Source organism: Cryptomeria japonica, chromosome 9, assembly GCF_030272615.1.
Source record: "Cryptomeria japonica chromosome 9, Sugi_1.0, whole genome shotgun sequence".
Lineage (NCBI taxonomy): Eukaryota > Viridiplantae > Streptophyta > Pinopsida > Cupressales > Cupressaceae > Cryptomeria > Cryptomeria japonica.
Window position 1 is genome coordinate 749032494 of NC_081413.1, and position 72089 is coordinate 749104582.

Below are 72089 nucleotides of genomic sequence, written 5' to 3' on the forward strand. Positions count from 1 at the left end.
CATATATCTCTCCATCTCTCTCCATCTCTCTCCATCCCTCTCTATCTATCTATATTTTCCTCTATCTATATCAATTTCCCCCCAATCTCTCTCTCTTTGGGCCATCCCTCTCTTTATCTTACCCACTTCTCTATTTCTCCCCATCTCTCCCTCCCCCATTCCCTCACTATCCCCCCATTTATCTCTTTATCTCTACATCTCTCCCTTTTTCTTCTTGTATATCTCTACATCTCTCTCTTTCTCTTCCAATATATATCTAGATGTCCCTTATTTCTCTCACCCTCTCTCCAGTTCTATTTGTCCATTTCTTTATCTCTATCCCTCTTCCCCTATCTATCTATCTATCATCTCTCCCTCTTCCTTTATACCTCTCTATCTCTTCCTCTTTGTCTCTCCCTCTCTATCTCTTCTCTTTCTATATTTATCTCCCCCTCTCCCTTGCTCTATCTTTTTTTCCCTCCTCTTTTGCTCTATCTTCATCTCTCCCCCTAACTCTAGACATGCCTCCTATCCATCCATCTCTCTCCCATTTTCCCTCTTTTTGGACCTCTATATCCATATCTCTTTTCCTCTTTATATCCATCTCTCCCTATCACTTCTTTCATCTATCACTTTATCTCTATCTCTCCGTACCACTATATATCTCCCTCTCTCTCTATATCACTTCCTATCTCTATCTTTATCTTTCTATATCTTCATTTGTCTCCAACTATTTATTTTTCTCTTCCATATCTATATATTCCTCTCCCCCCCCTCTCCCTCATATCTCTCTCCTCCTCTCCATCTTCCTCTCCCCATTCTCCATCTCTATCTTCAACTCCAAATATATCTTCATCTTCTTCTATATCTCCATGTCTATCTTTTTACCAATCTCTCCCTCACTCTTACCCCTCTATATATCCCTCTTTCTAGCCCTATCTCAACCTCACTCTTGCGCTCACCCTATTGCAAAGATAATATGAGCCTGTTGCTAATAAAACTTGATTATCTTCTCAATTCAAAGGTCTCATTTCAGTTATGATTGAATCCTTGTAAGTGGATGCATAGTTGATTTTAAGCTATCACCTCTTAATTAAGTCCTTTGTTGTACAAACAACATCATGACCACAAATTGACCTCATGCACTACACAAATTTATCCAAAAAATAGACCAAATTTTTTCCAATTGACCTTCCGCACCTCTTTGGCATACCCATTGCACACCAAAGTACAAATACAAATTTATATTATTTTATTAAAATAAGAGTTGTAGTTAATATTACATAAATATAATTATTCTAATATAATTTTAAAATAACAATGAAATTTTTTTTATAATAATTAAAAATTTAAATATTTTAATTACAATTCAAAATTATAATAATTCAAAATTAAAATAAATATTTTTATTAGAATACTATGATGACAAGTACTTGCCACTATATGTCACTTTTTTACATTATTTCTATATAAATTATTTTTTATTTTTTTTCACAATACTATGTAACATAACTATAACTATGTTATACCATTCATTAATTACAGTGTGCTCAACGAAAAGATTGAGACATATACCTTTGACGTTGATATGGCTTTAATTTAAAGAAATTAAAACTGAAAGCCCGGACTCCCCCAAAGGTCATATTTCTTTTACATGCCCTTTCCCTTTCTCAATGGAATGAAGCAAATTATTTACACAGCAGCTGACAGACAAGAAGAAAGAATAATATGGCCATCACGGAGACGGAGACGGAGATGAATTTCAGCACGCATGCCACTTGGCTCCCGTCTCACGGCTCACTGCAAAAGACTGTAATATTTACAACAGAAAGTCCTGTCGAAGGTCAAGAGATCGATTCTTGCCCTTTGTTATTGACGCCTTTGAAAGAATCCTCTTCTCCCTGCGAAATTACGCGTAAGCTTTTTTTTCTCTTTCCAATTCTACCTTAAAATAACTTTCTTTTTCATAGATTTCATTTTTTATTTTTTATTTAACACTAATTTTGGTGGATTGTGACCTTAAATGAATTCTTCTCGTTATGGATTTACAATTTAATTTTTATTTGTATATCTATTTTATAGATTATCTTTGCTAAATGACTTACTGGTTCGATTCCGTGCCGGGAAATTCAATCCAAATAGTGGATGTTGAAAATTCGGACCTTTTCTATTTAATACTTGAATTTGGTAAACTGTATATACTAGGTGAATTTCTGTGTAGATTCCTCGAGGAAATTTGACTTTTTTCTTTGTGCATTTCAAATTCAGTTTTTATTTTTAATATCTTAAATGCGTTTTCTTTGATTTGGCAAATTCTGTTTGCTGCATAACGTTACACTTAGATGCCACAATCAAGGATTATCTCATCAGGGATTGGCACACTGTTTACTTAATTATGGTTTTAAACTTCATTTTTCATTTTTATTTTATTTTGGTGAATCCCTTTTGCATGGCCTAACCTTCCGCTTGGATGCCTCAAGCAATTGCTGGTTGAAATTTTGACTTGCACACGGTTCAGGTCGTGTCCATTAGCATAGGGTTACATATGACGAGTTGGATGTGACACTAGTAACACTAGCTAATTTTGGATTTAGACTTAACTGATTCTTTTTTTATTTTGATTGATTCTCTTTGTTCAACATAACTTGCTGCTCACATGCCACGAGCAACAAGTATTTGACTTGCTTGCGATCTTCTCAGTTAGTGTTAGGTTATGTCCAACGAGTTTGATATTGTACCTTTTTTTTATATATGAAATGAGGAACTCCCAGCCCTCTCTCCTTTTCTACATCATCCTTATATATAGATTTCCCAAGTGTGGTAGCCTTGTTTTTACCTTTTGTTGCAGGCCCCGTCATGATCGAAAAATAATAATTTTGCAATGAATCACACAAATATATTCAAAATAATCTTAATTCTTTTATTGTAACTTACTAGAGCCTAAGTCACACTTTCCCCAAAAAAATCATGGAAATTAGCTGAATTGCAGCCTTGAAAGCGAATTTGTTGGAAACCATAACTTAAATGCTCCAATTCCTCTTAAAACTTGGACTATAGGCGCCTCAATGAAGTCTTGAAAAACTCTCAAAAATCAAGAAAAAATTCGCCAAGATCGGAAAGATATGCACTTTTCAAATAAATTTGGTAGAAACCTTTAACTATGCAATAATCGCTTCATTTTGCTCCAATTCCTCTAAGATTTGTACTATAGATGCTTCTATATGTTCTTGAAAAACCCATTAAAATGAAAAAAGAATGCCAAAATCAGAGATATTAGCTTCCCAAAGTGACCTCCAAAATTGGAAAAATGTGTTGTCTTCATGGTGCCAAGATCATGCTATGATACCACTTGTAATGAAATAACTCGCACTAGAGAAGAATATAATATGGAATATGCTAAATATGCTTGATAATAGCTAAGAATAGCAAGCCACTTCGAGGGGGCAAACCTCCAAATATCTCCAATGAGAACTTAAATTACAATCTGATGAACAAATAGGATTCACTACCTCCTATTTATACTCTACTTATGTCTAGGATATCACCCAAGCCAACTTAGATATCTTCATATAAGCCTTAGGCTGACCTAAATAACTAAATAACAAAATAATAATGATAATATGACTTAATCAAGAGTTAAGGTAGCCACAAGCTGATTTCTCATAACCCTATGTATACTCTAAGATTAAGGGCATAGCATTTTCTTGCTACTGGTTCTGACTCATTTTTCTGTATTTGTGGGAATTTCATGGCCAACTAGATTTGCAGGCAAACTCAATTGAATCGAATTCTTAAGTTTAGTTAATCAGTTCAGATGAATAGTTTTGATGATGAGATTAGTAGGGACAAGGGTCACTTGCCAAATGATGATGTTAGCATTTTACAGTTTGCGGACAAATGCAACTGAATCAGATGAGTGCATTGTTCAGAAGGTTTAGTTCAATAAGCAAAGGAATTTCCACAAAAAGGACAATGATGATATCAACAAGGTACAGAATGTGGAGTTTTTCAAGTGAACCTAACTATCGAACAAGTTATAATAGTCCTTTTCGGATGGGTGCCAAACTTTTGCAAGATGATGTATTGATGAAGTCAATGATGTACGAAGTGCAAGATTTTTCAAATGGATCAAGCTTATGAAAAATTCATAATAATCTTGTTTGGATGGATGTTGGACTTCCTGAAAATGGACTATTGTAATAATATTACTCCCTTTGAGGGGATTTCTGTTTATAATGGTTATTTATGGAATCCCATGAGCAAATTGGATATGCAGAGTTTCCTACTTGAACTAGTCTGTTGCGGGACAAAGTCCTGCTATCAAACATTTCATTCTGCAATGATTCAGCTACCTGTAACTGTCGATTTTGCAACTGTTTAACTTACTCCGATCCTGAAGTATAAAAGGAAGTTATAATGAGGATCTTTTTGGAAGGATTGAAGTGGGGAAAATTCTAGAAGGTTCCCGTGTAGAAAAAGTTCCCAATAGTGAAGGCTCAAATCCATGATATAATAGAGAAGGCGGCCATGAGGAAAAAGCCAACTTTGTAATGCATTGAGAGTGATGTTTGTTTTGTAAGCTCCAGGAAATCCCTATTATAGCAGGGTGTAAGTGTTTTTGTTATGTTGTAAAAATTCTAGAAGTGAATAAACTATAAAGTATGATGTTGAGTAATGAAATTGTGCAATTTGGGTTTAGGCTGCAAGATCACGTAGTTTGATAAGTATTTTGGTATTGACTGCTTCACTCTCTCAATATAACTAATTGAGAAGCTAACCTATTCTTACTCAACAATCATTTAGAAAACTTAAAGACTTAGAAAATCTATAACACAATTGTTGTCTTTTGAATTTTCCTAATTATTAGTATGGAGAAGGATCCCCTCTCTTAATAGATTATACCTTTGTTGAGAAATCAGCTCTGTTTGAGTCTATGGGATTTCAACTCCTATGCCAATTACTTTGAGTCACATTAACATGTTGCAGGTGTTGAAGTTAGGTCATTGTGGCAGAAAGATCGCTACCTAATTACTCAAACATAGGTCATTGGATCTCTCCTGTACAACAATAGGTGGACTAATATCAGGTAACCTGAAAATGGTGTAAAGCTAAGTCACTTAATTTGCCAATTTTTCTTGGAAATCATTGAAATTTGACAAAACAAAAGGGTACAATTAAAATTAGTGAAAATCAGCAAAGAGGCCAATTGAAAATGTAATCTATCTTGTTGCATTTTGCAACTTTGAAGCACACATGATTAAAATCTCAAAAAATTTCAAAGAAATCAAAAAATCCCTTTTGGCATGTTGCTAAGTCAATTTGGCTGCAAACAAAGAGTCTATTTGCCTGCAAATAAAGTTGGATCCTCATACTTTTAGCATATTAGTTCTTGGTTTCTGATAGTTTCAGCAAATAAACAATATGAGAAAAAGGCTAACAAATTCATCCTGGATTATATCTGCATTATCCACTGTTACATGGAGACGTGTACCCCCTCCCCCCCAAAAAAGAACACGTTCCAGTAGGGGGACATTTCCGAGACTTGGGGGAAACATCTACCCACAACACCACCCCCTCTGCCTGCATCCACTAGGGATGCCACTGGGTCGCTTGCTATATGGCACATGCCAGTACATACTGATTGCAACCTTTAACTTCATGAAAACTAGTTTGCCTTTCATGGGGCACCGCAAAGATGCTATATTGCAGATTTTGCCTTGAAGATTTCAATTCACCTCAATTTGTGTATCAGCACGGCCCCTCAATTATTAGAATATTTAATTATATTCTAGTCACCTATATTTAGTTCCTTGTTTAATGGTCATTTAGCTTTTTAGTTAATTAGCTTTTAAGCTTTATTTAGCGTTTAGCATTTTCTTTTTAGTTAATTAGCTTTTAAGCTTTATTTAGTGTTTAGCTTTTTAGTAGTTCACTTTAAACGACTTGTTTTTAATTTAGAAGATCGTCCTTGTAATCTCTTTATATATGCTTGTATATTGTTGAATAGATTATCCGATTATTGAATCATTCATCGTTTTTCGTGCCTCGATTTTTGAGCTATCGGATCTGCATTTTGATTTCAGATTCTTGGTGGGTTTTTCGAGAGCTTTTTTGGGTTGGTCTTAGATTTTTCTAAGTGCTTCGTTTTTCGTGCCTTAAATTTTGTGCCAGCGAATTTGCCTTGGAATTGAAAAACAATCTGCAATTTCTGCTAATTCTGTGGATGTCGGGAATTTTGGTGTTTTTTGGGCACTGTTTATGCTGTTTTAAGTTTGTAGATTTTTTTTTAATTTTTGGGTTTCTTCTAAACCTCGAAATTCATGCCTTGGAATTCGTGCCAGAATTCTTCTCCAAGGTTTCAGTTTTTACAGCAGCTGCTTCTATTCTGATTTAAAAAAAATCAGATTCTTTTGACTCTTGCTTTCACTCAGTTGACCTCGATCAACCTCGGTTTCCGTGATGACATCTTTGACCAGCATCATGTTGGAACACAGACAAAAGTTCAACAGCTGCCACAACACTTGGAAACAGTGCATGTTCACGATATCTGAATATCGTTGCCTTGATCAGATTGATTTAGGCCAAACCTCGTCCTACAGTTCCCATGGTTTTCACATTTTTTTTCCTCAAAAATTGTTCGCAGGGTTTAGAATTTTTTCCTTAAAAGTTATTATTTGTCATCAGCAAAAATTATTATCTGTCATCTGCAAAGCTTGCGTGGGTTTTCTGGTTTTTCGCCATAAAAAATCATGGGAGGGTTTTGCTTGATTTTTTTTTTCAAAAATCAGGGTTTTACCATGTGATGTCAGGGATTTTACCACGTGATGTTGTCTGGTGTTTTCCCACATGATGTCTGATGTTTTACCGTGTGATGTTTGGTGTCTTACCACGTGGTGTTTTGAGTCTTGTCATGCGAAGTTTCAGGGTTTTGTTCGATTTTTTCCACAAAAATTGTTTCAAGGGTTTTTACCATTTTTTCCACAAAAATGACGATTTGTTGTATCTTCAGTTTTGGAGGGTTTGCCGATTTTCCTCAAAATCATGGTTTCAGGTTTCAGTTTGGTTACCCAACGTCAGTTTGGATGGATTCTGGTATTCTTGGTCATTAACACTTTTTAGATCCAGGGAGGGTCTCCACTGCAACAGAGTGTTCTTTTCATTTGTGATCAAAAGACTTGCAGTGTCTTCTGTAGGGAAGTTAGTAGATAGAATGAACATTAAGGGAGGGTATTAGAATATTTAATTTTATTTTAGTCACCTATATTTAGTTCCTTGTTTAATGGTCATTTAGCTTATTAGTTAATTAGCTTTTAAGCTGTATTTAGTGTTTAGCTTTTTCTTTTTAGTTAATTAGCTTTTAAGCTTTATTTAGCGTTTAACTTTTTAGTAGTTCACTTTAAACGACTTGTTCTTAATTTAGAACATCGTCCTTGTAATCTCTTTATACACGCTTGTATATTGTTAAATAGATTATCTGATTATTGAATCATTCATTCAATTTATTTTTCACCAATGCCATCCCCTCACTGTCCCCAAATTTAGGCCCTTGGTCCTTGAAACTCAACCCGTGTTCCTAATCAAGAAATTCCATGGAACTATGGTTTTGTTTCTCTACTTATTCATTAGAGCTAAAACCAACCAAAAACAAACTCTTATTTGAGGTAGATAATGGTTTATATGTTTGTTTCAAATTTTTATTTGAAGTAATAACTTTATAATTGTCCAATGGGCCATGGTCTAGTGGCAAGGCTGAGGATACTCATGGTGTTGCTGTGGCCATATCTGAACACAGTTGGGTGCAAATCCCTTGCCAATTTGGTAGGATAGAACCTTTGGGCACAAATTTTAAACCTAAAGGTTTTAATTTTTAAATGATGGTGGCACATTCTGGTGATGATGGGTGAGTGTTACTAGTTACAACATACCCAACAAAAGCTTATAACAATTTTTTTTTTCTGAACTACGTGCTAAATTTAATCATATTATTCTTATCTCCTAAACTTTTTAAAACTTGGTGTGGCAATTGGATTTCAAACTGAACTCCAATCATGTGATAGATATATAAAGTATGACAGGGTGAGAGAACCTACAAACAGGGTTATCTTCATGAATATCTGCCCACATACCTCCAACTTGTTGCCTTGTAAGATCATTTTTTTCTTTGAATTGTTAATTGCACTTGCAAACTGGTAGGTTTGTGGGAGATATTTAATTTGTTGTAAAACCTGTTGTGGTTGATCGTGAGTTTGTCAATAATAAATGGTTCTGTTGTGACTGTGTAATGTTAATCAAGTACCAATGAAAATTTGTCAGTGCATTTTCTATTAGCTGGTTAGCTCCAGTTTCTAATTGCCAATGTTGAAATATTTTAGATTCATAGACTAATATCCTTTGAGGTTTAGTTGTTTCCCTTTCAATTCTAGGAAGCTTAGTTATTAATTATACTCAGGAGTGGGTGTGAGCATGTTGATTGCTATGCTTTCTGATTCTAGTTTTAAAGTTGGATTTTGCATGTTAAAAACCTTAGCAGCTGTATTTGAAGCTAAAAATATTTTGTGCATCTTGTGGATAGATTACTTGTGAAGGACTGCTTTCATACGTTGATAGCTATCATGAATCTAGATTTTTATTTATCAAGGCATTGGTATAGACTTAACCCATAGATATCAATTTGTGTTTCTGGCTACACACATAAATTCAATAGAGGTGTCATAGGCGCATTATTAGTTCCTACTGACTGGCAGGTTTGTAATGCATCCTTTTATTTCAATTTGTTGTTTTTGATCGACCAATCATTTTGATTTATTTTTATAATTACTTATGTTGTTTATCATATTTTAATATTTTGTCAAATAGGGGCACTATTAGTTCCTACTGACTGGCAGGTTTGTAATGCATCCTTTTATTTCAATTAGTTGTTTTCAATCGACCAATCATTTTGATTTATTTTTCTAAGAACTCATGTTGTTTATCATATTTTAATATTTTGCCTATTTTTATAACATGCCAAAATTCATTTTAGTTGTTCTTTATTGGTTGAAACTATTAGATGTAACATGTTTTAAGTTTTCTTGTACAAAATGTTTTCTAATAAAGTAATTTATTAGCAATTATAAAGTTTTATGTTTCTTTAGAAGTGCTATATACTAATGCTTGATGTCCTTTTCAATATCATTTCAAACAAAAGTAAATCCAATGCTATGACTATTTTATCCATCTAGAATTCTTCATGGGAGTCAAAACCAATGAATACAGTCTTGAATTAGTAATTTTTCATTGCTTTCTTATCACCACTAATCCTATTAGTTAACGGACAATTTAGAAGGCCAAAACAATTGTCAAATATTCTTGTCATATTATTATTAATATTAATAACTTCATCTCATCATAGTATATTATCTAAAAATTGTATATTACTATAATATATCATGTATTATTTATATATAATATACAATAAATATTAATATACATATGTTTTTTGATTGTCCAAGGTATCCCCGCGACTCAGCCCAGCGACACAGGTTTCCCATTATGGGGCGAGCTGAGGCAAGACTAGACCTTGGAGATGTACCAAGCCACCCGTAAGCTAGATCCATCGGTTGATTCTAGGCCTTAGAGTCGAACCCGAGACCAATGGGGAGCAAACCCACGGTCCAAGCCAACTCTGCTACCTGTCTGGGCTAATATTAATATACATATTAATAATATATAATGAATCATGTATTCTTAATATATATTATAATTATATAATATATGATATATTTTAATATACATATAATATTAATACATTTCTCGATTAATTAGAGAAGGTTCGTTTGGGGCCCTTGCCAATGAATGCTTTCAATACATTATATAGCTCCATATAAATGGGAGAGAGACAAAATACCATTCTGATATAACCAGTTATATAAAAATCAAACATTAATGGCCAAATTTTATAAACATTTTAGGTGCCCTTAAACATATCAAATAAGAATGGCTAAACCTTTTCATAAACATTCAAATGCTCTTTCAACACAGATACTAAAAACCAGTCAAAAGGTTTTTGTATCTTCATCTAAATTCCTTTGCAGATTCCCTACTCCACCACTAGCAAATTAACATCATCTGTCCATTTCATGTAGGGGTACCTCTATCATACCTTATTGTGCTAAGCCATGAACTAGATTCTAGAACCATAAACTTCAAGAGCTGGAAATTTTATTCCATTGAAGATCTCTTGATGGATTTTAGCGAAGGACAATTCTACCTTATGTTAGCATTGACGTTATTATGGTTCTAGAGCTGTCAAGAATGCCATGGTTATGGATAACCATTAGATTCCTTGTAACTTGACCGATGTCTTAGTAGAATGCCCTTACTTCTTGGAGCTCTCTATACACCATTATGTTCTCCTTCCTTGCCAAATAGACATTTCCCATAATCATCCCAATTGATGCTATTGGGTCCATTCTTGTACTCTATTCCCTCCTCAAAATTACAGAATTGCCATTTTATATTTGTTGGAAAGAAGTTACAGAATAAGCCATAACCACAACTTATCATCTAACATTGCCTTTGTCAATTTTTCCATGAAATCCTCTTGAATGCGTGCTTTGGACCTTAAGGTCTTGCTTCACCAAGCTCCATTTCACTTAGCACTTCCTTCACAAAACCTAGAGTTGCTTCTTTGTCACAATTAGATATGGCCATTAGTCGCTTCCTTGAAAGCCTTTCATGGTGTAGTGGGTCTCATGGAGATGATTTTTGTTGCTCGTGTGCCATTTCAGGAGTTGCAAAAACGATAGCCCATAGAGCACAAAACTAGAGCATGCCAAAACAAGCCAATCCTACCAAATGTAAACACAGAAAAAACTGCAAAATCCATTTGCCAAGCTCACATTTAAACCATTTTGGCATTTTCTCACATGATAGATACTATGTCAGAGCTTGGGAGGAAAAACCATAGTCAAATCAAAATAATTTTTTTTTTTGAGAGATTTGTAAGGTATGGTTTGTGAATTGATAATCATTTGTGCTAATAAATTAACATGGGTTGGGTGCACTGAAATTATTACGGTGATGGTGTGGTGTTGGGTGATGATGTAGTTTTGAAGGTTTAATAGTTTAGGAGGGTTGTTTGCCACATTCGGGTAAACGATTAAATGTAGAAAGTAAATGCACAGAACATAATGGAAATATATTAAATAACTAGTCTCTGTATTAATTCAACAATCCATGTACATCAAGTGCTTATAACATTAAACCCATATACTATTATCATGATGATACTAAGAAGGAACTGTATGCAATATATAATACCTGAAGGGGTGCGACCAACCGTCGCGTCCAACTGCCCTTCGGGACGACTAACTAACTGACTGCCATAACTCATTATTACCGACAACAACATAAACATAATATGACAACATAACATAATGATTATTCCCGGCAACATCATCCCCCCCAAGAAAAGAAGTCGTCTCCGGACGACTTAATACAAAATAGAGATGACATTAAACAAAACCAAGGTAGAGAATTGGAGGAACTGCGAACGCTAGTCGAGCGTGGAACTCATACACTTGCTCCGTCCTCGCCTAAAAACCCTTTCCTGCTACCATCTGATGCTCAAGTGTGGATGTCACCATTATTGCTTCTGCAAGGAATTCTTTTTTTTCCCTTGACATCCCAGTCCTCCTGCACCTAAACCAAACTTGTCTGCAAAACATGCTTTTCAGTCTCAGCCTCCACCAACTGCTACTCAAATGATACTGTCTCCCTAGCCGATTTGTCCTCGATAGCCACCCTGCCCTCTCGGCATCCAACTCCTTGGTACGTTGAGCTAAGTCTCACGCTACTACTGCCGCCAACCTGGTGGTCAGCTCCTCTCGAGCCCTCTGTGCATCCACCAAGGCAACCTCACGTCCAGCCGAGACATACTCCGAGTTCCTCAAGCGTACCATTCATGCCTAGAAGTGGCCACAACCTTCTTGCACAAAGGCTAGGAGATGCCTCAAATCCTCCATCACACTCCCCAAAGGCTCATAACTGAACTGAATAACTCTCTGGTGTTGTACGACTTCGCGTTCTTGCAATGCCTTCCCTCAAACTCCGTTTGTTCGCAACCTCCAAATCTGTCTCCCTCTACGGCTTATGACTTCCCCGCCAATGCTTAGCTTTAGGCTTCTTTCTCACAGTACGGAACAACCCAAACACTTACCATGACTTCTCGGATGCCCTTTGCCCAACTCTAAAAAGTGTATTGTAGCTCATAAATAAATTGGGGTCTGGGGGCAGTGCCCATTGCGGGGTCGAGGGGCAGCGCCCCAGGTGCGCTCCCTTAGAACCACATGAAAGTCCACGACGCACATCATTTCTTTGATATTTTAAGATGCCAAAACCCTTATGCTCGGTACTCTAATATTTTTAGCGTCCTGGCTCCAGATGTCATCGAATAATTTTTCAATGTGGTCGTCGTTTTTTGTTTTTTAAATTTTTTCTTTCATTGTAATGTCCCCGATGGCACCTTGGCCATACAACCGCCCCATACGACCAACAACAACTCTGACACCTCCAATCGTACGGCCACCTTCCCGTGCGGTCAACACCCCTCCACCGTACGGATGACCCCATACGGAATACACGACCAACCGTCTACCATACACACTGTACGGGCCTCATACACGACCAACCGTCCACCATACACACCGTACAGGCCTCCTTCTGCATGCCGAACGCAAGTGACAATCAACCGTACGGTGGTATTCCACCACCGCCTCCGTCGTCGGTGGTTCCACCGCACGGTGGTCTCATCGCACGGGTGGTTCCACCGTTCGGTGGTCCCACCACCACTATCAACGATGATTTTTTTTTTCTAATTGTCCAGATTCGGTTCGGGTTTCGTGCCTCTGGGATCGCCCTTTCTCGGTTTGCCTCGTCCGAGAGTCTCCCGCTTTGGTCCCGTGCCTCTCGAGTCGCTTGCCCGACGTCTCAGTTCCCCTTCCATCCTATTGGGTTCCCCTCCGGACTCTCGGGTGTCCTTCCGGCCTCTCGGGTCCCCTGCGCGCTTCTCGTGGTAGGGTTTCAATTTGGACCCGTTGGTGGCAAGTCTATTTTCAATGGCCATCCGAAGACTTGGAACCACAAATTCTATAGGGACCACGGTCTCCTTCCCGTACATAAGAAGAAGATGAATAATAAAGATTTTGAAGGCTGCGGCCTTCCACACAGGGTTCCAATCGTTGCCGACACGAATGATCTTGGGATTATCTATGTCATCGAGGTTTGGGCCATCTCCCTTCCAATATTCTTTGTATTTCAATAGGTACACCTCTTCTGTTACTTGCTCTGGTTCCTCTACTTCGAGCCTGTAGCTCTGGAACATTTCGTAATCCTCCATCTGCCAATGGAAGAGCCCGTTCAATGACCCCATCTCATCCTCGGAGCACTCTCCTAGTTCGAGAATCCCTTTGTTGTTGGGCTCCCTGCAGCCCCGTCCTTTGTTCCTTAGGTCACCTTTTCCTTCACCCTCCGATTCCGAAGATGATGCCAGTTCCTCACTAACCAATTGCGTCCCAAGGTCTATGATAAACTTCCTTCCTCCATTCTCCATAGACAGAGTGTTCTTCTTCCAGTTGTGGGTGGCCTTGGCTGCCACCAGCCACCCTCTCCCTAAGATCGCATCATACCCTTTTTTCTTTAGTGGGATTACCATGAAGTCCAGTATGAAGGGTTGCATCTTGATGGTAACTTGCTGGCCCATCAGTGTCCCGATGGGTTTGATTCCATGCTGATTTGCTCCCAGCAGATTGAATGTAGATGGCCACAGTGTCGGCTTCCCCAGCTTCCGCTAGGTTTCTTCTGGAAGAACATTTACTCCTGATCCACCATCGAGGATGGTATCGGTTAGAATGGTGCCAAGGATACCCATCTCCACAATGGCCGGGTTCCTTCTAGTGTTAACTGCCAGCAGCATGGGGTCTATTGCAGACCCCCTGGGAACATCTGTGCGGTGGTTGGTATTGGTGCGTGGTTGGGAGAGATTATTCAGCAACGCCGTTTGTAATTGAGGCATCGTCTGGAGGAGGTCGTGTACCTTCACAAACACCTCCAGTTTTAAAATTTGATTTAGCATAGCCTTCTCTGCCTCTGGTCGGCTGGAAGTACCCGCCGTACCCTTCGCCTTCGCCCTTTCTCGTATCTCTTTCTCATTTTCTTCCCATGCTTCCTGTACCCTTCGCTTCTCCGTCTCCGGGTCTGGGCACATTGTGTGTTTGGCTTGGGCGTGGGTTACGGCCAACACTTCCTCTTCTTTGGTTTCCTCAATATTGAGCAAGTTGACGCCGGACTTCGGGCAGGTGGCGTCTTCGTGGTCTCCCGGTCCGCACCATTTGCACAAATATTGTGTGGCCTCTCCCTTCGGGCAGTCTCGGGTGAAGTGCACCCACTGGTTGCACGCTCTGCATTGTACCATTGGCCGGCCTTTGGAGTTGTATTGGATCTGGCTCCTTGTATTGTTATTGTTGTTTCGTCCTCCCCACCGGTTATCTCGGTAACCTCCTAATGTTGCATTGTTGTTCGCCTGGGAGTTGCCGGTACCGCCCGATGTAGTTGGTTGTTCTTGCGTAAGCAATACTTGTTGGTTTCGTGTTTTCATGTTGTAGGGGCATTCCCTGGTGGGATGCCCCATCAACTGGCATATATCATAATAGGCCTTCTTTTGGCAGGAGCCTTTCGTGTGGCTGTCCGTCTTACATTCCGTGCACCAAAGCTCCTCTTTGTCGGTCTTGCTCGGACTCCCTTCATAACCTTCAACTCTTTCATCATCCTCAGCATGTCCTTCTGCAAGGCTTGCACCTTTTTGCCGGACTCGCCATCGTTGCTGCTTCCCTCGGAAGAGTCATCATCCTCAGACGAGCTATCCTTCTTCTTTTTCTTCTTAGATGTCTTGGTCTCACTCTCGAGATCCATCGCTCTATTATATGCATCTTCGTACGAGGTTGGTGGAACAATTTTCATCTTCTTCCGGATGGAGTGTTTCAGTCCCTCCATGAACCATCTCTTTTTCAACCCATCCGCTGGTTGACTCTCCATTTTCCCCAACAGTTCCTTGAGCCGCCGACTATAGGCTCGGACAGTCTCGTTCTTGTTCTGCTTTGTGCCATAGATTTCGGCTACTATTTCATTGTCGTCTCTGAGGAGACGAAACTCTATCCCGAACTCCTTCAGGTTGGGCCATGTGCCGACTTTAGCCTTATCCGTATCGGAGTACCAGTCGATGGCCACTCCCCTTAAGGTTGCTGGAAATTGTGTTACCCACTCGTCCTGGTCGGTAACACCATTCGCTGACCATATGGTTTCGCAAGTGCGACAATGGCGGACGGGATCTTCCTTCCCGTCACCATTGAACTTCGACAGCTTCTGCTTACTTGCCATCCCACCGCGCTCCTTTGATGCCTTGTGTGCTTGTACATGGTGATCCTCCGCCTCCCTCCACTCGTGGGTCCTCTGAAGAAGGTTGTTGACCTCTGAACCGAACAAATTGCCTCTCGTACGGTACCCTTGTGCTCCCTCGGCACCATTGGCCGTACCGTCACCTTCGGTCGTCTCCCTCCGGTTGTCCTCCGAAATGGACAAGTTCTTTAGTAGGTCTCTGGTAGCGTCGATCAGGTTTAGACTTCGCCTTGTTTGTTCCACCAACTCTTCACGACCTCTTACCCTACGGTGGTATTCTGGCGAATTGTAGAGTTCTCCTTCGGCACCCTCCGTGACTCCTAGGTTCCCTTCGGGCAACCCTACGACAATGTAGAGAGTGTAATTCTCTCCGTCTATCTCTGCCTCCGCAACCTCCGTGACACCTCCTGGGTTCCCTTCGAGCAACCCCTCGGCCGGTCGTCCCTCGGCAAGCTGCCTTAGCCTACGCCTTCGTTCTATTTGCTGTCTAAGATTCAATGCTCTTTGTGCCACTTCCCATTCGTCACTTTGTATCTTTTTATTTTTGTCCTTATTTAGTATATTTGGCATAAATCACTTCCGTACATAGCAAGCACACACCATGTACACAAAAAAAAAACTTTCTTATTATTTTCCCTTTCGGCCACAATTTATCTCAACATTGTGCCGGGATTATTACAGGATTCAATTTCCCCTTCACCTCTTGCCATCACGCTCTGCGTCCCACGACGATTGTTTCGTTTGCGCGTCGTCAGCCTCTGGGTTAATCTCACCGACGGGTAGGCCCATTGTGTCCGTACGCCATCTGCTCCTTCCTTTCCCGAGTATGTCTAGGCAACGACGCCAAATGTTTGCCACATACGGGTAAACGATTAAATGCAGAAAGTAAATGCACAGAACATAATGGAAATGTATTAAATAACCAGTCTCTGTATTAATTTAACAGTCCATGTACATCAAGTGCTTATAACATTAAACCCAGATACGACTATCATGATGATAGTAAGAAGGAATGGTATGCAATATATAATACCTGAAGGAGTGCGACCAACCGTCGCGTCCAACTGCCCTTCGGGACGACTAACTATTTGACTGCCGTAACTCATTATTACCGACGACAACATAAACATAATATGACAACATAACATAATGATTATTTCTAGCAACAAGGGTTTCAAAGAAATCAATTTTTGCAAGCCTAATAATGAATTTGGAGAACTATATCTAGGTGGAATTGGGTCTTGTTCAATGCCACAGTTGGCTAACAGACTAGCTACCATATCGACTTCTCATTAACAATAAGAGAAAACAATCCCTTCAAAGATCTTATTTATAATCAACGCTCCCTATGAAAACTTTTTAGTGTCCAATTTGAGCTTGTTCCTTTGTGCAGATCGTTTATCAGTTGTAAGGAATCAGCTTTGACCATGAGCTTTTTTACCCCAAAGATTTAACAAGAGCTAAGACTTTTATTATCACTTCACATTCAGCCATGTTAGTAGTGTAGGTCCTCAAAAAAATGGAACCTCCATGTATAAATAATCCATGGTTATCACAAATGGCCAAACCCACACCAACAAGTGTGGAGTTGCTTCTAGGAGTCTAGAGGCACCATCAAAGTTTGGTTTTCAAATTCTAGGGGTGTGTTGGTAAGTAAATAGGTTGCGGCAGTTTCTTAGCTTATTTCCTTGACCTGCCCAACAAGTAGTAGCATACATGCAATAGTGCGAGAAATCACCATAGGAGAGGTGATTTTCCTCTATGTTTGAAAGGGGCAGCTCACTCATATGATAGAGGTTTTTGAGTACTTTTGACCTGCAAACACAAAAACAAAAATAAAATGGGAAAAATATTGGAAAGGGCAAAAGGGAGAAACCTAGGATGGAATGAATCATTAAACCACGAGGATGTGTCCCACTCCCCCAAAAAAAATTCCCACGTTTCTGGGATGCGTGGACTTGGGGGAAATGTCCCCCCGCTACACCGTCATTGCCACCAAGACGTTGGGGATAGCGAGACGTCTCCAAGATTCCCAGGAATTCCTTGACCATCTCGGGGATGCCTAGGAGTCTCCCGCGACCCCCATTTACAAACTCCAACCTAAAACAAAAAATGGTGAAAAATCAAGGTTGCACCGAGACAAGGGTACTTAGAGACGTCAATTTTTTTAATATTATTTAATAATTGATAGAAAATCTGAAAATATAGTGACATTAAACTTTCAAAACAAGAATAGTGATAAAGTTTACTGTTTAACATTCACTTTGAAGTTTAAGTACACAAATGACTATGTCATACAATCATTGTGTCAAAGTTTTAAACTGATTACATATTGAAATTAGCTTGATAAGCAGCAAGCTGATACACAAATAAAATACAAAATTCAGAAATCTTAGATCTATTATCTACTCTTCTATGCCATGATCATCCATATCAAGGTCCTCAACTATGATGCTTTCCAAATAGTCATCACTCTCAAACTCAGGTTCCTCTATTGGTAGAATAATAGGGGTTAAATCAGTAAGGCCATCTACTCAACCACTTCATGTACAATGGTTGCAACTTCTCCATCAGGTGAAATTTGCTCCCATTTTGCTGAAGGATCCTCATTGTATCCAAGATCTACATGAAAGAAAAGATGAAGTGAGCTATGAATATACACTTGGTTCTCTGCTTTTTTTGATCCTAATTTGTTCCTCTTTAGTGAATGAATGAAACCATAAGTACTCTAATTTCTCTCACAAGATGAAAGAGTTGGTTACATGTGAGAGCTGATGAGAGCCAATTATGTCTCATTTTATTCCATGTTTTAGCCCTTACATATGCCTTAATATTCATTCCCATATTCCATTTCTATACCATTTTCTCATTCTATGTTGCATATGATTTAATATATAAGTAACATTTAATTTAGTTTTTAGATAAAATATGTGAATATATAATATCAGATTATGTTTACTAATATATATTTCATGATGTCAAGAAAATAAATCTTTCAGCATGCAGATTTGAGGGTGCAACCCTTCTTGTCACTTTTTGGTCAGGAACTGTTGTATATTACTTTGTGACTAGCAAGTTATTTTCTGTCATCTTTTCAACAGATGATGTCAGCTTCCAAGCTGAATTATGGTGGAAATACTTACTAAAAAAACCTATGGTGGAGAAGAACCCATGATTCCTAAAACTGTGTGGAGAAGCTTGCATATTTTCCCTTTAGCTATATTTGGTTGCTATTATAACAATGATGTTTTCAATATGCTGCTAGCTATTCACATACCACTTTAGCATTGTCATTTTGTACGGATCTGTGATTCGTTGTATGAAGGAAAACCAAAAGTTGTTTGTTTCCTATTTTTATGCTGTTATAACAAAACTGCTTTTGATTTGTGGCCAACAAACAAGGTTACACAAGCCATTCTATTGTAGAGTTTGTTGGCCACAACAAAACAAACTCTCGATTTCTATATGCATCTGTTATAAGATTGCATATATATAAGAGGCATAGTAGAAGCTACGGGGGGATAAGACTTTAATGTAAGCAGATTTCTATAGCAGAATATTGTGTGCAGACTTTGTAATATATTTGGATGAATAAAATAATGTGTATTCTGATCGAAGCGGTCTAGAAAGGCATTCGTGCTCCCTAACCGAACGTATTGAGGAGGCAGGATCCACTTCTCGGGATGTCTGGTGATTTCTATTAGACTAGATGTGTGTTTATTTATGTTCTTTATGAAATATCATTTCTATTTTGTTTGCAAGCGTGGTTTGTTGTTTATTTCTCGTGAGATTATTTTCTAGATTAAATGTTCATGCTTTATATTGCTTTATGATATCCAGATTAGTTTGCTTTGGAGCTGTGAGTTCAATTCCTGTTATTGTCGTACTGTCGCCAGGAAGTGATAGTTCCTGACGGCAAAATTATTTTGATTTGTTGTAATTTTTTTTTTTTGTAGGTTGCATTTCATCTCCACTCATCTCTCTGTCTGCAGCCCTTGTGCAAATAGCATCCCCACTCATCGCACTGCCTACAACCCCTGTGCAAATAGCCACAACATCTTTCATAAGCTTATGATCCCCGGATTAACATTTAGACCGAGCTGAACCTATTTTATCTTGAACCCTAGTGTTGGCATATTATAATATTCCCTATGGATATTGCTTCAGATTCTTTATCCAAATGATCCACAAAAATTTTAACAAACAATTTGCATGCAACTGATTTAATTAATCCAACAAATTACACTATAAATCATAAAATTACAAACTGAAATAGAGATTCTGAAATTAGATATTAATATTGCCTCTAATTCATCAGATGACTAACAACAAAAAATGTCCAATCGTAGCCACAAAACTTACAGTCGGATTGGACAACCAACAAAATGAATTTGGAGCACAAAGTGAGACACCCGAGTGATATCTCCATCAGACAATGGTTTCCGTCCACTACCTCCCAGCTCGAGGGTTTCACCTCCTAGCTCGAGGGTTTCCATCCTCAAACCAGCTGAAAGCCAAAGCTTCCCAAAACTCTTCAAGAGAGAACGATAACAAAGCATAAACCAAGCATGCCAAAAATGAACCTCTCCATGCTTTTAAAAAACACATCCCTGTGACTCTTCGCATAACCTCTGCTTGTCTCTCGGAATTCCCCTTTAATAATAAAGTGACTTTGTTTTATAATTTGATGTTGACATAAAAGTCACTTTAATCTGCTTAAATAGATAATTAAATTAAGTTGTCTTTAAAGATATTATGTTTTGACAACTAAAAACTTAATTACTTAATTGGTTTTCTAATGTCTCAAAAAGGGGACATTACACCTATCAAGAGCAATCTTATTGCAAATGATTGCAATTTAGGGGTTTCACTTCCATGGTTCCACCACCACTCTATAGGGTCTTTCTTTACTTTCATATCATATAAAGCTTCCATGAAAGCAAAATCGCCTTGCCCACATGAAAACTTATTCCATTGACTCCTCAAAATTGAAGCATCCTCGCCTCGGGATAATTTTTTTTTATTGTAGTCTAGAATCCCTTCATTACCTCTCTATCCTGATGTGGACCCCTCTAACTGGTCACTTGTATATCATACCATTTAGGATTAAGGGCAAAGTCAACACAATGAAGAGGTGTGTTAAGTTTGTTTCATCTTCCATGTAACTTTTCCTCTATCAAAGGATATAGAGAAAGATCGTTCGCATCTATTATCTTCTTGACTTTTTCACACATGGAATCAATTGTTTCATAAACCTATCCCGAACATGCCTTGTTTGAATCTGCAAATCTGACCACCTCACATATGGGCTTGATAAAGTCCACACCAAACTTAACATCAGCACAAAAATGGTCATCAAGGATTATACCTCTCACCTCAACTGCAGTATTCGATGTAGATTGTCTCCTTGCCGCCCATTCATCACTAACAACCGTGGAAAACAAAGCTCCTTTGACTTCACAAAGGCAGTCAAGAAGAATAAAGAAAGAAGCAAAATGTGTATCAGTAAGTTTGAGAAGTTCCACCTTGGCAAATTTACGATAAATAGGTTTTGTGTGGTGATGGTTACATATGAACATTTGTAGTTTTTGCCCTTCTCTATGAGATTTGAAATCCATTGGAACTTGCCAATATTTTTGAGTGCATTATTCAACGAATGCACACAACATGGTGTCCAAAATATATGCTTGTACCTTTTTTGCACCAACAGGCTTGCTGCTTTACAAACGAGGGCAACATTAGTAACAACTTGGACTACATGTGATGCCCACACCTCCTCAATGCCGTCACATAGCTGTTTATGAAGAATTTTTGCACTTTTTTCTTCCCCTAAACAATCTATTCCTTCAAAAAGTAAGGCCCTTTGCTGCATGTTACCATGATATTAAGTAGTGGACGATTCTTAGCATCTGTCCACCCATCTATCACTATATTGCATCCTTTTGTAGCCCACACTCTTTTCAATAGTGCAGTTTGTTCCTCTAATCGAGTTTTTTTGTTTATCGATTAGAATAGTTCGAAGCTTTTCACACCTAGGTGGCTAATACCTTGCTAGTGCATTACTGATAGCTTGGACCATCTCTTCGTAGAAAGGTGAGCGGGCAACATTAAATGGTATTCCATTTGCATAAAAGAATTGTTCAATCGCAACATTAACTGCTTCTTGACCTTGCACATCAAACAATCTTCCAATGGGGTTTGAGCTGCCAATGTGTGGTCTCTTGCGAGCACATTTTGTTGTTACATCTCTAGAAAACACATCCACCTCTGACTCTCTATTTTGACTTTGAGATGCAATAGTTGCCCCTATTGTTGAAGCATGAGAGCTCCGATTAGCAACTTTCCCATCTACCCTTTCTTGATCCCTCACAACATCATATTGTTCTGTCTCATTTGGACAAGGATCAACACCTTTTCCAAGTATGTGAAGGAAATGAGCTCTCAACCTTGTGTAAGTACCTTGCCATGCCACTAGACAAAGCATACATTTGATAGTGGCTGTTCCACTTGTACCCTTCGGCCTTGGGACATGATCACAATACTTCCATAGTGGGTACAAGCCTTGTTTTCCTCTGCACGACATTCTACATGGAAAAATTAAAAAATTAATAGATTTGACATGAAATTATGCCATTTTTTTCAAAACAGTCTGGAGTGCAGGTTTCACGTTTGTAATGCAAATCAAGTTTCTAATTCCCCTTGTTATTCTACCAACAATTGACCATTTGTAATGCAAATAAAATAATAAAATAAAAAATATATATTAGCCTACGATTATGAGTCTATGACAGTTGATACAATACTCTGTCGACTGTCATAGACTCATATATAAAAATAAAATATATTTAATAAAAAAATACAGATTAAACTTTAAAGTTTTACTTTTAAACACTTTTTTTTAATTTTTCATTGATTTCTGCTACTATCAATATAAATTAAAATAATTTGTTCTTATAAGAAGGTTGCAATGTTATGCAAATAATGTAGATATGTGATTAAAAAATAAATAAAAACTTGTTGATAAGTTGAGCAGAATGTGCTCATTCTACTTGATTCAAGGAGTAAAGTATGGCATTCAAGGTAATGTGAGCACAAGCGAAGATGAAAATAGCTTAGTCTAAAAATCTGAAAAAATAATCATAAACGAGCACAAAGAAAATATGAAAAAAAAACGAGTCTATGATAGTCACAGACACCTGTAATAATCACTGCAAATCATTTTGATCTGCTGTGTTTTGAAGTTTTCCGTTGTTTTCTCCCTTACCCGTACACGAATCTCTTCCTTCGTCACATTTTTCCCTCTTTTTGTCACATCATTTTCCTTTTTTTGCCTGTGTTTTTTACTTTATTTGGCATTGACTTAGGGTTTTTTGTCGCCATAGGAGAGATGCCTGGGGACATCAATGGGGTGTCTCCTGCATGCAGGGACGTTCTTGACCACGTCCTAGGTGCACAAGTTGCATCCCAATCTCTGGGATGCGTCCCAGGGGGTAGGAGACGCGTCTCCCTACAACTTTGTGAAAATTTTGTGAAAATAGCATTTGTAATGAAGGTTTATGATGTTTTGGAGGCCTTATTTGTGCTTGCTGGTGGGGCTCCTAATGCAGGAGCATTTGGGTTCATAAGCAATCCTACACAACCAAAAATAATTTTTTTTTCTTTGTATTTTATTTTTGTTGTGATTTGATTTGCAAGTTTGATTCAATCCTCTAAACTATCCACCCAGCTCTAAAGTTTAATTATTGATTTTGAGGTTGATGATGCAAGAAATTAGAGCTATTTATTTGAAGGTGTAATGTTTAATGTTGGACATGAAAAACACACGCCATGCTAGCAAGGGCCATTAATTGCCTTGTAATTCCCATTTAGTCTTTTTGACAACTACTAATTTGAGCTGGAGTGGAACTTAGGTGCCTAGAAGTGGGCCTTGTTGGAATGGTCTAGAAATGACAGTTTTTAGTAAAAGTTTGAAAATATCTTCATGCAAAAAGAAAGAGGAGGGAAGATAGGGAATCCAACAACCAAATAAGGTGGGAAAGTTATTAATGATTTTAGAAGTTATTGCATGAGGAAAAACTATGCCCAGATGGTTAGGTGTGAAGAAAATGAAGGTTGAAGCAAGGAAATAAAGTAAGGAGGATGCAAGAAAGCTACGAAGGCGCCCATGAAAGTTGGATACAAGGAAAAGAGGGTTGTTTTGATTTGCATGTTGCTGGTTTGAGGGTTCAATACCGAATTTGCAGAAGATTGTAGAGTTGTAGTTTATGTTGGGTGTTCTATGCATGCATGTTGTGGGTTCTCCTGTAGCTTGCAGAACGAGATTGTAAACTTTGTTTGTTTTCAAATAAAGATTTTACCAGCAAATTTATCTTCGTGAGTGTGTTTAGCTTGTTCTTTTATTCTCATTTCCCTTTTTAAAATTATTTGTGAGATTGAAGGAGTTGAAGGTTTGTGGATTTTGCTGCAACAATTGACAATCCTAGTGGATTCGCTAGGGGAGGACCCAGCAAGGGCGCTGCCCTTGACCTCGCTGGGGGCTCTATCCCAAGACCACCGCAAGGGGTATTGCCCCTTGACCTTGTTGGGATCTCTGCCCCCAAACCACTGTAAGGGGTGTTGACCCATGACCTCGTTGGGGGCTCCGTCCCAAACCTCCACAAGGGCCCCCCTTGACCCCAAACCTCCACCCACCATTCTTATTGTTAATGCCATCATTTCCATGTCTTTTATGTTTATTAGTTTAAACTTCACTTAGTATGCCAAAGTTTCATTTGCAATTCTTATTCTTGGTTTGCTCCCAAAGTTCCAAAACCCTGAACTATTGTGACTGTTCAAATTTCAATGCAACCATTGTCATGATTTTAATGTTTATTAGTGTAAACTTTACAGTGTGGCAAAGTTTCATGGACAGTTCTTATACTCATTCCTTACACATCTTTTTATGACTCTTTTTTCCAGTACTATATGTATCCCCCCTGTCCACCATTGCCACTGTCCCCAAACTTAGGCCCTTGGTCCCCACTTCCATGAAAACCAACCCCCCCATCCCCCGTTGGTGTTGGAAATAAGCCACACCCGGACCGATGATGGTAGAGCACTCCAGCAGCGTATGTAAGGTCCTAGGTTCGAGTCCTAGCTGGTCCATGTCTCAACATTCAGAGCCAGGTCCAGGCTAGGAGCCCCAAGCACACGAGAGGTGTGGCTTAAGGGGGGGTGTTGGTGTTGGAAATAAGCCACACTCGGACCAACAATGGACTGGTCCAAGAGGGGCCAGTAGCTCAGTGGTAGAGCACTCCAGCAGCATATGGAAGGTCCTATGTTCGAGTTCTAGCTGGTCCATGTCTCAACATCCCCCCATCCCGAAACTTTGGGGAACCCTGTAATAAATATAGAGAACCATCCAGATTACTCAAGAGAGGATATGTATAAATAAAAAAGGGAAATAATGTTTGTGGAATTAAATAGAAAACAAATTTTAATTCACATTCACACCATTAACATGTATATAAAGTTCTAAATAATTTGCATTTCCTGCAAAAAACACATGGAAGAGATGAGGAAAAGATTTCATGTTAGACTTGAGAATAAAGTAAAATCCACAAGAACAAATAAGGCTCAAAAGTTTGCAAATTAGACTTCTTATTTCTCCAAAAATTGGCACAAAGTCTTGACTTCCTTTTCCTTGTACTGTTGTACAAAATCTGTTTAAAATACCAAAAAAGTGTTATAAATAATTACAAAGCAGACCAATATATAGATAAATAATTTTTGGTTTATTAGGGCTTTTTGAAAAGGATAAAGTTATTTCCAAATGAATGACTTCATACATTATAATATATCCAGACTTCTTACAAGTGACTTTATAAGATTCTATTATAACATAATAAAGTAGCTTAGAAATGATGTTATTGTCCACTTGATCCTTTATAAAAGACTTTATAACATAATCAAGTATTACTTGAGATAATATATCTTTTGTTCTGTTGCTTGAAGGTGACAGTCAAACTCCATTCTGATCCTGAACGCTGACATCTTTCTCCTCTGAAATGTAATTAGACATGTTTTAGAACATGCATGTACGTTCCCACACAAATGCTTCTGCATTGAGACCCAAATCATGGAAATTGTCTTTCACTCTAGACGTGATTTTGCATTTTGCACTAACAAGGCCCTTCATGCTCTATTAAATTCCTGCAATATAGACTGAAGTTATGAACTTCATCTCACTCTCCTTACTAGCACACTAAATGGACGTTTTTGAATATAAATGACAACCATGCAGTAATGGTCGTCACTATGGCCTTTTTTGAGTAAATATCTTTAAAAGCACTTATAGCATTTGACTTCCCAAATGGAGAGACTATGTTTCACTCTTGCAAGAGCTACATGGTTTCTAATTGTAACATTCTGGACTTTTAATACCCTGTTCCAAAGTTTTCATCTTTGCACATGCTGGGAGGATGTTTTTTAGTTTTATGCCTGTCAATTTTATTGGTTAATTGCTCAAGTGCATTTTTCGACAAATTTGATTTGTTTGTGTTCTGCAATCATTGCATTCCATGAATCTAAATCTAGATTATATTTCTTTGAGGTATTTTTTCAAACTCTTCATGTGTCAGCACAATGTTTTGTCTTGTCATCCCATTTTTTTATTGAGAAATGTGATGAATAAGCATGTGGATTGGCTTTGCTCCTTTCATACCTAATTTCTATTCCTGCCACTCATCTTTTGAAAAAGTTTCAACTAAATGCAATGCATTTGTGAGGAGGAAACACAAGTTTCCAAAGGAAATACTCCCACATATCAGTTGATAACTAATGCCATTGATTGCTAAAAGATTGGAAGAATTTGAAGTTTGAACAACCAAGTTCTTGGCCTCTGGTCTCTCATCTGCTCCAAGAGATTTTAGCACCCCAAATATAGATGGTAATAATTAGTCAAAGGTCATTTCAAAACTCACTATCTTTTCAAAGCCTCCAATCAGCATATAGAAGCTAGGCCAATTTCCTCATACTCTTCAGAAGTCTGCTATTGAGATTTTGGACTTGTTTCATACAAGTTCCACTTATCTAGTGTTCTATTTCCTGAATCTCCAAGTACCGTTGTGCTTGTCTTGGCTCCAAGTTCAAAATACTTATGGTGTTGCTGGTGAGGGCAGAAATTATACCTTGGTTAATATGCAGGAAATAATTAATTAAGTTGGCAAAGAATATTTATGCTGAAGGCAGTTCCTATGGTTCAAAATTGAGAAGGATGCAAGATTATAGAATTAATTCCAACCGTACGCTTAGATTTATATCAATTTAAAAAAAGAAATCTTTTATGATAAAAAATTAAAAAATATAAATTTTAATTTTATTAATTAGAAAAAAAATGTGCATAAAAGAAAATCTCTCTTTTATTGTTATTTTCATTTGATTATAGTATCTCTTAATATTATTTAATTTATTAGGATATTTTATTTATTTTTAAAGTTTTTAAAAAGAAAAAGAAAAAAATATTGTAAAAGAAAGAATTAGCTTTATTCTAATACCATTTCTTTTCTTTTAAGATTAAGTTTAAAATCTATTTTAATTATTTGTCTTTTTATGAAATTACAAATAATAATTAAAATTAATTTAATTCATAATTATTTGTCTTATTAAAATTTTCATTATTGTAGAATATTATATTTTAAATTAAAATATTTCTTTTATTACTATCTTATTTTGGTAAGAATATCTTTTAATGTTATCTTTTATTAAATATTCTATCTTGTTTTTTAATTTATTTTAATTCTCTTACTCCTTATTAAGTTAGAATTTTATTATAATTATTTGTCTTTTTATGGAATTACAAATAATACTTAAAAGATATTAGAATTAATTTAAGTAATACATTTTGTCTTATTAAAAATTTATTTATTGTAGAATAATTATATTTGAACTTTATTTTAATTTCTATAACAAAATAAATTTCAACTTAAAACCTAAATTAAATGCTTAGTGCGAGAAAGTGAGAGAGAGAGAAACTAACTTTTGATTTCACATTTCACTCCAATAATTTAAGGATAGTATGTGTCCTTGGGGAGTTATGTTGAGGGTAGCATGCCATTTGATTATTATCTCCACCTCTATCTCTCTCCCCTATCTATATCTACATACCTCTTCTTGTATCTCTCTATCTTTTCCCCTTCTATCCTTCCCACTTTATCTCTCTCTCCCTCTCTCCCCCTCTTTATCTATTTGTGTATATTTCTCCCTCTTTATATCAATCTCCATATCTCTTTCTCTCACATACACATTCCCATTGTTATCTCTATATCTATATTTCTCTCACTCACATAGACACACTCCCTATTTCTCTTTCCCTATCTCTTTATCTGTCTCTCTCTATATCTTATACACTTCTCTTCATCTCTCCTACTCTATATATTCCTCTCTACCTCTCCATAAATCACTTCCTATATATTTATCTTTCTATCTCTCTATCTTCCCCTCTATTGTTGTCACCCTCTTTCTATCTATATTTCACTCTCTCCCCCTTTTTCTCTCCTCCCATTTCTCCATCTCTCTCACCCCCTTTATATTTACAAGTTATATCTACTCTCTCTCCTTTCAATCCCTATGGATCCCTCTCTCTCCCCCTTTCCATTTCTCTCTCTCTCTCTCTCTCTCTCTCTCTCTCTCTCTCTCTCTCTCTCTCTCTCCCTCTTTTCCCATCACTCCTTTTTATATCTCTCTACTTCTGCTCTATCTAATGTGTACACAGACACTCCCTATTTCTATCCCTATTTCTTTATCTTTCCCCCTCTTTATCTCTCCCCCTCTCTTTAAATTATAAACCTTTCTCTCTATTACTTGTCTTTGTCACCTTCTTTCTCTTACCCTTTTATCTTTATCTCCATCTCTCTCTTTGTATCCTATATCTATATATCATTATATCCACCTTTCTCTCTTATTCACTCCATCTCTCTTGTACAATATCTCTTTTTCTCTATATCTCTCTCTCACTCCCCTATCTATCTCTTTCTATACACATATCTCTATCTCTCTCCATATCACTCTTTATCTATCTATATTACCCCCCCCCTCTCTCTCTCTCTCTCTCTCAGCCCTTCCTCTCTCTATCTTACCCTGTTTATTTTTTGTCATCTCTTCCTCCCCCACTCCCTCCCTATCCCCATATCTATCTCTTTATCTCTACCTTTCTCTCCCGTTTTATTCCTATATTTCTCTATTAGTCTCTCTTTCTTTTCAAATATATGTCTAGATTTCTTCCTCTATCTACCCCTATTTATCTCACCCTCTTTCAATCTCTATTTCTCTCTACTAGTCCATCTCTTTATCTCTCTCGCTCCCCCCTCCCCCTCTATCTATATCTCTATCTCTCACTAACTCTATCTCACCATCTATATATCTCTCTCTCTTTCTCTATCTCTTCCTCTCTATCTCTCCCACTCTACCCTATCCTTATATCTTTATCTCTCCCTCTACCTCTCTCTAACTCTATCTATTATCTCCCTCTTCCTCTCTCACTCAATCTTCATCTCTACCTCTATCTTGCCCTCTCCACTATAACTCTAGAGATTCCTCCCTCGATCCATCCATCTTTCTCCCTATCTCTCTCCTTCTCCCCCTTTTTCGACCTCTATATCGATATCTCTATTCTTCTCTATATCTTCCTCTCCTTGTCACTTCTTTCATCTATCCCTCTATCTCTATCTAGTTATCTCTATCTCTATCTACCACTATATCACTTGCTTTCTCTATTTATCACTTCCCATCTCTTTCTTTATCTTTCTATCTCTCCCTCTTTCTCTCACTATTTATTTTTCTCTTCCCTCTCCCTTTATCTCTCCATAACTCTCTCCTCCTCTCCAAGTTCCTTTCCTCATTCTCCATCTCTATCTTTGACTTCATCTATATGTCCATCTTCTTCTCTATCTCTATCTCTTTACCCATCTCTCTCTCTCACTCTTCCCCATTTATATATCCCTCTTTCTAGCCCTATCTCAACATTTCTCACTCTCACCCTATTGCAAACATAACATGAGCCTGTTGCTAATGAAACTTGATTATCTTCTTGATTTAAAGGTTTTTTTTTGCAGTTATGATTGGATCCTTATAAGTGGATACATAGTTGATTTTAAGCTATCATTTCTCCATTGAGACCTGTTTTGACCTAATCACACATCACCCCATTCCGAATGTGGACCCCCTACATTTTAGGTCTGCTTGGTCTTTTAGTTGTGGTCTTTTGGGTCTTTTAGCAGCAGTTTCCTCAATCTCCCCAGGTCCCCAAATGTTTTGACAGATTTTGGTCAAGTCTGCAAGTGTTTTGAGTGAATTCGGGTAAGTCTAGAGCTTGCATTGTTTATTTTAGGGTTTTTACCCTTCAAACTTAGATTTTAGGTCAGTAGCTTAGGGTTTTGGAAAATTTGAACGTAGCAATGAAGTCAAAACCCTTCAAGGAAGCTACTAGTAAAATTTGAGCAAATTTTGAATACTTACTATTTTTATTTTCACTATGTCTCGGATTGGCCTAATTTTGCATTTAAACAAATTTACTATTTTTAGAAAGTGTCACCCTGCCCCGGTTTGCCCTAATTTGATCTTTGGAAGAACTTACTATTTTTGGTAGGTCTATCCCAGGTAGTTGGCAAGACACTTATGGTAGAGCACTCTTTAAAATCCAAGTTCCAAATCCGGAAAGATGCAAAAGCAAGCAGATGATCAGAAAAATGGCTAAGTCTAGAATCCTTTCCTAAAGTGTCAAAAAGCATGGAAATTTATTCTAAGGCATGGAAAGTTTTCCTTCTCTCGAGACTTCCTCCTCTTTCCCAAAATGGCATCCAAGTCCAGGTGATGAGCTCAAAATCCAAGGCAAAGGGGAAAGTTAAAAACTTAACAAAATTCCTTCGCACCTCCCAAGAAGCGCGCTCCAAGGTAAAGGATGGGTGCTAAAATCAAGAAATGGAGGAAATTTCCTTTTCAAGGAAATTCCTTCATCACCTAAGAATGGCACTCAAGGAGGGTAGTAGGGCACAAATATCAAGTAAGGGAGGAATTTCCTAAATTTCCAAGATTCCTCCTTCCCATGTGAAATGCGCTCAAGATGAGGTTGGAGCGCCAAAACCAATGCAAGGAGGAAATTTCTCCTCCAAGTAAAATTCCTTCTCCAGCTGAAAATTGCTCTCAAGACAAAGGTGGGGTGCCAAAATGAGTTCATTAAGGAAAGGTTTAAGTTTCAAAATTTCCTCCTCCATGGGCAAAATGCGCTCCAAGGAGAAAGGGGGCACTAAAAACATGTCAAGGAGGATTTCTTCCCCTTGGACAAAATTCCTCATCCACCTGAAATGCACCCAAGGTTAGAGAGAGGGCGCGGAAATCAATGCATGAAGGAATTTCAAATTTTCAAAAAATTCTTCCACCATAGCAAAGTTGCAAACAAGTCCAAGAAGAGGACGCCAAAACAAGGACACTGGAGAATTTTCCTCATCAAAATTCCTCCTTCAAGGTGGAAATGCGCTCAAAGTTGAAGAAATCTTGAAGATTGAAAATTGGTTAAGTATGAAAATTTTCTCTCTCTAGAATTCCGAACAAGACAAAATTCCTAAGACATGGGAAAAATGGTCAGTGGTCAAAATAATCTCTCTCCTGGACGAGGGATGCACGATAACACATACATTTTCTTTAGGACAAAAATCTCTCTAGAGAGAATTCTCTCTCCAGGAATTCCAAACGTACAGGGTGTTGGTGTTGGAAATAAGCCACACCCGAACCGACGATGGATTGGTCCAAGAGGGGCCAGTAGCTCAGTGGTAGAGCACTCCAACAGCGTATGGAAGGTTTAGGTTCGAGTCCTAGCTGGTCCATGTCTCAACATGGTATCAGAGCCAGGTCCAGCCAGGCTAGGAGCCCCAAGCACATGAGAGGTGTGGCTTAAGGGGGGGTGTTGGTGTTGGAAATAAGCCACACCTGGACCGACGATGGACTGGTCCAAGAGGGGGCAGTAGCTCAGTGGTAGAGCACTCCAGCAGCGTATGGAAGGTCCTAGGTTCGAGTCCTAGTTGGTCCATGTCTCAACACAGGGATCCTTCAGAAGTGGACAAAATTGTTAAAATTCTTCCAAGGAAAATATTTCAAAGCATTTTTATGTGCTTGGAATGGAAAGATTTTCGTAATAAATGAGTTGGTGACATGCAAAGGGAATAATTCATATTTATGACACAACTTGAAAATTTATAGAAGTTTCCATTTTTGAACTCAAGATGATGGCGCGGTCCACTTGCATGGTGAGTTGTCAAAGGAAACATGAAGCATATTAATGCAACTACCAATTTTATCCCCTCGCCAACCTAGCAACTTAGTGGGAGATTTCTAATTAAACAACAATTTGGAATTCATTTCTCACAACGGTTTTTGGAGAAATTGGAAGCTAGAGAGAAGTAAAGAAAGTCAGAAGTGAAGTTTTATTATTTTTCAGATGTTCTCGTCTTTGGAGGTTTTATTTTATTCTAAGTCTAGAATCGCAACATGGAATTCCTTCCTCAATGGATTTATTGAATTTCTTTATTACGAATCTAATGTTTATTATTTTATTTTGCAGGAATGGCAGAATCCAGCAAGGCTGCAAACACCTCTCAACAAGCGCAAATCAATAACGAGCAAAGAGGATTTCTTTCGGAATCAAAGATTATTTTGAAGTGGAAAGAAGTCAGCGACACCAACCTAGGAACTTTCAGGTTGGGATAGTTCAAAAAAGAGTTGAGTATATGGAACAACTAGACGTTCTCTGTTAGCCATTGCCACAAAGATTGTCAAGAGTGGTATTGTTGCAGCTGCCGGCTTCCCTCTAGCCATCCAATGCCTAAAGCTGATTATGGAGTGTGTGAAGCATTACAATGCAGAAAGGAGGGCAATTTTGGCACCGGATGGCAAACTCCGGGCCAACCTTATAGCTGAAGCAATTGGAGAAATGTTTGGGGTTCCAACATACCAGTCCATGACATACAAGAGCAAGGAAAGAGAAAAGATGATATATGATGTTGGCTTCGAGAGATGTGCTGGAATAATCAATAAGGTGTGGATGCAAAGATTGAAGCCTCATGTTTCCAATTTACCCCAGTAGATCGCCAACATGGATTTTAAACAAGAGTATGTCGATCTTGTGCTGATGATGAGCAGAATCATGGGAATTCCACAAGCCTTCATGTTTGACCTTGGATGTTTTACTTTGTTGGCAAAGTAATGGAAGGAGAAAGAATGATAGATTTGGCAAAGATAATCAGCCACAACTTGGACCAGCAGCTGAAAAATTTAAGGCAATCTCAATCTTTCTATATGTGCTCATATGTTGTCTATTCGCTGGCTAGAATGGGCAAATTCAATGGATTGCCAAGCAAAGAACCCATGTGATGCGGACCAGGACAACTGAAAGTTCGTGAGTGCTATCTGTAGTTGCATTTATATAATACTACTTCTTTCAAGGAAGCAAGCAACACATTCACAATGCACATCACCAGATCATTGCAAGGAGGACTTCATACAAGGTTGTCGCAGGAGGCTAGAAAGTTAGTAAAGAAATATGGAACCTAGTATATCCAATTTCTGAAATTCACTTACATCCGGGTCCAAGGGTTCTCTAACCAGCCATATAAGCTGCCAAGATATCCAACGGACAAGATGGTGTTGTTGGAGGTTACTAGATAGTTGACCGCCTATGACAAAATTCAGAAGAAGAAGAAGAAGAAGCTATCACTTGAATTCCCGATTGTCATAGGAGATTACGAGGAAATGTGTCCAACACTGATGACAACAGAAAAGTCAATAGATGAATTGTTATTCTTTCACTTAGCATTTCATACTGCAAGGGCATTCTTCGATCCATACAATAAAATCAGGATGGTTGCTAGAGTAAAATACAAGCACAAGATTCAGCTAGAAGATTACCAGGCCAATGCCAAAGATGACTTTGAAGTCAAGAAGAGGATATTTTCTAGGTTGCCTCTCAATTTGATAAGACTTTGTGAAGTTATACAAGTGTTAGATCAGGTTGAAGAAGATGAAAATATGGTTCAACCAGAATATGAAAAAGAGAAGGATAGGCCTATTCAGGCTCCAGACTGGCTAGAGCCAGAGGTTGATGATTTAAATGTTCTATGTAGGCCAGTCTTGAAATTCATTAGGCACTAGGTTGAGCGGCACATCGCAAAGTTAAAGGCAAAGAATGCTCGCCTGACTTACCGGTTGATGGGAGACTTGGACTCCCATAGCGAGGCAACGAAAGGGTCATCAGGAGCCTAGGCTAGGGAAGAGGAAATTTCACAGGAAAGATTAGAGCATAGGAAAGAGAAAAGCGTTCCTGGGAATTCACAAGCAAAGAAGAGAAAGGAAATTTAGTTGGAAGAGTCGTAGCAGAAGGCACCAAGGATAGAAGAAGCACAGTCACCCGCTATCTCTTCCACCGTGCACGAAGTTGAAATGTTCTCGAAAGGAGTTGCAAGAAGATGATCTTGACACTGCGTAGGCGCCTGCTCAATAGAGTAGTCAAAGGCAGGAACTTCCTCCTAATCCAAAACAACAAGTTCAATATTGTTTTATGGAAACAAATCTTGGAGACGTAGGAACTTTTGAGGAGGTTTCACAAGAACAAGCACAACTAGAAGTTCAAGATCAGCAAGCGGCCACTCTAGATTGATTGAAGGAAAGAATGAGGAAGGAGCTAGAAGAAGAGATAGATCCTGTGCAGGAATTGGAAGAACTTCTAAATAGGATAGACAGGCCAGCAAAGAAGAAGGCAGCAAGGAAGTTTTCCAAAGTTACAAGGGATGAGTCAGGATCTAGGACATTACACCTAGCTGTGCCCAAAGTCGACAAAGACAGGAATGAAACCACACCTAATAAATATGAGATCACAAAGGTCGACTTAGGGCGTGCTTCCAAGGCACAAGTGATGGAAGACTTTGATGAATCTTCCTTAGCACTGAAGGAGTAGATAAAAAGAATGGAAGAAAATAATAAGAAGTTGAAGAGCGAGACAAAGCCGTGTGCAACGCTTGAGGCGTCCATTCAGAGAAGAAGATCAATCCTTTGTTCCTCCCTCTTCTCTTCCCAAGGAATCCATTGATGGGATTGAAGAAATAAGGAGAAGGGCTCAGTGTTGTAAGGAATGGGTGGAGGACATCTTCACTTTAGCTAGTAAAATTATCGAAGACTTGGCTCACTTCCACTGGAGAATCCTCACTATCCTGAACAGGCTTGAGACTATAGACAATTCATGGGAAGATGCACATATCTATAAGGACTTAACAATTCCGTGCCTGAAAGCACTAATGGGAATTCCCAGGCAGACTTTGATGGGAAGGTCATCCAGGAAAATGAAATATATGACTTCGCTCGATGGTTTTATGCAATCTGAATTGGGAAAGAGTTTTTTGAAACATTCAGTAAGGAGTCAGCATCATTGAAAGAATCAATCAGAAAGGTTCAGGAAGAAGTCTTTAATGCGATAGAGGCACTGCTCGCAAGAAGGTTAACTGATGAAGAGTTGACAATTGACCATCTGAAGGATAGGTTGCATGAATTCTTCTTCGTGGAATCCTTCTCAAAGGACATTTGGAAAATGTTTCCTTGTTTCCCAGCACAAGGTGAAGGACTCAAGAAGCGGCATCAAGATGGGAGAAGTTTCTCTCCAAGTGTGAAGAAGACACTTCAATGCTAGAATACAAACTGGAAACTGTGCCAAGTGTCTCCGTAGGGGAGCTAGAAGCCATCATAGCCAGATTTGTCGCATTTGCCATCAATGAACGGGATAATGGTCGTCCAATTTTAGATGAGAATCTATTGATTGCATGAAGGCGTGATCGGTCATTAATTGCTAATGGACGTTTTAACCAAGTGGTGGCTTATTTAATGCATGATGGATGATTTAAGAAGTGGAGGTCATAAACGCCTTTTTTTGGGAGCAAAGAGCAATTAATATGTAGTGGGCGAGATTCCTCATTAATGGCCATCCCCACTACTTGGCGTCATATTTGGGAATCTTTGGTCAAACCCTAATTAGGGTTTTGCATGTTAAATCTTAGCCATTGATTTGATTGTAATCTAGGTTGTCCAGTTTCTTCTTGGAGGCCTATAAAAGGGGTCCACCCCTTCATTTGTAACAGAGGTAGAATTGTATGAAATTGTTGCTATAAGTTTCTGAAGTAATAATAGTGATACATTGGCTTTTGGTGTTTGCTTGTGTTGTTTCAAAACTTGCATTGTTTCATCTTCCTCACTTAGAATAGATTTGCTTTAAGTACTTAGATGAATGAAGTAGATTGCATGGTTTTATGGCGAGATCACTTGCTCATACCTTTTGCCGATAGATGATTTCTATCCGCAATGCAAGGTTGGACTGAGCTTTTACATGTGCATTCGTAACTTGGATTATTGGATGAACATTGTTCTTTGATGGTGTGTGTTGATGGTTCAAAATCCTACAAGCACAACCTTTGAAGATTGCACCCTCTTTATGTAGTTGTCTGAAAGTGGCGAAGTAAAGTGTGGTCGATCTCGCCTAAGTCTTTGCTATCTATTGAGTTCCTAGATTTAGATTTGAATTCAAACCCTTTTCTATTTTACTTTCTGTATTTTCTTATTGAAAAGTTCCAAAAAGAGTTATTTACTGCCAAATCATTCGCGAAAGTCTCCTTGAAGTTTCAAAATTTGTTTGAGTCTTCTTCACTATATGTAAGTCCCCTTGGATTACCAGCAATATCAAACCAAATGAGTCTATATCCATCATAAAGTTGCTAGTACGCCGTTGGAACCTTGGAATCAATGTATAATCTTTCTACAATCTTAGCATACATGAGATTTTGATCAAGAGAGGATAGAGTGACCGTTGGGAACTTTATTCTGTGTTGGTGTGGTCACAAAACACCCCTCAACAAGACCCTTGTTGCACAAACAACATCATGGCCTACCAATTGACCTCATGTACCACACAATTTTTTGCAAAAAATAGACCAAATTTTTTCCTAATTGACCTTCCACACCTCTTCAACATGCCCATTGCACACCAAGGTGCAATTGCTAGTTTATATTAAATGGCAACTTATGTTTAATTTATTATTTTTATATAAGGATGGTTAGTATTATAAAGTGAAATTTAATGGGGACCATAAAAGTGGACTTATAATGGGGTCCAAGAACCAAAAGTTATATTCAATTATAATATTTTAAGTCACTTTTGGTGGAAAATGAAAAATTGCGGAATTTTTTTTTTTAATTATTTCCATAAAAGTGTATAAAAAGGTGATTTTAGAAGAGAAAGTTCATTCCATACATTTTTATAAAAACCCAGCTTGTGAAGATTGAACTTTGTTCATCTATTCTGCGCTATGACAAACCCTTTAGTTAAGAATGGTTTCAAGAAGGAAAACCCTCCAAGCCATTAGTGACTTCATCCAGGATTCACCACTGTATTTAATGTTTGCAGGAGATTTGATTGTGTTTGAGTGAATCAATTTGGAGAGATTGAAAAGATCATTTGCTTGTAAACCATATTGGGATACAAAGAGAACATTGAGTACTGGTGCCTTTAGTATATAGGTTAATTTATTTGTTTTTGTAGGCCGTACCACTTCATTTTTTTAAATCAAACCCAGCTACACTTATTGTTCCTCACAAGAGGGTCATATAGCAAAGAGAGGGTGCATAAGGTTTGCGAAGGGAGGTGTAACACTTAGGAAGCAAACTTTGGACTCTATTCATTGCCATTTCCAGGCACATCACTCTCACAACAGGCTGTGTATTCCAACAGACTTCTAGTGAGAATGGTAACCATTAACAAGGTTTTACCACTCTGAATCTTGCCGCATAGTGGGAATGACTTCAAATTTCATCTACAGCAGTAGTGCATTGGTTTCGGATCAATACATCAACAATTCTACAACATAGGGCAGTGTCGGCATCATCTTTTTGTTGTAGCAAGCATTCCGGGTATCATTTTAGTATTCAGTTTACATGTCAACTGTTTGACTGAATGTTTCTTTATCAATTGTTGGCTGGAGGCTAAAAATAGTCGTAATTGTTGTATTTTGTCTTGTAAACAGTCACAAATATATAGATGAATGTAAATCAACATTTAATGTATGAGATATTAGCAATGGCATATGCATGCAAATTGTTTGTTAAAATGCCTACGTATTGTTCAATGCATGCCAGTTGTTTGTTAATTTTTCTTGTGATTATGAAAGATAGTTGTAGTTGTTCCTAAGCACAAAACGTAGGAAATTGAATGGTTAATTGTCTGCCAGTTATTTGGCAAATTGTCTATGAGTGGGAAATCAATAAATTTGCAAATTGGTTGAAATATTTTATGGTAGGGACAGTACAATACCACATAGCATACATGTAAGAAATAAAATTGCCATACTTTTTTTAAGTTAGGTAAAGTGATGAAATTTAATGGGGTCCATTCCCAAACAAATAAGTAAATTACGTACTTGGAAAAGAAAGAGGATTCAATTGTCCAAAGAAATCTAACGACTAAGAGTGGTAAGATGAACCGAAAACGACATAACAAAAACTTGAAAGGGAAAACAAAAAATCACTTTTACCTTTTGAGAGAAATAAGCATGATCATTCTTTAGCTAAAAGCATCATTCTACTTTTGTGAGAGAGAAGGATCTTCATTGAGTTCATTGAGAGCATTCACCAACAGAGTTTATAGCTCCCAAATGCAATCACTCAACTTCTATCATGCTTCCTTGGCATTCGATTGTAGATCCAGAATTGACTTTGGTCTTTGTAGACTTTGTGTGAAAGATGGTTAAAATATTTGTAGAAACCAGTTGATTAATCATTTTTGCTTGGGCCACTACCATTTGCCCCACCTAGTAATCCTTTAGAACTAGGAGCTTTGTCTCATAACTCTTTGAAAGCACACAATCAATTTAAACTAGGGTTGGACCCTCATGTTGTGCTAAGAAACAAATTTTGTCGAGATTACACATAGCCTACATTCATTTTACTCACTATGCATTGGGGTAGGAGTGGGACAATCATTAGAGGAGAGCCCAAAAGTGGCACTTGACAAAATTTGAAGCCGATCTACCCTCTTTTTGACACATTGCTGCAATTGGATAATGTAAGAACCCATCACTTTTTTAGAACGCTTTGCTATCTTTTGCTCTAGTTGTTTGCATCAAAAAAGATTGAAAGGGAGACCTTCAAAATTTATGAATCAGGTCCAAACGCTACAAAAAGATAAAACTTTAGTGGAATGGATGATGGGCCTTGATAAATCTACCATCATGCACAACCTCATGAATTTTTATGGAAAACCGTTTGTGGCTTCATCAATTTTAATGAAATCACTAAGTTTTCTCTCTAATTTTTAAATCAAATCTAGGTTTCACATTACCGAAGGAGATTGTGAAGTCTAACCCGCATTGGGGCTTTAGTAATTGAAAAAGTGGTTGGATAAAAAAATGGAGTCCATGGGCACAAGAAAAGACCACACTTTCCAAAAAACCATTGCTTCTTGTTCCTCACAAAATCATAGTCCTTAACAGACCAAAATTAAATCAAGAACCCTTTTTACTAAGGAGGAAGTCAATGTTTTGCCAAACATTTTTTCATTGAATGAACTAAAACATCAAAGAAAGGTCTCGTTTCCAAACACTTACAGATCAAAGGCCTTTTGCCATTCTCCTCTTACAGTGAAAATGTATTGTCATCATCTAGGAACAAGTTGGCATCTCTTTGGCCAATTTTAGAGTTAATGTTCCCCAAGGGAAAAAAAATGCCACCTCTTCCTATCTCTACTTTGTCATTTGAAACACCTAGGTGAGAGATTAAAAGATGTGTCCTTCTCAAGGATCCCATATTTCTTCTGCCTCTACTTAACCATTATGAGAGATAGCTGAATTTGGTCAATCAGAAATGGGGAAAGATTGGGGGAATCTCAAATGATTTGTCTTTTACTAAAGTCGCCATTGCTCTGGAAAATGTTGGATGCATTTCTGCACTTCTGAAAGATCCTATTCCTTTCAACATTCTAATTATGTAGAACTTGATCTGAATTAGGGATTAGGGTTTTAGAGAATGACAAGAAACCCTGCCACAAATTCTCTTTCCCAAACTTTGATCCGCTAGAGTTGCCATGCCCATATCTAGAGCCAATTCTTGTGCCTTTCGCAGAGTACATAACTTGGATGTGAACTCATCTTGTCCATCATTCCACGGCCACTACTCATACTCTTTCCCCTCATCCACATCTTCCTTGCTCACTGTTATTGCTCTTGTGCATTATCTGAGCTATGTGGTTATATGCTTCACATTGAACCCACATATTAAACCACTTTAAAAATGAATATATAATGTTTTATAACCTTATATAAGGATATAATGTTTTATAACCTTACATAAGGACTATATAATGTTACATGGGTATGACTCTTAATAATATTATGTTCTAACATTACACTTTGCCATCAATGGCGGGCGCAAAACTAAATAGGAAATGGCATGGGTATTGCTAATTTCACCATTACAACTATATTGTATATAATAATTTAATATAATATGTATGCAATGATCAATGGGTGAATTTGGCGACAGGGGGATGTAGCTTTAGGGATGGCTACAATTTTGCCAAATTTTGGGGATGTTAGGGGGGATAACTTGAACAAACTAAAAGTAGCTAATATTTTAACAAGTAAATATAATATGCTGAATTTGCAATGACTCTCCTTCCACTTTTACCTTTTTAGGGTGATTTAGTATTATTTTCCTTTCAAAGTTACATGTTTCTATTTATATGCATGAAATGAAGCAGGCTGCCCGGTTCTGGAAAATTGCCATGTGCTTGGGACATCACTTGGACTCATGGGATCATGTCCCCATCGAACACTGTTTCAAACTACCATGTACTTAAATCAATGTCCTATTGATTTAATAATTATTATATATATGGCATTGGACTCCTAATGTTCCATTTTGACTATCTTGCATTTGCAAAATACAATCAATTTGGAAATATAAAAAATTGTATGGCTTTATTCTTACGAATTACAAAGTGATTAAAAATCTTTTATATACAAACACATTCTTTAAAACCTCAATATTAAAAATCAACACTTAACTAATGCCTAAAGTTGCTTGCTCCTTGATCTTTTGAAAACAAAACAAAAAAAATTAAAAACAGTTCTTAAATAAAATATACCATCAGGTCCATTAATAAAACATTGGCAGTAACTAGTCACTTCATGACCCTTGCTTATATTAATCCTTAAAATTCATATTGCATGGAGTTATTAGAGTATTTAATTACTTTTAATGGTCATTTAGTGTAATTTTAATTAACTTAGATGATTTGTATTTCTGTCTCTGTTTATGATTGTTTTGTTTAGAAACATCGTCATGTAATTACCTATATGTACAGCTTTGTTTTCATTATTCAATCAAGCAATTACCATTTCATGGTATCAGAGCCATTTAGAATTTTTGGCGAATTTTTTAACAAGAAAAAATCCGTAGGTTATCCTGAAATACTTTCAGAAGTTTTTTTTCAAAAAAAAAAAAAATCAGAATGTTTTTTGAAATCAAAATCGTGGGAGTAAAAATTCGTGGATTTATTCAGTGATAATCACGTAGTCCTATACAAGTAGAAGTGCAGAAGCATCTACTACTGAAAACAAATGATAATTACCTCCAATATAACCTGAAAGAATCGCTTATATATTCTTCCATTTTAGCAGATAAAGCCAACATATGAATTAGTGGCCTACAAGGAGCACAAAATTTAAGAAAAATATCACATGTTACAACTTACAACATTTTCAAGGTCTATGAAAGAAAACAGAAACTGGAAAATGCAATGCAAATTTTGAGTAAACATAGAGTGTGTATGAGGATGTCAGTGTATTCTGGACATCAACAAGCATATAAGAAAAATATAATTTAGTTGATCAGTCCATCTAACTTTTTTGTGCAACATGAATCTTGTTTTCAAGGACAAAAATAAAATAAAAAAAGCTAGGAAATTTTTCAAGTGGTCCTATGTTTGGAACCATTGTCTTTAAGGGATAAGATACAGCAGTGGACTTTTTATGCTGCTATATCATACTATATAAAAAGGATTTGCAAATCATATATAAAATGATGAAGAATAAGCAGACAAGGCAGTTGACAAGGCAATTAGCCACATGAAATTCAGCCAAAATGCTAGAGTGTTTTACTTTTAACCAACCTTTTTGTGTATGCTATTATCTGACATTTCATCATTTCTAATCATTATTTCTAGTAAATCTATTTAAGCTTAAGGGAATTATAACAGGTATATACTTCCGCTTAGAGACATTGAAATCATTCATGGCCTTAGAGAAGTGAAATTCAGAATGCAGAAGCTTATATGTAAGAATATAAGTTCTTTTGCTGTTCCACTAATAAAAATATAGTTGAAAGGTGGAAGCAAATTATCTCTTCATTAAGATTGCAGAAGCAAATATGCATATTGTTGAAATTAAGAATAGCCAACTGATTCTATGGTATTCATTATTTATTTTTAACTCAGAAATAATTCGTTCTCATTCAAATTGATTATAAGTTGTCATGGTTTTACAAATGCAGTCAAGTTTGAAGGATCATCATGTGAGGTTTCCAGTATCTATGTACGGAGTACTGCCCGAATATTTGAACTGTACAGTAAGTCAGAAATCAGTGCTGACAATGAATATATCTGCACTGCCCGTGGTGAGCTGGCTGTGCAGAATGATGATCCCACCTATGTGGGAGAAACCATTAATAAGAATGATAGTTCTTCATTTGGCAGAGACAACTGTGTTGATAATTTTTCTGAGACTTCTTTGCATTCACTGATTGAGAATGGGACTGAGCTATTTTTGAATGTGGAAAATAGTGATAAAGAATCACACAATTATTCAAGTCAATCAGATAGTATTGATGGGAATACAGATGGAGCCCTACAAGTGCTGCATGAAAGCATTAGAGTTTCAGAGGAAATTGGAAAAAGAGACTCTCAGAGTAGTGATGAAGATAGTTGGGTTGAAGTTGGACTATCAGGATCACTTGTGGATTCTCTGGGTAAGCCTGGAGAAATGTGTCAACTTCAGTCCAAGGGCTACTTAGATTATTCTGAAGATAAAGCTGCACAGAAACCAGAACTATTAGCTGAACAGGGTGAGAAGATTTCAGTGGACAATTGCATAGAATTAGGCCAGCATGAAGATAACACTTCAGAGGATGCAGCTTTTCTTCATCATGCCAAAGAAGAAAATTTGTCAGATACAGGAGCATCCAATTCACTGATAGCAACCAATATGGAGATTAAAACTAGAGCCGATGAGAATATTGCAAGTTTGTCCACAAGTAGGATGTCAAAAGCGGCATTTTATGAAGCAACTGTTGAGATAGTAAATGCTAATCCTTGTGTTTCCCTAACCATCCGTCTGCTGTCATTACAAGATAAGTCATGTGTAGAGATTGATACAATTTATATATATGGTGTACGTGCTTCTGATGTTAAAGACACAGCTGAAGCCATTAGTTTGAGCAACTCTGGTCTTCAGGGTAGTCCATTTGGGGGCTCTTTACTGGCAATGCTTCTTCCAAGTATGCTCCAAATGTCAAGAGGTGGTTTGACTCAATATCAGAATGATTTATTGTACAATGTCAGGAGAGATGAGAGCATGCCACAAATGGGGTCAACTGAAACAGAACTTTCTAGGTCTAATAATTCCCCAATCATCAGCACACCTTTCCCAGTAAAAGACATTGAAACTTCAACAGGAGATAATTTATCTTCTGATACAGTACCAGGAAAGGAAGTTTCACCTGAACAGTCACTGTTTCAAGAGAAGCTTTCCGCAGATCTGGATAAAGTTGAAGAAAATATGGAACTGACTAAAAATAATCTAAAAACTACTCTGCAAAATGCACTGCCTTCAATGGGACCTACAGAGGACATAAAGGGAAGGCAGAATGTTTCAGGAGGTGAAGATTCATGTATGGGAGTAATGGCTGGTACCAATGAAAGTATTTCTTCTCTAATGGATGGGCTTCACAATGAAGAATCCAATGAACATTACATTCCTGAAGAGTTAGAAAGCAATAAGATTGATAACAGCTTATTCAGGCAAAAGAATGAAGAAAACGTGTTGGAGAATATTTGCAAGCGTATGGACAGATTAGAGGCTGTGTGCTTGCGGATTGAGGATTATATACACAGGTCCTTTGAGAAGATGGAAAGGAGGCTTCAGCTTGTTGAGTCATGTCAGATGCAGCAGAACCATTCCCTGGTGACAAAAATAGAGAGTAATACTGTTTGTTCAGATCTACCTGTTGTATCAAACTCATATTCAGAAAATTCCATTTCTGGCCTAGAAATGTCAAACAATGGTAATCGGAAGGACATTGCTGAGGTGGACATACCAAGTCTATTAAATGCCGAAGTTCCATCCTCAATTTGTATGCCAAGGGCTTGTTCTGTATCATCTCCTGAATTTTCTCCTCTGTTTGCCATTGCAAGTCCTACAACCTTTTCCCCAGATGCTTCATGTGTGGGTAATTCTAAGGAATTGCATTCAGAGAATGCAGATTTGTTACATTGTAATGAGGAGTCATCAAAAGCCAGTCTTGACATATCACCAAAGCTTGAACTGGATTATTCAGCATCCAGGAGTTTGGATCGACAAGATTTATCAAAGGAAGAACATCTGGGAGATATGGATTCCCAGAGTGCAGAGTCTATAGGAGTATGTGGAGGTTCAAAGGTTTCAAGCAACCCAATTAATGAGCATCAGATTACTCCTAACAAGACAAAACTGTGTCTAGAGGAAGTTTTAGCTTCAGAGCTTTCAGCATTTTCAGTTTCCGCCCGTCCAGCTCAAGTAGAAACACAAATTATCTTGACAGAAACACCACCAGATTCATCACAAATAGAAAATGCAGACGACAAGGAGGGCGGTGACCATGAGGGACTTAATTCGTTTCATTCTTCCCAAGTGGAAATAACAGGATTATCCACAGGAATACCTTGTCACTCATTGGAAGTAGATCATTCGGATGAGGAGGAGGCTTGTTATCATCACAATACCCTTTTTAATGCACTTGAAGAAGTGCGATACATAAGTCAGGAAAATATGTATTCAGTTCCATACTGTTCTTCCCAAGGAAATGAGGATGCCAGACAGACTGTAAATAGAGGGAGAAATATCAGTGATGCCTGGGATAGTCTTGCTCTCAATATCAAGCAGTCCTGCAAACCAGGTACCAAAACAGTAAGCAACCATGAGAAGGAAAATGTGCTGTTGGAGGATGAAAACGAACAGAAACTGAATGTCAGTGAAATGAAATTGGCTGAGAATGTCTCTTGCCCAATTCATGTTAACCAGACTACAAGCACAAATTTGGTCTATGATTGCCTTGGGAAGCTTCACCCATTACATGGATATTATGAGTTTGAACCATTTAAATTGTGCCCAAAGCTTACTAAGCTTATCATTGAAAAGGATAAAAATATGGTTGAAAAAAAATATGCTTCATTTAATCATCTTTCTGGAAATACTGAAAGTAATGTAGCAGAAGTTGAAAGAACAATTACAAGCCTGGAAGTTAAGCAAGATGAAGGAAGTAGTGGATCAGATAGTCCCACGGAATCTCATGATAAGTATGCTTCAAGACAGTCAAATATTGATACATCCTCTTTATTAGATGTCTCATTTACAATTACCGATGCTTCACAAATAAAAATGTCTTTGGAATCTCTTTTGGGCGATAATGTCTCTGAGCATGGTGGAGAAACTGTTCCTCTCCAGCAAACTACTGAAGCAGAAGCCTCAAATTTCTCTGAATCAAAGCGTCCACATGGATTGTTCTTTGTTGAAGATGAAGGCCTTGGAGAGTTTATTATTCCGGCCACATCAACTTTTCTTTGCTCAGTTACCTCAGGAAACAGCTCAAATCAAGGGATAGTACCAGGGATATCTCCTGTTTTTGAAAGCCTACTGTAAGAGGTTCACTTACTATTTTTGGTTGTTTCTGACTGTTTGTCCATGTCAAATTGAATAGCAGTAAATGTATTTTCAGTTTTCACCTATGGCGGAAGAATTTCAATTTGGATGCCAATTCAATGGGTATGGTTTATATTACCTTTACGGCTGGTTCTTCAAAGACCAACTTGTGATGTCAACTGAAGGACGGAAGCTGGTGGGGATCATAAAAAGTACTGTAAAAATAACACTTAAAAAATTTCTTGTTATATTGATTGAAAGTATGGAGTGCATGAATCACCATCATGAAATGTGATTCTATGTATTGAAGTAAATTATTTTATACTCAAATCCAGGTGTGTATTCAGATACAGAGCCTTCACTGAAAAAGATAAGCTATACTTGCTGAAATCCCCTCTAAATTTTTTCTGATGCATCCTTTTTGATACTATTACATCCATTTACTTGTTAACCCCGAGTTTCAGATTTGAAGTAAAATGTCATACATGGGATTTTAGACTTCATAAACTGAACAATTATGCATACAGATTGAAAAGCATCTACAATTATATTTTGATACCTGGTTTCCATAAGCATAGTACATCAAAAAAAATTTGAAGGACAGGGAAAGTGCATGGTAATTCGAGATATTGTGGACCTGTTCTAAGCACAAAAGAATGATAATGTGCAATCTTCTTTACAGAAGCCGTAAGTAGAGCAGATGCTTCAACTAATGTAAATTTCATATATGATATTTCATTTGAAAACATTGTAACTCAAAGATGCTAATGCAGCACAGCTTTCTTATGTCTGGTACAACACAGCTTGGTCACAGAAAACAGTAAAGAGATTCTTCCCTACAGGATATGTGCCTTGTGTCATGAAATGGAGATTGGAATAATTTTCAGATTTTTGTCAGGATAACCAAATCAAATCAGGATTGCCTTATGAACAAACTACATCGCTTGCTTTACAACCCCAATTTCTTTAACGGCTGCTTAATATGAACAAAATATTAAAATGCTTAAAATGTTATAACTTGGATGTGTCTGTCGCTTGTTTCAAGTGTTTGTAGTAGTAAGCGGAGGCAGCATCATATGTGATTTTATTCATAATTGGTCCATTCAGTTCTGTGTTATTTTAAAAATAAAAAATTGCACATTTTAAACTAAGAATAACCTTGGGACATAAAGCATTATGTATTTTCATCGTAAATGGGCTATATTGATTTGAGTACAAACACCAAGAGGTACTTGACCAATGCTTATCCAGATTACATAACCATTCAATATCTTTCCTATATCAACTTGTTTTTCTCGCATTTAGGCAAATGATTAAAGAATAAACAGTATGTTATAGCTTTTCAAACGTATGAGTAATTTCATTTCTAGTAAAATGGTTATTAATAAGCATAATAAGCGAATGAGATAAAGAATCTTGCTTGGACGAGTAAATAAACTATAATATGTTATAGCTGTTCTAACGTACGATAATCCCATTTCTAGTGAAATGTTCATCTATACGTGACGAATATGCTTGAGAAAGGATCAGGACCATCAAACAGATTTGAAGTTAAAGGAAGGTACTTAAACTAAAACTGATGTTCCGTAGCATGTCACATGTCAATAAAAACTTGTCCGTATCTTGGAAAATACTAATGTTGGTTTTTTCGATGTTATGGCCATAATTCTGTTTACTAGAACTACAAAATAATTTTATCATTAGCATACAAGCAAATTCTTATACAATCAGCCAACTCAAAAATCTCCATCAATGTTTTCATAAACGTTACAACTCTTCCACAGTACTTTGTGGTGTTGCAGTCTTTGCTTGTCTGAATAGGCCTCTATAAACCTACCATTACACTTAGAATCTATAGCATGATCACAGCCTCTTGGATCTTGTAGTCCTTAAATATATTCATCAGACTACAAGCTGGCCATCCACCTACTGTGATAATGTTTCTTTGAACTTATAAAAACACACAAACATGGTTTGATAAATACTATCATCTTGTACATGCATGCAATCATACAAGCACTAAAGGCATGCAAATTATGTAATGGCGCTCAAAGTCCAATTTGCATCGTCAGGCAAGATGTAACAATCATAAACAAACTTCCTATAGAAGCAAAATCAAAACCTTAGGAGTCACCTTATCAGATGGCCATATGCCACAAGGAAGCGTCAAACTTACACAATTCCATGTGCCTTTACCATTCAAGCACACAACTTTGTCATTTTTGGTTATCCTCAACTAATCAAATATTAGGATATATCCTTATTGCAGTACGGGAATAATTTATTTGAGTCCTTGACTCTGGGGTGTTCATAACTCAGTTTAGGTTATGCCATGTTGTTTAAATGAGCGTATAAGCATGCAAGGAAGAAATAATTCTTCCAGAGTATTGGGTGAAAGCACGCATGTGGCACTTGAAGTGTATATGTCTTTAATAGTAGTCATGCACATGTTATTGTTGGCGAGCTTACGCCATTCACTAGCAAGAAGATGTGTTGTCTATAATATTGTCGTTCAATGAAAGGAATTCGCATTTCTCGGAGTTTTGTGTTATGTACTTGCTTCCTTCTGTTGTAGTTCTTGAGTCTATTCTTGTGGTGGAAAATGATAGGGCCATGAGATGAACGTTCAACCGGTTATTAGGTTTTTTTTTTGTTTTCTTTGCGTCTTTTTGAAATCATCAATTCAGAGACAAGATCTTTGCTGAAGGTTATCCTAGTAGACCTTTATATACCAAATCTTTGATTAATAGAAATTTTTTTAAAGGAAAGTTGTAACTTATGGTTTGTTTGTTATTCCAATCTTCATGGGTTGAGGTGTTTGTTTGGTTTTTCTTGTGATCCTATTTTTGAAATCAAGTTGCACTTGCACTCCTAGGTGTCCTAGGTCAATCTTTAATGAGACTACAATGAGTTTTCAAATCTCTCATGATCAGTTGCTCATGATATGTTTAAGAGGATGTTTGTATTTTGTGAATACATTATTTAGGTGTGTTTTTGACATGTTTAAGAGGATGTTTGTATGTTGTGAATCCATTATTTAGGTGTGTTTTTGTAGGCTTGGATGTGTGAGGGATAAACTATAGGTTGTTCTTTAGTCCTTTTTATTATTGTCTTCTATTTTTGTTGATGATGACATTAAGCACTCTATTGTGCGTTGTGAGGAGTCTCTCTCTTCTATTCTTGACCAATTTGGTGTTACCTCATTATGGTCATGCAAGTCTTCCACTAATGCAAGATTCTATTTGATGTTTGTATATATTGTGTAGTCATGCACTTGGTATTATCATCATGTGCATTGGTCACACTGTTGTTTGGTTTTGACAATATCATGTGTGCAAGCATGGGTTGTGTCATGTATATGCTACAATTATAACATGACAAAATAGTTTCTTCATTTTATATCTACTAATGATGTAAAAGTTGTGGTATTACATCATATATAATCCAACATTACATAATATATATAAAAGGAAACTACAAATCTTGCATATAGGAAAAAACTAGGCAACACACACATAGACATGGAAATCCACATACACAAAAAAGGAGAATGATAAATATTCTAGCATGCTCTGTGTCAGAAAATAGAGAGATACCAAGTGTGCTCTATTTCTAGGACCATATGATACCATGAATCACATGCACTAGTGTGCTATCTTGCTAGGTGATTCATATGTAAACCTAATATTACGAATCACATGCACCTAGGGTACATTCTACTACTAGGTGATCTTGATATAAGTGGCCATGTCCAAAAATCCTTTATACTTCAAATTACAATTTATGGAAGATTACATGTATAAGATCATAGGTCTCAAAGGTCAAAGATATTTTACCCTAAAAATAGGTAAAATAAAGAGGTTATCCTTGCCACCAAAAGAAAAGGAAGGGATAACAATAACGATGGTTGGCACAAAAAAATATCGTTTTTCTGCGACTTGCTTACCAAAGGTCAGCTTGCGCGTGTGAGCAATTGCTTTGCGTTGGTGATGGACGGTCAGTGCCTTTGGAGGGCAGGCCTTGTTGCTCTTGCAATTAATGTTGGTTGTGGAGGCATTTGATTTATGGGATCAAAGCCTCTGGACAATGGCGTCGAAGAGGCTAGTGGAGAGTAGGGCCATGGTGAGAAGTCTTTCAAACAAGTGGTGCAATCCTCTTTTATTTCGGAGAGTACGAGATTCCTTGTTGTTCAAGCGTCTCTTGAGAACAATGCAAAATGACAGAGGAGGAAGAGGTAAGACTGCTTCTAACTCTGCACTTATTATCATGACTAATGACCAAATTGTCGATGTTGTTGATGCTGAGAAGTCTAGGCTAAGAAATAATGCTATCTTTCTTGCAGCTTTGAATGTTGATAAGTTACTATCTAGGAATTTTATGAATAACTGGCTTCAAAATGTTTGGGGAAAGAAATTAGGGTTTAGTTTTTCATTCTAGAGAATGATTCAAAAGGGGCTCTTCATTATTTTTTAAAAAGCCCTAATAGACAAAAGGAAGCAGTCAAGAGGCAATTTTGGTCTGTAGGATCCACCTACTTCAGAGCCATTAGTTGAGATCCTGAAGCCAGTGCGAAAGAAATTTTGGTTCTATCATAACCTAGATGGATTTTCATCAAGAACATTCTGCCATATCTCTGGAATGTTATACCTAAAGCAATGGAACCATTGGGAAAAGTCGTTCGTTTTGATGAAACTTCTTTTCTTCTTCCTTATATGGATGCTAGGATGTTGGTTTCTTTGAACCCTGGCAAAGATCTACCAAATGAATTCAGATTGAATTGCCCGATGAGGTAATCTACTCCCCTATAGATGTTTTAGGGGAAATTAATGTGGTCTTCTTGTGTAGAAGAGAGGGGCAGGTGAGGAGAAACTCTCCACTAGTTAAAAGAAATGATAATGGCAATAACCCTACTCCTAATACTGGCTTTGCTAATAATCCGACTGGTTTGAAAACTAACCCTTACTCCTGGATTCTTCTTAGTCCGAGACTTTGTTGGCCAAGCATAACCCTTCTCCCCATCCTGGTAGGAAGGGTGGGGCCTCTATTGTTGTTACTAACCCCAATTCTCCTCCTTCAGTCTCTGAAATTCCAGCTGTTATTCCTAATAAGGATCTTCCACCTTCTTGTGACTTGGGGATTAGGTCCCATTCTTTAGGTGATACTTCTATTGTTTCCAATGTTGTTGATTGTGAAAATGATGGCAAGACCTTGAGTAACAAAATTGAAGATGTTTGTGAAGAAATTAAGAAGGTTAATCATTCTTTGGCAACTCCTCAAACCCCCCCACCTCCGTGGAAGGCAGTGGGTGTTCTTTTGAGAATGCCATGAATCCTAAGCACATAACCCTAAATTCACAATAGATTATTTTAGAGAAATTTGAGAAATTGAATGCCACTAGAGTTAGGGTTCAAAATGTGTTGAACTTTGATAAGGGGAATGGCAATATTGGTTTTTCTGGTGATCATAAGGAAATGGTTAATACTCTCTCGGACTCTAATACCAGTGATAGGGGTAATACACTTGAACGGGCCTCCCCGGACCCTGATGGAAATCTGACAGATTCTGTTAGGGAGAAGATGGGTTTGGATCCCAAAGTTTGCAGTGATAATATCTTCTCTTACCCTTCTGATATGAGTGGTAAGGTTTGTGAGATTGCATTTGTTACTTGTCAGGATTGCCTGGCTCATAAAAGATCTACTTGTGCCCCCCCCTTCAATCTTGGGTAGAAGCTCAACTAAGTTTGGGTGTCATCTTTGGAGTGTAGTGCCCCTTCCTTTGGTACTGTAGTATGTGAGAGTATGGACTTGGAGGATGGTGCTAAACTAAATGATGAGCAGGTTAAGGTTGTTACCTGGGCTATTGTCCCCTTCAAAGGGGCTCCCAAAGGAGATATTAGGCGAAGCCATGAAGGAATATGGCAAGAAGAAAACCCTTAGGAAGAAAGCCTTTATAACATCGAAAAAAAGGCTAAGAAGAGCATTCCTTTGCTTGGTTCGGAATAGATTTTTTAGTTTAAGAGAAAAAGAGGGAGGCCTGGGAAGTCCATTGTCTCAACCCATGGGGGGAAAGCTCAAAAAGGTTCCTTGCCTAAATGCTATGATAGCTTTAGGTCACCCATGGAAATTGCCCCATAAGTTTCTCCATGGAAGTAAACCTCTCATCATGGAATGTAAGGAGACTTGAATCCCCTGACAGAAAATATGTTGTGAAAAGATTCTTGAACATGAATAAGAAATTGGCTTACTACTTCTTCAAGAATTAAAAGATGTGGATTATTGGTTGGATATTAGTCTAAAGTGCATATGGAGAGATGCAAATTATTACACCACCAAACATGAAAGAGGCAGAGGGGGAATAGCCATTCTTTTTAGTAATGTATGGAGCAAATATGTTTCCAAATGGGGATACTCACCTTGCAATAGACTAGTGTTGGTAATATTGAAATACAAAGATATAGAGTTTTATATTTTCTCCATATATGCCTCAAATGACTTCAAAGAAAGGATAGAGTTGTGGAAATGGATGTGTCAGCTTGACGAGATTCCATGGATAATGGGAGGTGATTTCAACATGGTGGAATCCCCCTCGGATAAAAATGGAGGCAATAAGTTTGAATGGAAAGGGGATGAAAGGTTTTTTTGGTCAAGAATGATAAATAAATTTAGGTTTATGGATCCCATAACAGGTAGAAAGGCAAACTCAAATGCTATCTAGTTTACATGGTGCAACTTTCAACAAGGTCAGAAAAGGATTTATAGCAGATAGGACAAATTTTATTTTAATAAAGAAAATTTCAGGGCCAAAGTTTATTCTAAGGGAAAAAATGTAAGGGTAATCTCTTACACGCTATATGATCATCACCTATCAATATTGTGATTACTCATGGTGGAACACAACGAACGTCATCTACTAGGAAATATGATTTTGCCCTTAACATAAGCCTGCTAAAGGAGAACAAGATGAAGTAGGCTATTACTATTATTAGACAGTTTAGTCTTTTAATCACTAAGCATGATAGTGCAATTGATAGATGGAACCAAAATGTTGCTAGTTGGAAGAATCTCTTTTAGACTTTAGGAAAAAAAAGAGCTAAGGACTCTAGAAAAGAGGAAACAGATGCTCATCTCACACTCTTGAAAGATGAGGAGGATTCCCAAAATAATCCATTAGGATCTCTTGAATTGAGCACCTTGTAGAAGGCTAAGGATAATCTCAGAAGGATTCAAAATAATAGGATACATGGTGCCAAGATTAGAGCCAAATTGAACTAGCTGGAACACAGAGACAAGGGTTCTAAATACTTCTTCAATCTTTTGAAACAAAAGGAGGCCATAGATAACATTGACAATATATGGGAGGATGCAATTACAATCTCAGATCAGGAAGAAATCCTTAAAACATTTGCACATTATTTTCAAAACTTGTTTACTTCAGAAGGTGATGGGTCAAGCAGGGAAAGAGCTAGGGAACACATTAGAAATATAGTTCCAAGGCAGGTTAGTGAGGAGGAGGCATATATGCTTGGTAGGAGAATCTTTGGGGGTGACATCAAGGAAGTCATTATGACACTCAATAATGATAAGGCACCTGGGTCGGATGGGTTGCCAATTGAATTCTATAAGGATTGTATTGATTAGATAGGGGAGAACCTCTTCCAACTCTATGTGGAGGCAGTTGATAAAGGCTCACTGGGTAATGAAATTAATAAAGGACTCATTAAACTAATTCCTGAGGGGGACAAGTCTCTTATAAAAAATTGGCACCCTATTACATTACTCATTGTGTCCAATAAGATTTTTGCCAAAACATTGGCAAAAAGATTGGAAAATATACTCCCTAAGGTGATTAATCCCACACAGGGAGGCTTTGTTAAGGGCGGATTCATCTTAGAAAACCTCCTTACATGTTGGTGTAGTGTCATAAATTTGTGACCCTAGCAATTTGCGATTGCATTAGGGTCCTCACGCATGCAAACTCGAATCCTCTAGCCTGATCGGAGATCAGAGAGTGCTCGACTTGTGAAAACTGCTTCTTCCTTGGCCTCTGCATCACTTTGTCCACACTCTTCCCTAGAGAAAGGGGTAGGACAGGGGCGTGGCGCCCCTGCCCCTGCCCTATTTTGGGGCAGGACCTTTCTAGTGCAAGCATTGTGGGTTGTGCAGTGAGCGGGAGCCCCCTTGGACAGGGGTGTGGTGCCCCTGTCCCTGCCCTATTTTGGGGCAAGACCTTTCTAGTGCAAGCATTGTGGGTTGTGCAATGAGCGGGAAATCTCCTCGATGTCTACCCGTGACGAAATTCAAATCATTCAAACATTTATTTAAGAGGCATTTTTCCTCTCATTTGGATAAGTTCAATAGGTTGAAGTTCAAGTAGTTGGAGAGATTCAAGTTGCATAAGTGATCAATCATTCAAGCATTCTTTTCCAGCATTGAGCATTCTCAAGTCTTCCTTCAAGGCTAGGTGTTGCATTCAAGTCAAGGATTCAACCATTGAAGAGGAGATTCCTTTCAACATTCAATTCCGCACAAACATTTCTATCAACATTGCTACTACAACCTCCCTTGAGGTGATTTACAATTCAGTCTTTTATTTACATTTACTTGCAAGTACTTTCTTTCATTACTTGGTTAATTCCAAAACTGGGGTTTGACCTAAAGGCAAACCCCCAATCCCAACACATTTCCCGCTCTTTTCTGTGTGTAAGTTGCATGTGTGCAGTTGTACTTTCGGATTCGGGCTTCATTTGCAAAGGCAAAAAAACCCTTTTTGTTTCGCGGATTTTTCGGAGGACCGTGTACATTCCCACCACAATCCAGACAACTTTTCATCAAATTTGTAGGGCAACTTCGTCTCGACATTTTACTGCCAAATCCAGGTGCACAACTTCATCCCATATTCTGATCTCAAGTTATAATCGATTCTTTGTCACTTTTTTTTTTTTTGATCGGTAATTGGCCAAAGCTTGAATAGCTTTTGACTGGAGCTATGAACCAGTGGGGACACAGTAGGGGGCCCCATCCCCATTACATATCTAACCCCAAGACCTTCCCCATCCTATGGAAGGCCAATAGTCATAGCTTAAAATTTCACTTCAGATGTCCCTATTGGGAATTGAACTTGGGTCTCCACAGTGAGAACCCAGTGTTTTAGCCAGTTAAGCTCAACCCCTTGAAAGATTCTTTGTCACTTTTGCACTACATAATTCAATCAATTTTCATTTCAATCTATCAATATTCATTTCATTTAGAGTTCAATCTATTATCTTTGTGTGGAGATTGGATCTAGTGAATTACCCCTTATCTCCCTAATGTAATGGTGAAAAGTGCTTGAAAGATAATCAATAGTGAAACTCTCATCTCTCTTTGAGGGAAAGGGTTAGTTTTCCTCTTGATCTATCACTCATCATTTTCCCACCATCATAGTTGGGAAGCGATGAATTGGGCACACAAATCTAATCAGAAGGAAATTGTGTTGTTGCTGCATTTTGAGAAAGCCTACGATAGAATAGAATGGAGTTTTGTCAATATTATGTTAAAGAGCCTTGGTTTTCCTGATCATTTATGTAAAATGGTTAATACTCTTATGAGGGATGCTAGAGCATAAGTTGAAATTAATGGGGTTCAGTCAAAAAGTTTTGGTCTTTCAAGATCCATCAGACAAGGGTGTCCTCTGGCTCAGGCTATCTTTGTAATTGTAGCTGATGCCCTTTACTACCTTTTAAGGGATTCTTCTATTTCTCCTCCTTTCAAAGGCATTTCTCTCCCAAATTGGGTGGACCTTGTCAATATATAGTTTGTGGATGATACAACCATCCTAGCTAAGCTAAGTGAGAAGAATATTGATACTCTAATGGATAAATTGGATCTATTTTGCCTAGCTTCAGGTAGCAAAGTCTCTCTTTCTAAATCCATTATGTTGGGATGAGATTCACATTCTCCTACATGGTCTCAAAAATACTCACTGATGTGGGGGGATCTAACCATTTGATTAGATATCTAGGAGTGTCTTTTGCCATTTGCCCAAACACTTTTTATCTCTTGTTGGGAGGTTACAAGTTTGTCAAAAGATACTCTCCTCTTCTAATATATACTTTGCCTTGATTTGGCTCTTTAATAATTATTAGTTTTGTCATATTTAGAAGCAAATCAAAGAGTTTCTATGTTTGATGGGAAATGAGGTAAGAAGTTTCATGCGGTTAAATGGAAATGGGGCAGTATGAGTAAGAGTAATGGTGGTCTAGGACTTAAGGATCTAAGATGGCAAGGCATTTCTCTACCAGTTAAGTGGATAATTAAGGCCTTGCAAGGGGATGAACCCTGGAAAATTCTTGTAAGACATAACCTCTCACAATTTGTCCCTAAAAGAAATACTTCTTGGAAAGGGCTATCACTCAGTGACATTATTGCTAGATCATTTAATGTTAAACCTGATGGGATTGTTGTTTTTAAATCAGTCTGGAAAGCCTAGGAAATTATTAGGAAATTTATTTCCCATAATAACATTATATGGGAAAATAATGAGGTGTGTGGGGAACGGTCTATTTGGTGCAATTTTGAGCATAATGCGAATCCTTTGGCCTTGCTTCAGAGGATGCTCAAACAAACTATGGGCCCTTAAGGGTCTAGGGAAATTCTCAGATATTATCAAAGATGGGTCTCTAATGAGTTGGAATGATATTGTGCAAAGAGTTTGATATCCCTACCTCCTAGTATAAAACCTATTATGTGCTCAAAATGGCTTGTAATTCCCTTGCCCTTCCTAAAGACTGTGTGGATAACGACTGTAGATATGCATCTTTTAGATGGAATGATGGATCTCTGTTATTAAATATTGAAGCCAAGTCAATCTATAAACTACTTGCTGATAATGAAGAGGCATTTTTCCATGCAAACTCTTGTTGGAACCTAAGTCTTACATCTCCTCAATGGCACAATTTTTTTTATTCCCTTTGGAAAAACCGAGTTGAACCAAAGAAGAAGTTGTTTGTATGACACTTTATCCTCCAAAAGATGTCAACTAAGAGGCCTAATGGTGAAACCAATATTTGCTCTTTCTGTCGCCTTCCTGAAACTATTCCCCATATTTTTTTTTACTGTCTTTTTGCCAAAGAAGTGTGGAGCTTATTTGGTAGTTGTGTGGGGAGAAATATTACTGTTATAGATGCCATTACTAATCATGTTCAAAGCCTAAAGAATAATTGTAATATTTTTTGGTCTGTCTTTTTTGTTGAAATACTATGGCTTATTTGGAAATTTAGAAATGATAATTTGTTCAGTGGTAGGAGCAGAATTCTTATTGACTCTCTAAGGAGACTCATTTTTCACACCATTGATGTGCAGGTTACAGTAACTATGAAGCTTGAGAAAAGAAAATTTGAAAAGTGGCTACAAGATGGCTCTACAAGGGTTTTTACATGGGAAATATCTCATGCATTTTCTTGGACTAGGCAGACTAAAAGATCCATGTTTGAAGTTGGTTTGGCCAACTTCATGAGGGATTTGAATGAACAAAGAAGGATTGCTACTCAATAACAAACCTTGCCAGTTGTTGAACCTATAATGCACCTGTATCCTGATCCCATAATGTGGGGTAAAGCTCCACTTTGGAATGATGGGCCTCTTGGGTGAACTGCATGGGTGGAGATGACAGGGGATACCAACTCCCCAGATGGAGAAATTGTATTTGACTGAACTGCTATTTTTGATCCTTATGTTTTGTATAATCTATACTCATTATAGGCTTCATAGTGAACTAATATTGTATGTAAATTTTTTGTGTCACTCTAGCAGTCATTGGACTTGGTTATATCTTAGGATAGTATGTTGATCATGATCATACGAGCTCTTTGATAAATGCCCATTTTGTAATGTCACTATATTATATTTAATAGAAAAAAAAAGAATATGGTTGCACCTAAAATTGTGACATCAAGTAATGCCAATAAATGAGAGGAAAACCACAAGTGCCATATAATAGGTAATAACACAACTAAATAGAAACTTATAGCAAGGTAGTCATCCAATGAAAGAGGTGTAATAGTTTGACAACAACCAAATTGGACTAATATCCAATGGCAATTAAAAACATTTAGTTGTAATGGTTGTTCGTTTGTATATTAATAATCTCTACACTTAGTGTTATTGGAACAATGGTCTTTGCAAGTAACTGCCTAGTGGGCTAATTTGGTCATCAGTCATGCAAGCATTTAATATTAAGGGGTATTCATTGGGGAGATCCCTCAAACCTTTAAAGGTCACTATTTGACATTACATAGTATTTTTAGGTTCCTTTGTATTAGAAAGAGATTATCATGTTACCCTTCATGGCCATTATCACTATATTCATGATGTAGTCATGAAAAATATATTTTGGTTATGGTAGTCGCATATTTAAAGTAGTTGGGTTCTCTTTGGCGCATGACTTTGGGGGAATATGGATGAATATAGTTGTAATTCAAGTCAACCTAAAGGTGTGATATATTTAATCATGCATCTATCGTAGTGCTAGTAGGACTCAAATTGTCTATCTTGCACTCTACAAAGAAACAACATATCTAAAAAACTAGTTAACTTAATCTTGCTTAAGTTACTCCATGTAGTTATGCATGTAAATTTGATTATACAGTGAGATGAATAAATTAGTCATTAGAGTAATCTCTAATATATAGATAACTATAACATATCTTCAACTTGAATCAAATCGCTTTCATTAATATTATTATAATTTTACTTTTAAAAAAAATCTAATTTAATCACACATGACATTGCTATTAGATCTTAGGTTTAATAAAACTAAGGGCCCATGAGGTTGAATGCAAAATAAGTTTCACTTTCTTATAGATGAACCATAATATGGATTCAAGCTAGCGAAAACCCTCAAGAGCAAATTTCTCAAAGGTAGAATAGGAGCCAATTAAGGAATAAACTACCACCTACTCCACTATCTTCACCACCCCCTTAAGATGAATTGGTTCAAGGCTCGATGAATACTTTGAACTCCATTCAAGATAGAATTAATGCTAAGAAGTGACAATATTTGATCTAAGATAGCAACAACCTAATGAACAAACCCCCTCCAAAGATTAGGGGTTGAAGCCCATGAGGAACCAAGAAGGTAACAAGCTTGGACCCTTTCAAGGCCTTAAAGAAAAACTGTTCACTATATTTGATGAAAATGAACAAGCAATGCAACTAAAACCTAGTTAGTTAATTTGAAGATATATTTTAGACTGCAATCCTTGATTAATAATGAAAAGCGCAGGCTTGGGGTCTTCCAACTTTATGGAGAAACAACTTTTTTTGGGAGAACTATGACTTGGAAACTCTTACCTAGAGAGTGTTTGACAAGCAATTTAGAGAGATATCTACATAGTATTTAGATAAAAAGCGATGTTCAATTGATATGGCAAGGAAACTCCACTATGGCTCAATATGAGTCCAAATTTATGAACCTTATGAGGTATGTAGACTACATGAAGGATGAAGAATGAAAAATCACAAAATTTAAGCAAGGGTTTGGGGAGATAATCATGCCTAATGTAATTATGACTAAGCAATTACCTTAGTTGATGTAATTGAATCAACTTATTAGGTTGAGGAGAAGGATAATACCCATATTAAAGTCAAGGATAATATTAGGAATAAAATCAAGTAACAAAAGGAGGCTAAAATAGGAGGAAAGATATTTTCCACTTCTAGGAATGAGAAGAATAGTGCCTTTGAAATAAGGAGCAACAAGGTAGAAATAAGGGTTTTCCTTATCAAAGGTCTACAAGAACACCTACTACAAGAGGAAAGATTGTTTTAGTTCAACTTAGGAGGCTAAATGATGGTTGTTAGAATTGTGGTGGTGAGAATCATATTTCAAAAACCATCTAGAATACAAAAGGAATCATGACCCTAATAAATAGATGTATGCTCCAACTGACAATTTTCCTTGAGATGTGGCAAATGTCACTGATTGAATTACTAGGTAAACTTAATGAAGTGTCAATTTTGCTTTTAGTAATTGTAGAAGCCACCAATTATTTTATTTTTCCAAACAAAAACTAAAAATTGAAGCCTTGCCAAAGGTGGGGTAGTGTCAAACTTGGCATAGGAAGGAAACAAAAAATTAAGGAAGTTATGCCCAAGCTAGAAATTTACGTTAGAATAATGAAAATTATGGTAAATATTTCGGCTTGTCTGTGGGGCCATATTGCTTTGATCATAGGCATGGACTAGTTAATAAGGTATGTTGCATAAATTAATTTTCAAGAAAAGTAGGTACATTGCTTAAATGAACCCAACAATCATGTAGTTCTACAGGGTTTAATTAAGACTGAAAAATTTAAAATCTTTTTGCCTTGTAGCTAAAGTGGGCTACTAGGAAAAGGGTTGCATTAGTTATAGTCAACTTTAAAACGACAGGTAAAAAATAAATGATAGTGGATATGCAATTCATTACTACAAGAATTTTAGGATTTCTTTCAATAGAGTTTGATTTTTTTATTGAAATTGTACTAAGATCAATATGTATATCTAGAGCACCCTATTAGAGCACCCTATTAGATGAATACATTTGTTTTTTATGAATGTGCATCTCAATGAATTATTTGAAAAAAGATTAATAAAGCCAAATTTATCATTTTGGAATGTGTTGGATCTCTCCATGAAGAAAAAGATAGGACACTTAGGTTATACATTGCCTACCATATGTTGAATAAGACTCTAAAAAGAACATATATCCTTTACTCTGAATAGATGATGAGACAATCATAGTTTCTAAGATTGATCTAAGATAGGGTTACCATTAGTTGAGAATTAAAGAAAACATTCATAAGTGTCTTAGGGATATTACATCATTCACATAACTAAATTTGTTAGTTTGTTTAGGTTGGCTAAAAGTTTCTTTAGGAATATTACATCATCCACATAACTAAATTTGTTAGTTTGTTTAGGTTGGCTAAAAGTTTCTTTAGTTTTTGTGTTTGCTATGAGTAGTTTCCTTATTTTATGTGTTTGTTACGAGTGATTATAAGAACTCTCTTATAATAGAGATGATGTGAATCCTATTATTCAACAATAATGAATTTTATCAAAGTATTTTATAATATATAAATGGTATTAGAGTAGGTGGCAGCCCTACAGGAGTAACTGAATACAACGTCGTATGTGCTAGGTGTCGCTCAAGTGTGGCGTTCATAGGACACAAAGAATTTGGACCATTATTCCTAAGCTCGTCACCATTGAAATTTGAAACTAATTCCTTGGTTTTATTGGAAGGTTTGTACACTAAAATATTTAACAGTGATCGTTTTGGAATGAAGGATTCCCTAATCACTGGATACTTGAATTGAGTGTTGAATCTCCTCTAATGTTGGAGCAAACTATGGAAATGAGGCATTTGTTGTCAATTCATAGAAATTTTTTCATTATTCTACAGTGTTTGAAAAATGATCAAAGAAGAACATTGGGTGGTGTTGCAGAAGATCATACTTCATGTATCTAGAGTAAAGTAGTGCATAAAGTTTTTCTAATAAGTGACTTGTTCTCAAGAATTATTAGAGCTTGAAGATGAGTAAGTGGAGAATTAAAATCTCCCTAAATGGGGTCTGGTTTATGAAAAATGTAGGGGCCTTGTGATAAGCTTGTTTGGCCGGCCTTAAACCACACACACTAAGCAACATATTAAGTCTAGAGAATGTTACTCAACTCTGAGTGTTTAACACTTTTAAGCCTAGAAGTGTATTCTTAGTGTGACCACACACATTAAGCAACATGTTAAGCCTAGAAAATGTCAGTCAACTATGAGTGTTTAACACTTTTAAGCTTAAAAGTGTAAGTTTAATGTGCGTGATTTAAGTCGTTCCAGCTTGATCTTCTTGCATTGGCAATAAATTTGATCTACTACTCTCAAATCATGAATCCCATGCTGGCCAATATACTTTGAAACTCACTTTGAAGGCTTGGAGCACTTGTGTCTTTGGGGATAAGCCTGAGAGCCATGCCACCATACATTCAACCAAGTTAAAATACTACCATTTGGCTCCCTTCTTTCTAGTTCTAACTCTATGAGTATTGAGAAGCTAATAGAACCTCGGGTTATGTACCTTGCTTATGTGAAGTTTGAATCAACCCCTAATCAATGCCTTTATTGTTTCAACTTCAACATAAATGTGGAGTGACTCGATGGGTGCATGTTTTGTCATACAAAAACATATTTACAAGATGATGAATATATAATGGTGCACCATCTCTCAAATCATGAGTGTGGCAATGTAGAACACATGTAAGGTGACATGTAATGAGTCTTGTTGTAACAATTAGCAACTTCTTCAATACCTTGCTCCTATATATTTTCTTGCTTGTCTTTATTAAGGGGCGTTCACATATTTTACTACAACATTACAGGTTGTTATAGTTTATTATCAGTTTAGTGTCTTAAAATGTATTTCTAATTCATAAGGAGAGTGTCAGTAGTCTAAAAGTCAAATTGTATTATTATTTTTAGAATAGGTTCTATTTTCATAGTTGTTAATTGACAAGTCGAAATATAAGCATTAAAAAATAATATAAAATTAAAATTATTTCAATTGCAATTGGATGCACTATCGTTTGTACGTGACATCCACCTTGTTTGGGGAATTTTAAAATTGATCTTCAAAGCCAAATTTGTTAAGTAGCAAATCAACTTGATGATAGAGGCACAATAGGTTGGAAGACATTCGACAGCCTCTTATCGATCACTAGCAACAAGGTGCAAATTTGTTTAGTGACAAAACTACTTGTGCCAAAATGACTAAAGGCAAGATCAATTCCTAGGAAGTAGTAGTAACCATCTCATATTATTTGTGATTAGAGTGGAAACAATCTATAACAATGACTACATACAAAACAACAAGAACATAGTTCTCAATTTTGTACGTTGTGATTGGACATGTCTTTCCCTAATCACAATTGTTGGTTATTTGTGATTGGATGTGTTTGTCCCCAATCGTAGCTGGTTATTTATGATTCGATGTGTGTGTCCCCAATCATAATTGTTGTGAGTAGGTTTGTGTGTCCATGTTTATAATTTTGATATTGGATAGATGTGTTTGTCCCTATCCAAACTTGTTGTATGCCCTTGTATAGAAGTGTTAATCTCTATCCTTGGTTCCATGGATAGATGTTTTTGTCCCCATCCTCGAATAAATTCTAGTAAGGTTAATCCTACTGAAGAAGTATAGCGAGGTGAGTTCCACTATTGTTTATCACAAGTAGTTTTGTATCTCCCTATTCATACCTTATGTTTTGGATGAACTATTATTGAACGTGGTCATCAAGCACTGATTGTCCACCTATCCCCATTTGAAGAATGATATATTATGGGGGCATTAGGAATATTACATCAATCACGTGGCTACGTTTGTTATTTTGTTTAGTTTGTTAGGAGTTTGGTTATTTTTGTGTGTTATGAATGATTATATGAGCTCTCCTATAATATAGGAGATGCCCATCCCATAGAAAAGTGTGATGTATTATTGAACAATAATGAATTGTATCACAGAATTCTAAAATCTATGATAAAGACCACATTAAGGACTCACCATGGTCATTATGAGTTCAGAGTACTACCTTTTGGGTTGACCAATGCACTTGCACTGTTTATGAATTTGATGAACAACATTTTTCATGATTATTTAGATTATTTTGTTTTGGTATTATTTATTAATGATATCTTAATTCACTCAAAGAACTTGGTAGAACATGAGTAGCACCTCACACTTGTGTTGCAAAAACTAAGGAAACATAGGTTATTTGGAAAGTTATCAAAATGTTCTTTTTCAAACTAGAGGTGCACTACTTGGGCCACATTATCTCCCTTAATGGGATAGTAACTTGGACTTGAGAAAGATTAAACCAATCTTGGATTGGTCTCCACCTCATAATGCACTGAAGGTGAGAAGTTTGGCAGATTATTACCATAGGTTTATTAACAACTTTCAAACTAATCTACACAATTGCGATATGTAGCAAGAATTGATCCACTATTTTAGTATACCAACATCCAAATAATAATTTAGTCTACCAACCTACAATTAAATCCAAGGTGAGAAGTTCCATGGTCTTGGCATATTATTACCATAGGTTTATTTAGAGGTATATTTTTTTATCTTAAAAACTTATTTGTGTAGCAAGTATTGGCCCAATTAAGCCTACATAGTTCCACTTGGAAGAACTTGGAATTTATGCAAAAGAACTTTCTTGAACTATCTGATAATTAGATTTTATTTAAAAAAATATTCACATTCGTAATAATCTATTACTAAAAATTTGTTGATACTAAGGATGGTACTACTTCTAAGGGGCTAGATTGTCATGGGCCTCTTTGACTAACTTTTCAAATTGTTATATTATGGTTTTTATTTTGACATATGTTTTGGCTAATTGTCTTTCTCAACATTTTATGCATGTAAGAAAGTAAACTTTGAGCTTTGATAAGTTTTATTGTTCTATTGAGTTGGTATGTATTTAGATTAAACTTTGACTATATTATAATAATTATTCTAATGCCTAGATTAAATTTCTTGTTTATAGGTATGGGATGACTATTATACTTGGGACACTATTCATCACTTGATGACAAATGGTAATACCAAAATGGATACTAATATTTGATAGTGCGATATCCCAACTAAATTTTTACTAATAAATTTTAGATTTAAAAATTGCATAAACCAAACTTCACAAAAAAACCACAAAAACTAGTAATCTTGACAATATTGAATTTGCACCAATTGAACCTGAAATACTTGCAACTTTATATATTGATATTGTTGAGACATGGACTAGCGAGGACTCGAACCTAGGACCTTCCATACGCTGTTGGAGTGCTCTACCACTGAGCTCCTGGCCCCTCTTGGACCAGTCCATCGTCGGTCCGGGTGTGGCTTATTTCCAACACCAACACCCCCCCTTAAGCCACACCTCTCGTGTGCTTGGGGCTCCTAGCCTGGACCTGGCTTTGATACCATGTTGAGACATGGACCAATTAGGACTCAAACCTAGGACCTTCCATATGCCGCTGGAGTGCTCTACCATTGAGCTACTGGCCCCTCTTGGACCAGTCCATCATCAGTCCGAGTGTGACTTAACACCAACAGATATAAATGTGAATTTTACATCATATTGAACTATTATGGTATTCAATACAACATTTGCTATAGAAAATGCAAATGTGAAAATAATTGCTTCTTAAACTCATAGAATTTCATAGATTTTCTCCACAAACTATGCAATAAAATTTGATGAAATCTTCTACAATAGAAAAATGATTTTCACATATGAAATATACTGCTAAAACAACAACAACAACAAGAAACTCACTTTTTGGCTTGTGGAATGACGGTGCCCGTCTTCTCCTTTTTTAGCTTACTTATTGTGGCAATCTTGTGTTCTTTGCCCTTATACCTTACTAACTTTATCTCAAAATACTCTTTTCCCAAGATCTCTTCCCATTTTGTTATTTTTACTTTGTGATGACTCCTCTTCTTTATGTGGCATCCTTCTTTTTTTATATGGTATAAGGGATGGATCTTGGTCTAGGGGTTCATCTTCCTTGATGTCTTCTTATTTGTTAATGGCATTTCATTATTTATTGTTAATAATTATTTACCTAAGTTAAACATGACATTAGTTTCTTTTCTATTCTTCTCTTCTTAACTTCTTTACACTTTTATTAACTAATTCCTCCAAATATTCTTCTTTTATATGGATAAATATTTTGGGGGGTTTTCTGATATTAAAGGAATATATCATCCAACTTGATTATAATGTTTGATAGATCCAGTTTAATTATTGAAATTTTAAAGAGTTGTGGTAGGGTTGAGTCATCCATGTTTTGGTAGTCCTCTACCAACAACTTTTTGAATTTTTAGTTTGGTTTAGTTTAGAGATACTAAATGTTTTTCATAGGTCTATATTTTGGCACCTACGTCTACCAATTGACGTCTACATTGCTTGATGTAAGTACCCGAGTTTCGCCACCTATGCCCCTTAGTCATTTTCAACTTCTTGTTCTTGTATTTTTGTCTATTTTATATTTTAAAAAATGAAAAAACCTTAAAAGTATCAAAAAAAGAAAAACAAAGAATAGGAAGCTTGGACAGTCAAGTGATCACCATTAGCATCCTTCCACCAAGTAGCAACTCCTTTACGATGCAAGAGGGAACAATTTGTGGCTAAGTGAATAGTTGAAAAGCAACGACGATATGAAAAAGGGAGGCCCTTATAATCCAACAATTGTGTCCATGGCCCATCCCCAAGCATGAGAACTAATTTTGGATGAAGAGGTGTCTAGATATCAATATAGATCAAAATGCATGCAAAAGTAGAATGACCCATTGAAGGAAGTGGAATCATCAACCTTCAAGAAGTGGTCAATAGAGTTGCCAATGGCCTTATAACAAGAAACCTCCCAAAATTGTAGGGGAAGATAGGGAAGTCTAACCCACACATGATGCACATTGAGTGGTTTGATAAGAGGGTTAAAGGAAGTTGGCTAGGTTTGACTTAGAGAGTGTACTCCTCTAGCCCACAACTCACTCAACACCAAGTCTCAATCTTTAGAAGAAGCAAAAGAAGCAATTAAAAAAGTCCTTAGCACAAGGGAAGAGCTCAATCTTACCAAACACTAAGGGCTTCCAAGAATCCAACACCCAGCAATTTAGATCTAGGAGGGAAGGCCAAAGACCAACGAATCTACACACCAAACCACAATGTTGGTAGAAATCCTCATATTCCACCACATCTTGGCCACACACCACGACTGGAGAGATTTTGGCACAAAAAAAAAGGACAATATTTCCCCCTAAGAGGATGACCAACAACAAATCTTGCTACATTAGCAAATCTCAAGTCATGAGCTGTAGAAATAGGCCTCGGAGTGGGGGCACAAACACCCATAGCTCCAACCCCAACAGAAGTCCCAAGAGCAAAACAACCATTAGCAACAAAAGGATCAACAAGGCCAAGCGATCAAGACCCCACCATGTCTATAGAGGGAAAAAATCCCACACGAAAACTAGCCACCTCACAACACGCATGGGCAAAGGGGGAGCCAAACACACATCCACAATAGGTGCAAGCGGAGGGGTATCCACAAGCGCAAGCGGAGGGGTAAGCCCCCCAACAACTGTAGCACCCACAACAGGAGTGGTCGTAGTAGAATGTTGAGTGAGTAGATTAGTGGGAACAAATTAAAAATCCATTGCAAGAGCCTAATCCTAACAAGGATATTATTCTATATTTTTTTGTTCAAACTACTAGGGATACCATGATTAAGTTTTGGTCAAACCTTTAAAAAGTCAAAATTTGGACACTTCTCAACAGATGTGTTAATGAGACAAGTTGTGTGATGAATCACACCTCCAAACCTTGGTTACAAATAGATAAGAGGTCAATTCACATTTAAAAAAAACGGAGTTCCTATGATATTCCATGCAACTGCCATATGCTTGCAAAGTTAGCCTACACAACTATTGGCCCCTCTCTCCTAGTATTTACAATGTTTCTCACAAGTGACAAGTTTTCCAACAGCTCATCAATTCTAGCAAAGTTTCCAAAACCTTTCAAAATCCTAATCTATAAATAACCCATTAGAAATATATCCAAGTCTTGGATAAGTTTTGTAAAGTTTTGTTAGCATTTTCGCTAGTTGACACAACTCAAACTTCCAAGGAGGTTCATAATAGCCCATTGGATGCCGATAGGGTTTTCAAAACTCCTCAAAGTCCAGACCTAAAAGAGTGAATCAAGAAATATGGAAGTCTTTGAAATTTATTAAAAAATTATTATAGTTTTTAATGGTTCTCACTACCACATTGGGGACCAACAAGGTTTGAAGAATATTGTCAGGCCCCAACAACTCGCAACTTTCTCAAAAACAAAGAAAGGTTGCTTAATAGGTTTAAAGGTTTTCACAACCTCTTCAAATATCAACAAGGTTTCGAGGACTCCTCAAATATCCGATGCACTTGTAAGTTATCATTTCAAGATGGTGAAGAAAATGCCATCATATTGAATTAAATTATAGAAGGATCTTCCAGGTTTCATTTGTAATCACAATAATAACACCTCCTTATTTTCATATATAGCACAACTTCAATTTTATAATTTACAATTTGCATCCATACTAATGATCTTTCTAGCATATACTATCATATATTCTTTCTTGGGCTCATTTCCCGTGGTTCCATTTTAGCATATCCTACAATGAATTCTCTCATTCCCTCTTGGGAGGAATTATATAGAATTTGTAAAGCAACCAAGCATAGGTGACATGGGATTCACCACAAAAGCTTGTGCTACCTACATCCTAATGTTCATAACCTTTTCGAGTCATGTGAGGCAGCAATTTCGAAATTGCAAGGTCTGAAAGTTTTGCATTTAGGTCCTCACCTGAAATGTTTGCCATGCCAAAATTCTCAGAGACAAATTCTAAAAGTTCTATTTGCCTACAGAATAAAGGGAGCTCCAAATCCACTCTTGCACATGATCAAATTTTCTTAACTTTGTCATGTAAACAGTGACACTGTCTAGTGGCACTGAGAGCCATAAGCAATTGGCATTCATGTGCATAGGAAATACTTTCTGAATGTGAGCTACTACTACATCAAAACCAATGTCTGGCATGAATAAATCTGAAAAACAATGAGCTGGATGTTCAGTGCTGGCTATGAGATCACTTGTAAGCATTCTCTACCAAAATTCACCACTGTCACAAGACATGAGTGAGTTAAAAGGCCACTGGTAACCATCCCGTTTCTCCTGCAAAACCAACAAATATGAAGTGTCAAAGGAGGTCTTGTATAGATCAATGGTTGGTTAGAGCCTATACTTTCAGATGAATTCCACAATCATGCCTTATTGTTCATACAAAGAGTCAAGTTTTCAGACTGAACAAGTTTCCAAAAGCTCTTATATGAAAATCATGAGGATTAAAGCACACAATTTTCCCATTGCATACAGCAATTAAACATTCAAAAGTAGAACCATATAAATAATCTCTTACAAGAGACATCACGGAAGATACACAAAAATTCTCTGTTTACTTTCCATTTAAACAAATGTCTCAAGATCTTTCATGGTAATTACTACCATTCATTCGGGAGAAAGGGAACAGCGTCTTTGAGCCAGCTTCAGACATATATGACCATAAGCAAGAATGAAACAGGCTTTACCCATTATGATTAAACTACTTCAGATAAGCCACATCAGTGCCATGTGCAAAATTAATCAAAGATTTTACAGGCTCAAAGACTTGATCTCTTCTAGCAAATTCAACTGTGAACAAGAAAGCACATAGATAGAATGCAGTATCACATTTTGGGTGAATTAAAATTATTCAAGCTGAACAACAAGAATAGAAGATTAGAGTCTAAAGAAGAAATTATTAAACTTTGGACCACTCATACTACAGTAACCCTAAATAGACAGACAATGAATCAAGCTGATTTTGACAGTGCATTAATAAACAAAATATTATGATTTGACTCATCTAGGCCTACAAAATCACCTAGGGAGTGACAGGGAAGCCAAGATGATGTGTAGCTTGTTATCAGAAGCTGAAAACCTGTGAATAAAAATATAACCAGTTACATAACAAGCAGCCATTCATGAAAGAATGTGTTGTTTATAAGCAGACTGCCAAAAGCTAACAACAATTGAACAAAAACAGCCGTAACAAAACACTTTTACAGCTTGAACATTGAAAATAGAAAATAAATTGAGTTGCTTATTGTATTAAACACCACATGAAAAAATACAAACTTAGGCAAAAACAAACTGCATAAAATCAACCATTCAAACATTTTAAATGATGCAAATGTAAATTAGTAGTCTCAGAAAGCACCAGAAGCGAAGGATGATTTTGTACCAATTATCACCCGCAACAAGAATCTTCAGGCCAGTGAATCCCATGTTACATATGTTGTTAGTTCAATTGGATGTGAGATGCAGTAGAGTTCCTGTGGTCAATTGTCTGATCTGGGAAGCCCAGCTTAACTACAAATATAACAGTTAACCCCTTGCCCAATCCCTCACTCTCAATCCAAACATGACCCCCCATAAGCTTTACAAACCTGATGCATGGACCAGTGACATAGTCAGAAAATTAAAATTTAATATAAAGAAACTTTTATCAACCATCAAGCTCTTGCTTGAAAAAATAGCATGTTCCTACTGTTCGGCCAGAGCATACCTTTTACAAATAGCAAGACCAAGACCAGTCACTTTATGGTCTCTGGTTGTTGCTGAATCAGTATGCACAAATCTGGTGAAAAGGTTTGGGATATCTTGAGGATTGATACCCAACCCGGTGTCCTGCACCTGCATGTGCAAGCAACATTATTTCACAAGACAACATTAAATAACTAGTACGTACAAATGTTATGACTCCATTGAGTGTTCAGTCAAAAACTATATAGTAATGTACAATGAATTGATATCTTGAGACAAATATTTCCTATTTTCACCCACTTCACCCTATTTTGCATTTCTTGTAAAGAGGCAGAATGTTATATACAGACCTGCACTCTCATATAGAAATGATGCTCATCAAACACTGGGCTAAATTCAGGTGTAACTGGATCACTCGAGAATTCCATCTTTTCCAAGCAGACCATGACATGAATACTCCCTTCCTTGGTAAACTTCACAGCATTTGCCACCAAATTCAAAGCAGTTTGCATAAGCCTTTTATCATCACCAACAGCATATTCTGGTAGATCTGAGGACAAACTGATTGAAAATGACAGCTTCTTCACAGATGCAATAGGTTTGACAAACTTTAGGATCTGTGCCAATAATGAAGCAACCTTAAAACATTTTTATTTAAAATCAATTCCCAACGAAAGGGAAAACAAGGCATTGAAAAGAATAAACTTCAAAACAGAGAACAAAATTAACTCTGTTCTAGTGGAACAAAACTGCATCTATTCATTAACTAAACTGAAACCCACATGCGCACACCTACCTCTCCAAAAAGTACAGCAAGACTGAATGTTCGTATTTCAAGCTGAAGGCTCCCATCCTCAAGCCTCGAAAGCTCTAAAACATCCTTGATGAGTGACTCCAAGAGATAGCTACTCCTCAGGATTGTCCTTACCATGCATCTGTGTTCAGGAATCAATGTTGTCTCCTGAAGAAGTGAAGATAGTGCAATAATGGCTTGCATAGGTATTTGCATCTCATGATTCATCACAGCTAGAAAGTCAGTGCAAGCATGAACGGCTGTTTCAGCCTCTTGGCGAGCTATAGCCAGCTCAACATTTTGCTTCATAAGTAGTTTGTGTGTTGTTACAGATTCTTCAAGGACTGCAGCATGGGACAGAGCCACTGCTACCTGTTGGTAAAAAAATGTTCCAATTCATCAACAATTTAGCATGATACACTTCCAGAAATTGAACAATATCAACAATGTTTAATTTTTTATATTAAATATGCAGATACCACCGTTTCAATCCTTTTTACTTTAACAATAAAAACCATATCACCACAACTCACACCAAGACAAAATCTGACAGGAATGATGTAGAAATTGGATGAAAACGTTCATATCATGTAGTTCTAAGAGTAGAAAATAGAATAGCTATAAGTACACAATACCAGACACTAGGAAAATATTGTCAATTTTCAATTCTAGCTTCCATACTAATAAGTAATAACTATAACACTGATTTGGAAATCAGATTTCGTTTTTGACTTGTAGATAACAGGCAATCCCAGACAGTAAGGAAATATTTCCGATGTTCCCATTCTAGCTTACATTCCAAAAACTGCAGGATTGTTATGAAAATTAAATTTGGTGGCTGACTTGTGGATAAGCTTGCATTGGTAGCATTATGCAATTGCTCTCTCTTGTAAAGGAAACAAACCTGTGAGATCAAAAGATATGAACCACTTCAAAGAACGCAGAGAAATGTATTACTATTCTATCAGAAAGATACTTAACTACGGCAAAAAGGAGAAGCACATATATCTAAGATAAGAACGAATTTATTATGTTAATTTGGCAGCTGTGGACTTGCATGGTTTAAAACTAAAATCTATAAATTTTGATACTTCAAAGTTTAAACATCTCTAAATAATTAGGTCAGTTTCTTAAGCATGAGAAAAAAGTGGAATTATCTATCTACAAGAACACATCTTGGTGTGGTAGCCGTGGAATTGAATAAGATATACTAAAATCAGAAATTAGAATTAAAATTTTTGAAACGGGTCAACAGAAAATATTACATAGAAATGTACCAGATTCTCTATTCTAGTGTCTCATTCGTAACACTTAAAAGTGCAAACCTCCCTGATTTTGTCTATTCTGCCAGTTAATCATGGGAAAGAAAAATGACAAGGGTGGACCATTGCACATGTCCAAGAATTAAATCAATCTAATAGTTTTGGACACATAAGATAAAGAATAAAATTAAAATTTATTGAAACAAAGAAAAAAAATACTAAAATGGCTCAACACTCAAATAGAAAAGAATACATCGAAATGCATCAAATTTTTCACCTCCTGTTTTTAACCTCAACCTCTCTTTAACTCAATTCAGTTTCTCAATGATGGAATGAACATGGAGAAGCATATATGCTTAACAATTCAATCCGTAGCAGTGGCCTTGCATAATATACAATAAAAATAAGATTAAAA

At 37.0% G+C, this 72089-nt stretch overlaps 2 protein-coding genes across 2 annotated transcripts in view; one reads left to right on the plus strand and one right to left on the minus strand.

Annotated features, from left to right (window-relative positions):
* The first annotated feature begins 1558 nt into the window (after window positions 1-1558).
* LOC131064654 (uncharacterized) lies at window positions 1559-45809 on the plus strand. Its single transcript, XM_057998881.2, has 2 exons — window positions 1559-1894; window positions 42019-45809. Exons 1-2 carry the CDS (start codon window positions 1708-1710, stop codon window positions 45417-45419), a joined length of 3588 nt encoding a protein of 1195 aa, XP_057854864.2. The 5' UTR covers window positions 1559-1707; the 3' UTR covers window positions 45420-45809.
* A 21631-nt stretch (window positions 45810-67440) lies between these two features.
* LOC131064653 (ethylene receptor) overlaps window positions 67441-72089 on the minus strand; it is an 8494-nt gene continuing 3845 nt past the window's right edge. Inside the window, exons 2-6 of the mRNA XM_057998878.2 lie at window positions 70416-70784; window positions 69970-70236; window positions 69642-69769; window positions 69318-69522; window positions 67441-68209 (exon numbers count right to left, since the gene is read on the minus strand). Coding sequence (XP_057854861.1) covers window positions 69375-69522; window positions 69642-69769; window positions 69970-70236; window positions 70416-70784 — 912 coding nt within the window. The 3' untranslated portion in view covers window positions 67441-68209; window positions 69318-69374. The remainder of the gene's footprint in view (window positions 68210-69317; window positions 69523-69641; window positions 69770-69969; window positions 70237-70415; window positions 70785-72089) is intronic.

Coding starts and splice junctions, on each gene's coding strand:
- LOC131064654 (XM_057998881.2), top strand. CDS start 1,708: ATGGCCATCACGGAGACGGAGACGGAGATGAATTTCAGCACGCATGCC. Junction 1,895..42,018: donor TTCTCCCTGCGAAATTACGC/GTAAGCTTTTTT, acceptor TTACAAATGCAG/TCAAGTTTGAAGGATCATCA.